The sequence below is a fragment of the Panthera uncia genome (assembly GCF_023721935.1).
Source record: "Panthera uncia isolate 11264 chromosome A1 unlocalized genomic scaffold, Puncia_PCG_1.0 HiC_scaffold_17, whole genome shotgun sequence".
Lineage (NCBI taxonomy): Eukaryota > Metazoa > Chordata > Mammalia > Carnivora > Felidae > Panthera > Panthera uncia.
In genome coordinates, this window is record NW_026057577.1 from 124,978,556 (window position 1) to 125,050,644 (window position 72,089).

At 40.0% G+C, this 72,089-nt stretch overlaps 1 long non-coding RNA gene across 1 annotated transcript; it reads right to left on the minus strand.

Moving 5' to 3' along the window:
• Positions 1–18,980: 18,980 nt before the first annotated feature.
• LOC125934654 (uncharacterized) lies at positions 18,981–28,721 on the minus strand. The gene is made up of 3 exons (XR_007461483.1): positions 28,403–28,721; positions 20,979–21,132; positions 18,981–19,876 (listed from the first exon to the last, which is right to left on the minus strand). It is a non-coding gene; the product is annotated as an uncharacterized LOC125934654 (long non-coding RNA).
• Positions 28,722–72,089: the final 43,368 nt, after the last annotated feature.

Genomic DNA, 72,089 nt, shown 5'->3' on the forward strand with positions numbered 1-72,089 from the left:
CCTTTTAATCCTTTTAATCATTTTAAATTCTAATTCAGGGGTGCCTGGGTGGCTCAGTCGGTTAAGCGGCCGACTTCAGCTCAGGTCACGATGTCGCGGTCTGCGAGTTCGAGCCCCGCGTCGGGCTCTGGGCTGATGGCTCAGAGCCTGGAGCCTGCTTCCGATTCTGTGTCTCCCTCTCTCTCTGCCCCTCCCCCATTCATGCTCTGTCTCTGTCTCAAAAATAAATAAAACGTTAAAAAAAAAATTTAAATTCTAATTCAGACATCTTACTTGTATGTGCTTTGACTAAATCCCTGGCTGTCATTTTATCCTATTCTTTCTTTTGAGGTGAATTCCTCCATCTTGTTATTTGGGAGGAATAATAATAATAATAATAATAATAGAATGAAATAAAAACTTTTAAATTTTTTAAAACTCGAATAAAGGAAGCTAGATCATAGGTGTGTTTTGGTCTGCTTAAGAGAAACTTGATAGAAAAAGGAAGAGAAAAGAAAAGAAACGAATTGAAAATTTTTAAAAATTAAAAAAATAAAAATTAATAAAATAAAAATAAAATGTTGCTCTTTCTGTATCCAAGAAACAAAAGAAGAGAAAGACAACAACAACAACAACAACAGAAGCAACAACAATGACCAAAGAACAAAGGAACAATCAAAAAAACCCAGATGGAGCCAGATCCATTTTCCCCTAGAGCTGAAATTTTGCCGCAGTCTTTTGTCAGTAGACTAAGCTCCTGAAAGGAATTTGTGTTGATCTTCTGAGGCAAGAGCCTTCGGCTCAGTTTCTCAGGCTGATTCACCCTAGAGGAGGTGTGCCTGGAGGGCACCAGGGGGGTGGGACTTGGTATAATGGCTCCCTTTCCTGCTTGGTGGAGTGTTTAGCTCACTGGAGTCAATCAGTGTTGGTAGGCTACTGGAAAAATGGCTTCACCCCACTCTCTAGTGTCCAGAGTGGGGAACTTAAGCCCTCACTGATGCGCAGTCACCCCTTCTGTGTCCCCCACCTCCATCAGCTCCCTGCCTTATTCCTGTCTGTGCCTGAGCCGTCTGTCTACCAGGCAGTGCCTATCTTCAGGGTTTTATCCCAGGCATGGCTATGTTTCAAAACCCCACGGTTTGGACCCACGGTGATTTTGGGTCCAAAATCCATTGGCAGGTCTCAATGCTATAGCCAAGGCCAGCTTGTCCCAGAAAACAGTTGTGCCACCACCCAGTGGCAGTGGCTCAGAGTTCATAGTAAATTGCAGCACAGATCTGGCACCAGGGTTTGCTGCCTTCAGCTGGCATCTTTTTTCCTTGATGGCACCCCTCACATCTTTTGCCTGCAGAGAGGCCATATTGCTTCTGCCAAATGCACTCCAAGCAGGGAAACAGCTTCTCCCTGTGTGACCCTGGGGATCCTCAAATCACGCTGCTCTCTGTGCTCTCTGTGCACTCTGTGCTCCACTGTTTTGTTTTTTTTTTTTTTTAATTTTTTTTTAACGTTTATTTATTTTTGAGACAGAGAGAGACAGAGCATGAACGGGGGAGGGGCAGAGAGAGAGGGAGACACAGAATCGGAAGCAGGCTCCAGGCTCTGAGCCATCAGCCCAGAGCCCGATGTGGGGCTCGAGCTCGCAAACTGCGAGATCGTGACCTGAGCTGAAGTTGGACGCCCAACCGACTGAGCCACCCAGGCGCCCCTGTGCTCCACTATTTATAAAACACTGGCAGTATTGAAATCTTCTCCTCTTTTTCCGTGTCAGTGGTTTTGGGGAACAGTTATCTTGTGCAGTCCACTGTAAGTTGTTTTCACTCTTTCTCTCTAGCTGCTTTCGGGGAGGGTGCTTTCTTGTGCAAACCGCATGCACTGTTCTCACTCCCCTACCCTGTCGTTCTCCTCTCTGTAAAAATGGCTCCCTCCCCTCTGTGGCACCGTGGCTCTTTTCTCCCCCAATTCACCTTTCCACACCATGTACCTGCTGTGTTCTCTCCTTCAAATTATGCACATTGTTCTGTTTATCCTCAGATCAATTTCAGGTGTTCAAAGTGGTTTGATATTGATCTAGATATGTTTAAGGATGAGACAAGGCCAGGGTCCCCTTACTCCTCTGCCATCTTAACTCTTCTCTTAGGGTAAAAATTTTGAACGTCATGAAAAAGATTGTGTACACACTTAATTGAAGCTCTTTGCTAATTCGAAATAAGTCTTCCCAAATTGTTAACAATTAATGAAGTTTCTTCTCTTCCTAGAAAGGATAAAGTATTTAATGTACTCTTGCATTAAAAAAATTCTTTTAAAAATGAGATATAATTAAGCATATAACTTAAGACATTATGTGAGTAATAGTCAAAAATAATCAGAATTATCAGACATAGAGAAGTAATTAGTAGTAGAATTTAGTTCACTGATTTTACTTTTTTCTTTGGGATAGCCATTGAAAAATTAAGAATTAGAAAAGTTTTCATTCAGTAAATCTATATGCATTTAAACAATACTACATTTAAACAACTACTACCCTGTGAATCGCCACCGGGTTCAGATGAAAACTGGAAGGGACAAAAATCACTGGGAAAATGTTAGCAGACCAAGAATAAGATAGGATGAAAAAAAGAGACAATGGGGAGACACTGCACTGAAGAGAAAAGGGAGATATAAACAAAGAGAATGAAAGAGAAGTTGGACATGAAGGAAGCGATTGAACAATTTTTAGATGTTACTAGACTTTCACTTAGCATTGCTCTTCCCTGGGGGAGGGAGGAGGGTGTTTAGAAAGTGTTCACCCTTTATTTTCTCTGATTTGAAATAAGCAACATACTCATTGTTCTGCATTCTCTTTAGCCCTAACCCTTGAGATGCTCTGTTCTAAATCATCTAACCATGAAGTTGGGAAAATTATATGATATGTCTGAAAACAACGTCTCAGCTAATATCCTCCGTTGGGTTAGATTTTAGATCAACCCACTGAATACCAAATCCAAGACTGGTATATCCAGTAGGATGATCATTTACTCAACCTCTGCCCTAGTTCAGTAAACTATAGTAGTAAACACAGTTGCTGCAATAATGGACATGATTGGCTATAACACAGTGTGTGCACCTGCACATACACCCACACACACCAAAGATAACTTTCTTCTGGGAAACTGGCAGCATGTATGTTACTGATGCCAAGTTAACTATATCCTTCCATAGTTCAGGGTGTGTTCTCATACTCCATGCCTAGGACCAGGCTAAATTTTTGGAGTGGTCCCAAGAAACTATAGACAACAAATGTAAAGGAAAAAATATGTTTATATTTAGATGCTTATACACTTGTCAATGTATAGAGACAAGATTAAGACCTTCTGTTTGAGAAGAGACATTTAAATACATCTTTGTGGCTCTAGTAACATTAATCGTACAAAAAAGCTAACATATGTTGATGCCTATATGATGAGGTACTTGGCAGTTCACAAATCTACTTTTCTGTAAGGTAAATAAAAACTTCAAGTGTTTGCAAACTTTAAGTACAGTTTTTAAAGGAGCTATTACCTATTATATCTATTGCAAGTCTTCCATGTTGCAGGTTCTCTGAAAAGAAGCAGTGTAGTAAAGTGGAAAGACACGGTCTTCTATTGCTGTAAAACTTAGTGGCTTAAAATGACCATTTCAGAAACGGACCCACAAATGTCTGGCCAACTCATCTTTGACAAAGCAGGAAAAAATGTCCAGTGGAATAAAGACAGTCTCTTCAGCAAATCGTGCTGGGAAAACTGTACAGCAACATGCAGAAAGGTGAACCTGGACCACTTTCTTACACCATACACAAAATAAACTGAAAATGGGTGAAAGACCTAAATGTAAGATAGGAAGCCATCAAAATCCTAGAGGAGAAAGCAGGCAAAAACCTCTTTGATCTTGCCCGCAGCAACTTCTTACTCAACACATCTCTGGAGGCAAGGGAAACAAAAGCAAAAATTAAATACTGGGACCTCATCAAAGCAAAAAGCTTCTGCACAGCAAAAGAAACAATCAGCAAAACTAAAAGGCAACCGACAGAATTGGAAAAGATATTTGCAAATGAAATATCAGATAAAGGGTTAGTATCCAAAACCTATAAAGAACTTATCAAACTCCACACCCAAAAAACAAATAATCCAGTGAAGAAATGGGCAAAAGACACGAATAGACACTTTTCCAAAGAAGATATCCAGAAGGCAAACAGACACATGAAAATGTACTTAACATCACTCATCATCAGGGAAATACAAATCAAAACCACAATGAGATATGACCTTACTCCAGTAAGAATGGCTAAAATTAACAACTCAGGCAATGACAGATTTTGGTGAGGATGCAGAGAAAGGGGGTCTCTTTTGCACTGTTGGTGGGAATGCAAGCTGGTCAGCCACACTGGAAAACAGTCTGGAGGTTCCTCAAAAAACTAAAAACAGAACTACCCTAAGACCCAGAAATTGCACTACTAGGTATTATCCAAGGGATACAGGTATGCTGTTTCAAAGGTACCCATGCACCCCCATGTTTATAACAGCACTAGCAACAATAGCCAAGGTATGGAAAGAGCCTAAAGGTCCGTCGATGGATGAATGAAGAAGATGTGATATATATATAGATATATATATATATGTATATATATATATATAGTATATTGTATATTGTATATACATATATATTGTATATTGTATATACATATACATATGTATATATAGTATATATACATATACAATGGAGTATTACTTGGCAATCAAAAAGAATGAAATCTTGCCATTTGCAACCACGTGGATGGTACTAGAGGGTATTATGCTAAACAAAATTAGTCAGAGAAAGATAAATATCATATGACTTCACTCATATGAAGACTTTAAGATACAAAACAGATGGACATAAGGGAAGGGAAGCAAAAATAATATAAAAACAAGGAGGGGGACAGAACATAAGAGATCTTAAATATGGAGAACAAACAGAGGGTTGCTGGAGGGGTTGTAGGAGGGGGGGGGTGGGCTAAATGGATAAGGGACTTTAAGGAATCTGCTCTTGAAATCATTGTCACACTGTATGCTAAGTAACCTGGATGTAAATTAAAGAACGAGAAGAAAATGACCATTTCATTCTGACTACCATTTTTGGATGAACTTCCGAAAGAGCTCAACTGTACAATTCTTGATTGGTGCCTGTAGTCAATCGAACAGTGTCCCCCCAAATTCTTATCTACCTAGAACATTAGTATGTAACCTTGTGGGAAATAGTATCTTCACAGATATATTTGGTTAAGGATCTCAAGAGGAAATCATCATGGATTTAGAGTGGCCCCTAAATCCAGTGACAGGTGTCCTTAGAAGGAAAGGAGAGGACACAGGGATACACACACATAGAGAAGACTACTTCTCTACTTGTCATAATGAATTCCTACCACATCTGTATATTAAGTGTTATACCATTAAAGCTTTCCCTCCAGCTTGTTGAGCTTTTTCAAGAAGAAAGGAAGGCTCAGGGGCTCCTGGTTGGCTCAGTCGGTTAAGCATACCATTTCAGCTCAGGCCGTAATCTAGCAGCTCCTGAGTTCAAGCCTTGTGTGGGGCTCTGTGCTGACAGCTCAGAGCCTGGAGCCTGCTTTGGATTCTGTGTCTCCCTCTCTCTCTGACCCTCCCCCGTTCACGCTCTGTCTTTCTCAAAAATAAATAAACATTAAAAGTTTTTCTTAAAAAGAAGAAAGGAAGCTTTGTTTCTTGGTATCTAGGCAAACACTCATTAAGAGCATGATGGGATGGGATGTAGGAAACCTTGAGTTTTCTACCTACCATGTGAAGGTTCATTCCTCCACTGCCACACCCTCCTTTTTCCCGTCCACTTCAAGCTTTTTATTCCTTGACTTTGCTTAGTGGTATATTCTTGGCTAACAGACGTAAAGTAGCAATTCTCCATCCCTTCCCACAATGAGTTGTAAGCATCAGTCAGTTTAGACCTGTACAGTCACAAAATACGTTATTCCTCATGCACTTCCATCATAGCAACTCTGTGTCTGTCAGTTCTCAAGTAGGAACCTGGGTTTATTCAGTTGGATGCTGTTCAAGGATGTCCCACAGTTCCAGGAGTTGTCTGTCTTTTTTTCCCCTCATATAATCCAGCTTTTTCCAAAATGGAGGCTGCTGGTTTCTAAAAGCCCAGACTGTGTCTCCAAACCACCTGGATTTGTAACTCTAGCTCTGCCACTGATCAGTTCTGCGTTCTTATGCAGATGACCAAAACTCTGTGTCTCAGTTTCCTCATCTGTAAAACGGAGATAATGCAAATGCCTACTTATACTGTTGTTATGAGAATTAACTGGTCAATATATGTAAAGTGTGTTAAAAGATATCTGGCACGTAGTAAGAGCTCAATAAATGTTTCTATACAAGACAATGGTAGGTGGTTTACAGATCAATATTTTTTGGTAATTTTTGTATATATTTCAATGCAGACCTGAAAAAAAATACTACCATATCAAACCTATAGCTTCAGATTTTATTGCTTAGGCTAAATAAAATTAGAGGACCTACCGAAAAAGTATATTTTGTAAACTAGCCTAGGTGATATATTGATATGGCAAAAATCACGAAGGTGGTTGGATGAATGACTACACTTTGGAAAACACTTCCCTAGTTAGAAAAGAACTAGAAACTAACACAGTAAATAGGCCCACTCTTTTTTTAAGTTTATTTTTATTTATTTTGAGAAAGAGATAGAGAGTAAGCGGGGGAGGGGCGGGAAGAGAGGAAGACAGAATCCCAAGCAGGCTCTGCGCCAGCCAGATGTGGAGCTTGAACTCACGAACCATGAGATCATGACCTGAGCCGAAGTCAAGAGCCAGACGCTTGCCAACTGAGCCACCCAGGAACCCCAGACCCACTTTCTTTATACATTTGTAAATCACTATAGAGTGTGCTCTTGACTTAGACCCAAGGCATATATTTTGTTTTGTTTTGGTTTGGTTTGGTTTTTGGCTATGGGTCTCCACAACAGTACTGTGCACAGATTCCTTGCTCCCGTTTTTGGCAACGAGGCAATTCCCCTGAATTAGAATATTATTACTCTAAGAACTGGACATCTGTCCTATATTGCTGTTAGGCACTTTCGAGTTGTTTCATAACATAGACGAGGAGCAGGCTGACTTGGTTTCTAACTATTCTCGCCTTTTTTTTAGCTGTGTAACATCAGGCAAATGTCTCTTTCTAGCTTTGTGTTTTCCTTAACTGAGGCTCTGACAACAACTCTGCTTCCTTATACGGATGTTCTATCAAATAACAAATGCTGTACGAAACCTTTGGGCAAACACCCAAAAAGAGCTATATACACACACAGATGTAAGTACTGAGAATGAGGCTAGTCTGTGAGAAACAGTTGCTAATGACACTGTTAGGGGATAACCTTCAAGATTCCTAAAGGGGATCAGAGCATAGTACTCCAGCACGTAGACGGCAGAGCCCGACTGTGGGGCTCTGAGTGAGCTGTGTGCCTCCAGTTCCTCATCTGCAAAATGGGGATGATACTAATGTCCACCTCACAGGCAGTTTATGAGTACTTAATGAGTCGATACATACAGAGAGCTTGGGACAATGGCTTATTCTCAGTATACGTTCAGTAAGTTAACTATTAGTTTCAAACCGCTGTATTTAGACACAACTGGTGAAAATTCTGAGCATTTACTAGGGTAAGTTTTGTTGAAACACGTACTCTGGATTCTTTCTTGCTGTGCACCTTCCAAGAAAATATAGCCTGTAGGTGAATTGAGGAAAAAGATTTTAAAGGACACATTGTATCTAATGTATATTTGTTTGTATTTGAGGTATAGGATTTATCCCAGTGAGTATTATTTTTTAAATGCTTAGGCTTAGTTTTATAATGTCTGGTGGTTAAGTTTTTACCCAAGGCCAGCAGAACTAGAGAATAAGGATCAAGCTGTGGGGTGTGGAATTGGGCTCCTGGGCTTGAATCCTACATTTATTACTTCCTAAGTGTTATGGCTACATTGGACAAAATACTTGAGCTCCCAAAACATCAGGAACCTCAGGTATAAATTGGAAACAATAATTGCTTATCTCATGAGGTTCTTGAGAAATTTAAAGGAGGGAAGCGCTGAGAGCATTACACAATTGCCTGTTACTGTTATTATTGGATCAATTTGCACTAGAATCTATAGAACTACCTTGCAAGTTGCTCACGTGGTGGAATTAGATACAGGGTTCAACTGTGCATACAGAAGTGTATATTTAAGTAATAACAGTATGACCCAGGCTCCAGTCTCTTGGTCTTGTTATGCCTCCATTGATGAGCTATCTCTACTGGGAAAGGTGCTCTGTGGGCAGGAGGAAACTTGAATGGACACAGCCCACATTTCTCTTTTCCTGCTAGAGGGTTCTTTTACCTCACTACTTCAATAAGATGCCAGGGACTCTGTGTTTTGTCTTCACTTGTCCACGGGTCATCTTGCTACTTTTTCATGTTCCTGCACAGCACCTTACTTAGGCTGCCTCCTTTTGAAGAAGCAGATGGTTATCTCAGGAATCTTTCCAGAGTTTTCCTTCAAAGTATGCAAAATGCTTCATACTGTGGTATGAGTTTGGTGCCTGAGTGGTGCCTGGGTTTGGTTTGTTAAAATTGGGACTGGAGAATTATTGAACAGGTAGATGCCCCAGGCCTAACACAGTCACGGGGTGACCATTGCAGAAGCCCCAGGGAGGCTTGATGCCCTGTGGAGCCTGCCATCTACCTTCCATTTCTGAGTCCATTGAAATCAATGATTTTAACCAGGATACGGTTATGAATTTCACAACCGTGATTTCAAGAGCAGTGCTGACATTTCAAAGTCTTAATCCTAGAGGGTCATTGAGAAAAAAAAAAAAACATTCATCTTAAGCAAGCCATATGTTTGGATCATTTTTAGGGTGGTCTGTACCTTACATCCAGGGACTTCCTGCACTGTGAACTGAAGAATTTTATGGCATACACTGGCCCTCGTGGAACCTTGTAAAACTAATTAATAGCAAGTGCTTCAAAATCTTCCCCTTTCCTGTGAGTCATGTGTTTGCATCTTGCTTGTGTAACATGTGATACACACAGAGAAAAGACCCATAAGGACAGATTTCTGCCATGAGGGATGGGAAGGGATGTGGTTGATAAAATAGTGGCCACAATTAAGGCTAGCCACTATGATAAACTTTTAACCTAAATTATCTTATCTAATTATCACATAATATGAAGACTGTATTAATGAAGACCTTAAAACATAAAATTATAAGCCTTAAAAGGTTATTATTTCAATTTTAGTCCTGCTTACAAAAAAAAAAAAATGTTGATGACCAGGGTAGCTAAGGAAATAGTTCTGGAATAGTCCAGTCTATTCTTTACCCACTTGGGCATCTAGATCTTAATTTCCTCAGCGATGTCTAGTCCATGTACTCCAATTATCTCTTTCTCCCTCTGACAAATCTCTCCTGATTAACAGCAGGGCTCCAGTGATTGGCATGAAATCAGGAGGGCAAAGTACTTGAGAGTTTTGTCATCACCAGTGGGAGTAACTTGCAACAGACTTTAAATTATAAATAAGTTATCAAATCCACAGCACTGGATTTGCTCAGAAAGAAAACTGTTAACAGAATGTTCTGTTGAGAGCCCTGATATCTTTAAATTAGTAGGAGCTCTGCAGGTTCAGATGGAGTCCAGAGCTGTCAGAACCAAATCCAAACTCCTCCATTCGGCATGGCAGGCCTTTCAGAACCTTGGTTCCTTCCACTCTTCCTGTGGCGTTTCCTACCACACATCTAACCGACGTCCCCTCCTACCATTCTCTTCTATTTATATATTTTTAAATGGAGCACGGAGTCATTTTTATTAACACAAATTAACATACGAAAACATCTCTGAATATTTATTAAAAGAAGCACACACATACAGAATGTCGATAAAAACAACCAAATGACTTGCTGCTTAAGATTGAATCCATAGTTTATGCAGAAACTATATATTAGTTAAAGGGTATAGAAATGATAAAAAATAATCCTCATAAAATACAAAATGAAGACTTGTCAAAATTTTGCTTAAACTGCTAGTTAATAAGGGAAGCGGTAACAAGTCACAACCCACTCAAAGAAGAATCTAAAAGGCAGACAAATATAAATGCAATTGGAAATGGTGAAATGGGGGTGCTTTGGTGGCTCAGTCAGTTAGGCATTGGACTTTGGCTCAGGTCACGATCTAATGGTTTGTGGGTTCGAGCCCTGTGTCAGGTTCTGTGCTGATAGCTCAGAGCCTGGAGCCTGCTTCAGATTCTGTCTCCCTCCCTCTCTACCTCTCTCTCTCTTGCCCCCAGAAGTTGTAGACTAAGACAAAACTTAGACTAGACAGGGGCCAGGATAGAAGAGATGGAATCCAGACTTGGGCACCCTTGATACTTTTCATGTGGGATTTATCTGTACAGCTTGTTAGCAGTTTGGAAAACCAGTTTAAAGGTTTTAGAATCTGGAATCCTGGGTTGAAATATTCGATCTAACATTTGCCAGCTCTGTAACCTCTGGCAAATTAATTAGCTTCTTTGAACCTTGGCTTTCCGTTTGTAAAATGGAGATGGCATTCTAGTATTTAACTCCAGAAGCTCTTATGAGAAGTAAAATAGGTAAAGGATACAAGGTCTTATCTTTAGAATCATTATCTCATTTAATTCTCATAACATTCATATGAGACCAGTTTTTCCTCAATTTTCCAGACAAGACAACTGAGTATTAACCATAGTCATTGAGCTAGAGTTCCTTCATTCATTCCTTTATTCATTCATTCCTACGAATATGTATAGAGGACCAGCGAGGTCCTTCACTAAGCCTTCCTTTCTAGTGGAGAGAAATGATGATAAGGGGCAATACACAAATGAGAATTTTAACAGCAGTAACTGTAATGAAAAGAAAAAAAACAGGGTAACAGAAAGCTATGGAAAAAAAGAGGTGTGTTCAGAAAGGCCCCTAAAGCAGGGACATTTGAGCTGTGACCAGAATGTTACAGAAAAGCTTCAGAACAGCAGGAAAGTAGAGGGAGTAGCAAAAGCAAAATCAAGGGCATGGGCTGTTCATTCATGGGTGCACATCAGGAAGCTGAAGCCTTAATACTTTAAAAGGGAGCCTGCCCCTCTGAGCAAATCTGTCCCAGCTTTAGGGAGAGCAGTGACCCTATGGCACTTGGCAGTCTTCTAGGATTATGATGTCCCTAGCTGCAACGTGTCATGTAGATTTAATAAAATGTGCTTCATATGTTTGTCATTCCGTGATTCCAAGGCGATGTGGGGACAAGGGGCATCAAAAGGTGAATGTTGTCTGTCTAGTTTATTGCCAGGTGCTAACCTCAAAGGAAGCTCCCTGTCCATTAAGCTTCACTGGAGAGGAAAAGAGAGGAACAATCTGTTAGTGAGCAAAGCAATCCAAGTGATTATTTGGCTGCTGGGGCACCACACAGTGCAGTTTGTTCAGCCCTTTTGAGCTCAGACTGACTGGCTCACAACAGAGCAGGAACGAAAGTACACAGAACGCAGAATGTGGGTCTGTAGACCAGATGTACCTTGATCCGTGCTAGTTTCTGCTGCCACATTTCACACCCTCTTGTGGCTCTGATTACACCAGTCCAAGATATCAAATATTTTGAAAACGATTAGAATTTGGGAGGGGATTTTGATTGGACTTGTGACCAACGCCCAAACCAATCCATTAGTAATCCTCTCTAGATGAATCTGTCGTTTGCACGTTGTGGTGTGACACGTGGGGTAGGTCCCCAGATGGAAGAAAAATTCACATCTGAGTACGGAAAAAGGGGAGAATCAGAAGCCCCAGTAAGACCTCGATTGAAATAATCATATAAAATTATCATGATCATGGCCGTGGGGCTTACCGCACAGCATAGACCTTTACAGCACTCAGTCATGTTCCCAAGTGGAAAGATACATGCAAGATATATGCACCGTAAGTGCTGGAAGCACCTCAGAATTGCCGGCCTGCATGAATGTGAAAGTAAGACATGTAAGTTGTACACCATCTTATACTAGGTGTGTTAGTTTCCTTGGGCTTCCTTAATAAAGTACCAAAACAATGGGTGGCTTTAAACAATAGAAATGTATTATCTCACAGCTCTGGAGGCCACACATCTGAAGTCAAGGTGCTGCCAGGGCCACGCTTCCTTTAAAGTCTCTAGGGGAGAATCCTTCCTTGCCTCTTCCAGCTTCTGGTATTTGCTGACAATCTTGGTGTGCCTTGGCTTGTAGAGGCATCACTTCAGTCATGTGGCTGTCTTCTCCCTGTGTGTCTCCACACCATCTTTCCCTCTGTGAACATCTGTCTCTGGGTCTGGATGTCCCCTTTTTATAAGGACACTTCATACTGGATTAGAGCTGCCCTAATGACCTCACAGTAACCTGACTACTTCTGTGATGAACCTTTTTCCAAGGAGGTCACATTCCGAGGTAATGGGGAGTTAAGACCTCAACGTAGCCTCTCAGGGGGACATGACTCAACCCATAACACCAGGTCATGGTGCAAGCTGTTAGCACTGTCCACTTTCTAACCTGAGTTACCCAATCAGGGGGTGCAACGGGATAAGAGTGCCGGATGTAGAAAAGTGAAATGAGTATAGGATTCCCAGTTAAATTTGAATTGCAGATCAACGATGCATAATTTTTACTTGAAGTATGTTCCAAATATTTTACAAGACATACTTATGTCTAAAACATGTATGCTATTTGTATGAAACCCACATGTCACAGGGTATCCTGTATTTTATTTGGCAACCCTAAAACAGGCCCTTGGGAGCCTTCCTCCTTCTGGTAGCTTCTTGGTTCCATTCTACTCCAAGAAGACACCAGAAGCAATGCATATGCTGCAGAGAACCCAGCCCTGGCAGTTCGGAGCCTTGGATTCCAACACCTGATGTGCCACAGGTGTTTGATTTGACCGAACAGTCCACATCTCTATGACTCAGTTTCTTCTCCAGTTAAAAATGAAATAAGAATATCTTTCTTACCTACCTTAGATTATCGTCGCGATGCTCAAACAAGATAAATGACATGAAAATGCTTCTCAACTATTCAGGTGCTTTCCTAAGTTGTTATTTTTCTAGCCTTGAATTTAGGAGCCTGAAGTTCTGCCTTATTCTGTGCTCTGAAAGCCAATTGTACAGATCAGCAGCTCGTGTGGGCGCCTCCCCTCCTACCGCTAGTAAATGAATGGTCTCCTTGGAGAACCACTGCCCTGGCTTCCGTGCTTCACCATAGAAGGCTAAAGAATTAGAATGAGAAATGTTGGCCATAAAAGTGACCCCCTGACATGATGACCAGGACATTTTGCTTTCAGGCTTCTGCCCTAAAACAAAAGTTTTTCCATCAACACCTTCATACATCTCTTTCTCTGGAGATGGCATTTGTGTCTGTGTACCAGTGGGTGAGAAATCACTTTTTAAATTTGGAGAAAAGTCTCATGTAAAAAAAAAAAAAAATAGGGAAGAAAAAGAGACCCTGAAATGCTGAATACTGAGATCACAGACTTTCATGAACAATATGCAACCAATTTTGAAGAAAATTTTCAAGTGAGTACTGGACTAATTAGTCACACTTGCTAAATAAACACTCAGTGTGGTTGCTATCAAAATGAAAATCCATCATTTCTATTTTGACTCTAAGGGTCCATAATTAAGTAGGCTTGGCAGCTGTTTTAAATCCATGCACCTAAGGAGGAAAATTATATGCTTAATCCAGTAAGGAGATTGTGGTTTGTATTTTACATTTTGTCTCTGAGGGACTATTTTTTCTTACCAGAAGGTGAAAGATTTTCCTTCACTTGTTTGAAGCAAAGTGCTTTTGTCAGAATTTACAGAAATTATCATAACGTGACAGTAAATTTTAGTAGATCGTTGTAGCTTATGTAGCATTTCAATATGTTTGCCATTTTTTTTCTGCTTTGATTATACTTATAAGAATTTTTAAATTTAAATTCAAGTTAGCTAACATACAGTGTAGTCTTGGTTTTAGGAGTAGAACTCAGTGATTCATCTCTTACATATGACACCCAGTGCTCATCCCAATAAGTGCCTTCCTTCGTGCCCATCACCCCTTTAGCCCACCCCCCACCCGCCTCCCCTCCAGCAACCCTCAGTTTGTTCTCTATGTAATAGTCTTTTATGGTTTGCCTCCCCCTCTGCTTTTATCTTATTTTTCCTTACTTTTCCCTTATGTTCATATGTTGTGTTTCTCAAATTCCACATATAAGTGAAATCGTATGATATCTGTCTTTCTCTGACTAATTTCGCTTAGCATAATACACTCTAGTTCCATCCACCATGTTGCAAATGTCAAGATTTCATTCTTTTTCATCACTGAGTAGTATTCCATTGCACAGCAAAGGAAACAAAGGCACAGAAAACATTGCACAGCAAAGGCAACTGATGGAATATTTACCATTTTAATTATTTCCCTTAAATGTGCTCCATTTAGTCTCTAACTACACTATATAAGTGAAGCAATATAGTGTCATTTCTCCAGTTGGACATTTAGGTGGGTTGCTGTCGAGTGTTAAGTCAATTAACTTTTGTTTGTTTTTATGAAATGCTTATTTTATTTGACAGCTATCTTCTGTTTCCTGTGAGACTGTGGTATACTATTAACAGTGTTCATAGTCTATAGCTCTCCTTGTAGATTGTGAGAAGAATGAATTCTATGAAATAACTGTCAAGCGGAACAATGTTAAAATATTTATGTTGTCTAGAAGAGCTAACACTTCTTGTTTTAACTGGAACTTTTATTTCTAGTTAAGATTTTCCTCTTTAATCTTATGTTTCATTCATAACATAGTATTTTATAAGAGTCAGTGACTTTATAATAACCAGCAACTTTTTTTCCTGAGGTACACATCACTGGAGAGGAACACAGCTACGGAGATGGGGAGTCAGTCTGTCCGTCTTGCTGAGGGAAATTGGAAGTGGGGGGGAACAAAGAGGCCTGTACCATTCCAGCTGTCCTGCCATGGACGTGGAACTGCCCATCAGAGAAAACGATTGGAAGATGACTGGTATGCTGGATGCACCTGCCAGGCGAGCACATCCACTGAGGGGCCTGACAAGTGTCCACCATGTGAGAAGTCCAAGTAGTTTGTGCACAAGCCACGGGTTCTTAGACAATGATCAGTGGGTGTGGCAAACGACCTTCAGTTGTTTTTCAGACTAATCTGAATCCAGATATCTCCCAATTTGGGAATATTGAGATTTTTTTTTTTTTTTTAAGGTTGAGAAAGCCGTTTTCCTGATGTTTGCAAGTCTTCGGACAAATGGCTATGTACTGGGCCATAACGGGACTAAGCTTTAGGACTAGGCAGAGATTGATTACTACTAAATTATATCACCTTTCAGGGCACCTGGGTGGCTCAGTCGGTTGAACGTCCGACTTCGGCTCCGGTCACGATCTCACAGTTCATGAGTTTGAGCCCCACATCGGGCTCTGTGCCGACAGCTCGGAACCTGGATGAAGCCTGGTTCCGATTCTGTGTCTCCCTCTCTCTCTGTCCCTCCACCACTCGTGCTCTGTCTCTCTCTCTCAAAAATAAAAATAAACATTAGAAAAAATAAATAAATCACATCATCTTTCTAGAAGTGAATCATTACTATTGATTTTCACTTTGCCAAACTTCCCTTTTTAATCACCTACCTTTTGGAAAACACACACACACACAACTCTACAAAGCACTAGTATGCTAGTGATCCTAAATCTTTTATCCCCATTTGCAGCTAAGGGATGTGTGTCTCTAAGAGATGGGTGGCTTCCCCCGAGCCCCCACAATGAGTAAGTCTTCTTCCCTAAACTACCATGTGTCAATAATTCATTTATTAAAAATTATTTTTTAGAACCTACCACATGCCAGAGGTACGTGCTGGGATCAACTGGTGATCAGTCAAGAAATAAGAAATACATTGTCCCTACCCTCATAAGAGCCTGGGGTCAGTGATGGGAAATACTTAAGTGAGCAAGGGTGACACCGCATAGTGAGAACTTCAGTAAATGACGCCTAGGCTATTACTGAGGGGTTGCTGAAGGCCCCACATCACCACCATCTCAACTGACACTTCTGGGGCACTTACTCCGTGGTATGCACTGTGTCATTGCTTTGCAAATATCATCTTTTCTATTGCTCATCCATGTAGTCGATGTATGAGAAAAATGAGACACAGAGATGCTAACTAATCTATCTACGTCACAAAGAAAGGTATAGTCCAAATTTAACCAGGCAGTCTGGCTTAAGCCCACACACGTGGACTTCCACCTAGGTTAATTATAATCTTCCCGAAGAAAAGATTAAGATATTTAGGTTGGTAAACTAGCACAGTTTTGTCCAGTGAGGCAGAAAAGGTTAGACTAATGATTGGTTTGAATTAAAATCTATTACAACTTCAGGGCACCTGGGTGGCTCAGTCGCTTGAGCGTCCAACTTCGGCTCAGGTCACGATCTCCTGATTTGCGAGTTCCAGCCCCACATCCGGCTCGCTGCTGTCAGTGCGGAGCCCGCTTCAGATCCTCTGCCCCCACCGCCTCCCATTCACACTCTTATTCAGATCCTCTGTCCCCCTTTCTCTACGCCTCCCTACTCACACTCTCCCCAAAATAAATAAATATTTTAAAAATAAAAATAAATAAAATCTATTACAATTTCTAAACAAGTATGTTTCAAAACTGAAATAGAAACCAAATTTTATGACGTTTCTGTGGCCAGGGCATAGAAATTATTTTAATATTCTAATTGACCCAGAGGTGAATCAAAGGATTTAGCTGCCATGCTCATGTCTTTATATTACAAACAGGTTTTAACTTCTATAAATCAATCAGGAGGGTAGAAATCACCGAATGGTATCATTATGACCACAGAATACTTAATAGATGCAGCCTTGGAATTTTGTTGTGGGAAAACACCTAGGCTTTCCCCTCTCAAAGATTGGTGCAGACGCAAGCCTGTAATGGCACTCGGAGTGAGGTCGTTCCGCCTCTCTTTCCAGCCTCCTCAGTTTCATTTGTCACAACTTTTTTTTTTTTAAACTTCTATCCAGGAACGTCATTTAAATTCCCAGTACCCCAGGGGCGCCTGGGTGGCGCAGTCGGTTAAGCGTCCGACTTCAGCCAGGTCACGATCTCGCGGTCCGTGAGTTCGAGCCCCGCGTCAGGCTCTGGGCTGATGGCTCGGAGCCTGGAGCCTGTTTCCGATTCTGTGTCTCCCTCTCTCTCTGACCCTCCCCCGTTCATGCTCTGTCTCTCTCTGTCCCAAAAATAAATAAAAATAAATAAATAAATAAAATAAAAAAAATAAATAAATAAATTCCCAGTCCCCCTGGATTTAATGCTTTTATATACACTTATTCTTTGATTTGGTGCCCTATTTTTTTTTTTTTTCTTTCTGGACATTAAGTAGGAATCTAAAATAGTGCCAGGAATCAAGGGTTAAAGACAGGGGGCAAAGGCGTTTCAGCAAGAGAAACACCATTTTGTTTTATTTTGCTTTGTAGTTTGGAAAAGGAAATTGCATCGCTTTTGAAAACAAACGTTGTGAAATTGTAAACCATGCCATTTCTATTCTGGTCTTCGATTGAAACTGTCTTTGTGGCAGACTGCACAGAAAGTTCTGTCTTTAATCAGGCTCAAGCTATCTATGTAGAACATTTACCTCATTTCCAATAACACATAGGTTGGTAAACCAGGACCAGTGAAAATAAAATTATTGTAAAATATAAGAAACACTCAACTAAATACAATCAGTACATGCTTTAGCTATTTGTAATGTTTTCTTATATATGCCCCCAAATCACAAATTTTTTCTTTTAATGTCGATCTCATTTGTATACTAAAAACACACTTAATATTCATGAAGTCTTTTTAAAGTTGTATTTATTTTTAATTAATTAATTAATTATTTTAGTAATCTCTACACCCAATGTGGGCCTCGAACTCATGACCCTGAGATCAAGAGTCACATGTTCTTCTCACTGAGCCAGACTTGTGCCCCAAAGAGTTTTTTTTTAATATTTCTTACCTCATGAGTTTTTAGGATAACTGGCCATCAGCCTATCTTCCCATTCTGACAAATACTTGAAATTACTGTCTATAATTAATTTGTGTGTATATATATATATATATATATATATATATATATATTTGTATACATATATATAGTATATATGTATATTTGTATATATATATACATATATATATATTTAAACTAAAAATATTATTCATTTTGATTATTCCCTTTTTATCAAATTTTTCTCTGAATATCTTTTATCTTTCCCAAATATGTGTATTGTTTGTTTGTTTTTCAAGATTTATACTTTCAAGGGCTTTAGAAATAAATATTCTATAAACTGAAATTTTTTCAAAGAAGCTAGAATTGCTGTTTATAATAGTAACATTGTGGAGCAAAGTGCATGGTTTGTATAACACACCTTTCTAAAATACAGGGGTTTTTTAACATACAATGCAAATTTTGGAACTAATATCTTTTTTTTCCTAAGGTTATTTATTTACTTTCAGAGAGAGAGAGCTGGGGAGGAGGACAGAAGGAGAGAGAGAATCCCAAGCAAGCTCCACACTTAGGGTGGAGCCCAATGTGGGGCTGGAACTCACAAACATGACCTGAGCCGAAATCTAGCATCAGATGCTTAACCAGCTGAGCCACCCAGGCGTCCCTGAACTAATATCTTAAAGTCATATGCTTTCACTTTTGCATCAAGGGGGTGAAAGACCTCTTGGAAAAGCAGCTTGTGCCCAATTCTGTTGGGTCTACAGGAAGGGTAGACATGGAGGGAGCATTCAAAATGGAATGGAGAACTCAGGGACACGACAAAATTTATTAAATGAGCATAAAATAAAATAGAACCAATGGCAGAACAAGAGAAAGATAAGAGAACAAATGGAATAGTAATAATAATAAGTAAAAAAAAAAAAAAAGACCTTAGGGGATGTTTATTATACATCAGACATTCTTCTCAAATGTTGACGTATTTCAACACACTTAATCATGATACCAACTCATGGCGATCAGAAAACTTGTCAGTTTGAGCTACAAGTGCAGAAGGTGTTGAAACACAGTGAAGGAAGTGAGAGAGACACAACCAAGAAGCAAAGGTGAAGGAACCGGAGGGAATGGACGGAGGGAGGGAAGCAGAAGGAATCTGAAGGGAAGGCCATTAGTGACAGGAAATGACTGGAAATAAGAAAGTCAGAGTTGTTTCTTTGAGGAAACGGGGAGGGGAGGCTTGAGAGGACTGAAGGAGTTCGAAGCACAACATTACAGCAAACATGAGAGTGTCCCTTTATTGTGTTGAATTATGCCAAAGTTCTCTCCCTGTCCCCTCCCACACGTCTGGCCCTGCTCTGTGTCCAAGGACACCCAGACAGTGGTGAGCCTGACCTGGATCTCCAGTCACAGGCTCCACTGAGCCTCAGTGGCAAGTGGCAGGAGACAGGCCACCCGCAGCCAGTGTTATCAGGGGTTATTAAGAGGTCACACCTGTCAGCCCTTCAGAAAGGCTCATGCCCACCTGCTCACCGGAAGCCTTCTTTACATCCTAGCCTGAAAGAGTTGGAGTTAATTGGTAGATTTAATGCAATGTGTTGAATGGAAAGGGGGCAGAAGGGGTGGGTGGGGGCGGGGGGAGACACAAGCAGAAGATTCAAAATTGCAAGGCCTGGGTTTTAGCCCCAGTTCTAAAATCTGGTGGCTTTGGCCAAGTCATTCCTCCTCTCTGCCCCTTCATTCCTTCATATCAAACTGTGACTGTTGGAACATTCTCTCAGATTCGTTCCAGCTCTAATGTGGTATGTTTTCGAAGGCCTTCTGACATAATGGATGTAAGCCTGTTTTTGACAAATAAAAGTTGTTATTGTTGATTCATTTGATAATAAGATTCTAGGTTTTCGATCCATACCACTGTGGCTTGAACTCTGAAGGGGTAAACTCAGGCAATGTGGTGAGGGGATTACTCAACCCCAACAGGTGGTTTGGGTGCTTGCAAGCAGGGACAGGCTGGCCCGTCTGGGTCATCCCAGCCACCTGCAGCATAATGCACCAAGAGCAGACTCCCACTCTAGTCAGATGCTCCCAGATCAGCATATGCTGACAATTTGCCACAGCAGAGCCATTTGTCTGAACTTAAAGTCTGTTAGCTGAAGCCTAATTAAAACTTGGCAGTTGCTTGGATAAACAAAGTCATTCCATAATACTATCTTGTCATTGCAGAAAGCTTTAATTAGCAGGACTTGTAAAGAATGGGCCATCTTTCGGGCACCTGGGTGGCTCAGTCGGTTAAGCGCTCGACTTCAGCTCAGGTCATGATATCGTGGTTCATGGGCTCGGGCCCTGCATCAGGTTCTGTGCTGACATCTCAGAGCCTGGAGCCTGTTTCAGATTCTGTGTCTCACTTTCTCTCTGCCCCTCTCCTGCTTACTACACTCTGTCTCTCAAAAATAAATAAACATTAAAAAATTGTTTTAAAAAAAGGATGGGCAATCTTTTCCTCAAGTGTGTGTTACCTTCAGTACTAGCTAAGGTGCTCATCTAGAATAATCCTTTGCTGGGGGTCTTTGATGAGACAGCTGTTCTCTCAGTGCATCTTTGAGGAATAACAGCTGGTAGTTTTTTCCTACCGTTGGGAGTAAGCAAAAAAATATTTTGCTCATCTGAAGGATGTATAGAAAATATCCAAATCATGTAATAACAAATATAACTCAAATGTCCCCAATGACTTCTATATCCTCTCTTCAATTCTGCAGGCCATCTTCTTATTCTTAAGCATTTGGTGGGGTTTTCCGTTCTACCAGTTTCCTGACCCCAAGGTACATTACACCCTGACCCCAGGGTATATTTCCGGTACATTAGTGCTCCTGAAAATTCAAAACCTTTCCCCTAATGGTTTGGTGTTTAAGATTCTGAATATAAAGTGATACGAACAGCACCCACCTGGGGTTTTCCAAGAATGACCTAGAGAGACTTGCCAGGTGAATTCTCAGTTCCTCTTTTTAGGCTGCACTGAGGCCTCTCTTGACCTTGGTAAGTTTTCTAAAGTAGTCATTGTTTTGAGCTGTGGTTTAAAAGTTTCAACTTGAAGCGGATTCTGTAGTAAATAAGAAAGTAAAAATCACTGTTCTTGGGGAAGAGCGGTGATTGGTGGGTAACCTGTCCCCCTCTATAAGGAAGTTCAGTGGTTTAGCTCACTGTCCTCCTAGAGGTACCATAGTAATGAGGTAGACTGACTCTTCTAACTTCTTTCGCCTCAGTTTGTCACTTAATCAACTGAAGATAAAAACATCATTTTGTCCCCCCCAAACAGACAGAGGCATTAGATTTGGGATATGGAATATGTTCCCAATGAACATGGCAGCTGCCATGGGTAGGGTAGTTTCCTCAGAAAGAACATGAAAGAAAGAAAGTGGAGGGGCCCCTGGAAATTTTCAGCAAGGCTAATGTGAGCACAGGAAAAAGGAGGGTGCCCTGCAGACAAGCCTAAAACTCAGATCTTGTTTGATAACCTGTAATCACTACTGGATCACATCTACACTCTGCCTGAAAAATCTGCTGTGTTGAGATGGAAAGAGGCCCTGAAGATGAGAAATGTGGATCTTGGGGCCTCTTGCTGAATGCATCCAAAACAATGTGGAACAAGGTAGAATGTTAGGATGTATGTTCCCATGAACTAGTGACAGGTAAAAATACAAAGTAAACTACCCCAGTTTGGTCTTTGATGCCTACCTGTATTCTTATTTATTTTTGTTTTGTCTTTTATATACAACCAATTGTTTGGAAGTTATATCCATCTAATTTTCCAGCATTGGAAATTATGAGAATGGTTCCAGACACATAAATCAATTGACGTAACTCTGCACTTAGAGCAAGACATAGCTTTCAGTTTTGTGTAGTTCACTGCCATTCCCATATTATATGAATTTTCAAAAATAAAGCTAAGGGCTAAATAATAAATCAATCTATCCAACCTCCAAGGCTACTCCAATACTGTCACCAAGCCTCAAGGGACCCATAAAGCAGTTATTCAGAGTGAAGCAGAGACCTAAGCTTCTAGATAAGGTATTGTTGAGCCAGTACATGCCAATTCAGCAGAGGTACCTGAACTTTCTGTACGTGTAGGTTTTCAAAGGAAAATTATAAAATATCTCCCTTCCTATGTAACACCAACATATACTAGTATGACCATTTCTTACAACATCATTCCTACAAGGTAGTGGAACAGAATGGTAATATTTACAAATCCTTTGGTTTAGGTACAGGGATATTTTTATTACTGGGAATATAAAAACACAATAAAAATTTGACCCTTCATTGAAGTCATAGCCCTATAGGTAAATATTTTGGACCACCCACATCTATTAAAATCAAGTTTGCTGCTTCTCTAGATCACTCCTTCTATGGTAGCCAGCCTCCAACATGGCCCCAAAGATCCTTATGTACATGTGTTCACACCCTTGTGTATTTCTCTTCCATGTTTTACCAGGGTTAACCCAATAGGACATGGCAGGAGTGATGGTATATTATTTCTCAGAATAGGTCATAAAAGACCTTGTGATTTCTGCCTCATGTTCTTTCTCTTGGATTGCTCACTCTGGGAGATGCTAGCTACCATTTTGTGAGAACACTCAAACTTCCTTACAGAGAGGTCCGTGTATGAAGAGCAACTGAGGCCAACAGCCAGTGAGGAACTGAAAAGTCCTGCCAACAGCCACAGTTGTGAACTTGGAGGCAGAATCCTCTCACCTGGTCAAGCCTCGGGTGGCTGCAGTCTTGGCCAAAATCTCATTCACAATCTCATGACAGACCCTGAACTAGAATCAACCCACTGAGCTTCTCCTTAATGCCTGACTCATGGAAATTATAAGATAATAAATGTATATTGTTTTCAGCCAGTAGGTTTTGGGGAAACTTGTTATGCAGTAACAACTAATGTACTCTCCTTTCTGGTCTTAAATGATTTAAGATTGATGCTTTATCATTTATTTCTCTAAACCTATATAGTCCAAAGTTACTTCTTATGTCCTCTAAAAGTGCAAGTTCAGGAATTTCTTTAATCAATTTAAATAAAATGTAAGATCTTATTCCAAGGCTTTATGCTGAAAAAGCCTTCAGTCTCCTTAGCTATAGAGATTGTCCCACAAGGCTTTTCTTTGAGGATTGAGTCACACAAATATATGACTGAAAAACACTTATTTTGCTGATATAAATATAATCAAGATGCTAAATTGTGATTGAGGTAAGAATGAAAGGCAATGGAAGTCACTTTAAATGCTTCATCCACTAAAAATCACCTCAAGAAATTCCTTTTAATGGTTTGCTTATTTAAAATAGAAAAACCTCTACCTTCTCCTCCATAGATTGTTAGAGTTAGCACTTTAAAAATTAAGTTTCTGAAGCATTTTTGAGTGTCAGTTTTCTTCTTATCTAAGACACAAACAGTTTGAGCACGACTCATTCACCCCCATGTTTCCCTGGTAAATCAGCTGACTCTCAAGAAAGATTCTGTGGTTGAAAATCTGCTCCTGAATCTTGCGGTATTTTCCCAACATGTTGGTAATACCATATTCCCATTGACTTAAGATATCCTCAGTTGAGAGGCATGGCCCTGGGCCTCCAATTTTTAATCCTCTGTGCTGTATTTTACCTTGAAATCCTCTCCATGACCAAGCCAAATTTATCACCTTGACAGTCCAAGCATCTCTTAACCAGTGAGAATCTTTCTGTGATTCTAGGCTGTTTACTAGAAACAAAGTGGATACACATAAATAACCAGTGTTAAGCTTTTTTGCGACTTTGTGAAATAGTTTGCAAATGAAAATAGATGGCTGTATCACTGAAAGGAAGATAAGAAAAAAAGCCAACTTATTTACAGGCTTCTTTTTTTTAATTAAAAATGCCAGTAACCAGAATAAGTTATGTGTAACACTTCTATTCATAATTTTCTTTTTCCCTAATGAAAGAGTCAAAGATAGAGAAAGGAAGGAATGCCACAAATCTGAGCTGACATTTCAGCATCTAAGACAAAAAGAGACATGTCCAAACGGGTTAATGGCCTCCACATGCAATGCCAGTACACCCTGTGACCAAATAAAGAAGGAAAGGCACGCTTATGCCTTCAACAGTCTCTAACGTCTCTAATGGAAGACAATGGCCATCAGCGGGTTTATCCTACAGAGCTTCAAGTATTTAAAATCTAGGTTGTTTTTTTACCTTAATTTTATGCTTGATACTTTTTGCAACTTTCCCCTAGAACTTATTTATTCATTTTCCATCTAATTTCTGAGCATAGGTCATCTTATTCAGATTTTTAATAGCTGTTCCTCAGAGAGTTAATTGCCCTTAAAGTTTCACTAATCTAATCCTAATGAGCCCCAAGGACTCAATCTTCAAAAAATGACATATTAATGATGAAAATCTCATCAAAGATCCACACACTTTTAAGGATGAGAGTTCTGATCTAAAATGTGCTCATATGTGCCCATGAAACTAGACTCAAAGCACCATCCAATGGACTCATCTGCAATGATAGAAATATTCCACACCTGCACTGTCCAGCACAGTAGACACTAGCCACATGTGACTTTTGGACATTTGAAATATGGCTAGACTGAAGAAGAGTTTCTTCTAATTTTGTGTCATTTTAATTAATTTAAATTTGGCTACCATATTGGACAGCACGAAAAGAGTCTCATGAATTAGCCCATTTGGTCTTTTGAACTAGAAGCATTTTGAAGCTGAAAATGTCACAGCAGAACTAAATGGAATAAGAGTCCATCTAGAAATGCCTAGTTTTGAGTCCATATGCTGTGTCCCAACATCCATGTAAACTGGGCAAATCTTTTTGATTGGTTCTCAGATGCATGGCTTTCCCGTGCCTTTGAATGATATTTTCCTATGTGTGATTTAGGACACCCTCTCATATGTCCTGGAGAGGACTTGAGAGGTATAGAGATGTGGTTAGTGCTAAATCATCCATTCTTTGATGTTTCTGAAACTGGCTTTTATCCAAACCACCTTCCCTCTAGAATTATAGCCTTGTTTCCCTCATTTCACTAGTTATGAAGTAGATGCTCAAAACATTTGTGAGCCCTCCATTGTGGAAAAAAAAAAGACTCTGGTTTTTGGTCCAAGTGCTTCCCTTTCTCAATCAATAGAAAATCCTGGGGCACTTTTTTCACCCCTCTCACTCCAGAGAGGAAGCTTGAAAGCCATCAACAAAGGACAAACACTCAATTTTTGCATGTTTCCAAAGGTAAGACATTACTGTATAGATGAGTGATATGTGTCTGCATATTTAAATACTCTGATCTTTTACACAATTTAATATTTAAGTGCTGTCCATAGGACTAAACGTTCTGTGTGAAACCATTGATAGTAATATTTCACCAGATATATGAATGTATAAATTTAGATCTTCATGGGGCACCATTCCCCCTGCAAAAGGATTTCTTGCTTTCAAAAAGATCACATTCACTCCTTTAAATATGGTACATATAAATGTTTATTTACCAAACCCCATTTACTTGTTCTGTAATGGTTCTAGGTAACTAAATACTTACTTAATTGTCTCATTCGTCTGTAAGAACAAACCAAAGGGTAGACAAAGCAGTCCCCAAATTATAACACTGTTTTTAAGAACTCTGATTAAAGTCATAGAAATTCACACATCTTTATAAAAACAGAACTTTTTAAAAATGACAGATTCTAGATTTTACCAACTATTTAGCTGGAGGGATATATTTTTAAAATGCATTCTTTTATCATTATTTTACTTATGAGTAACACCCACTTTTTCCTCTGCTTTAGAAGTGACTTTAGTTTCTAAGGAGAGAGCACAGCATCTGAAAAGTATTCTTGATTCCATTCTGGCAGGACTTGTCTCGTGTCCCATCATCTCTGATCTTCTCTTATCTTGTCTAAGACCAGGCCTGCAGGCAGGCCAGAATTCCTTCAAGCAAATAAAGGAACCCATTTCTTACAGTAGCCTGGTCAGCCTCCTTCAGGCTGCTGGGGTCTCCTGCCCAACCCCGGACCCTTGCCTAGAGCCTGGCCATGGTTTCCATATTGTTTGGCTTGACTTCGTTTCTAGTTGAGAACCTTCATCTAGATTCCAACACCTATTTACTTTCATTTCTCAAGTTCTGACACATTGTCTTATCAGATGTAATCTTCTTCCTGCTTGGGTTATGTTTTCTACCTGTTGTTTCCTACCTTCACTGACTTCATAAACGTGAGTTTTTTGCCACCTTGACTTGTGTTTCTACATTGATTCTCTTGCTGTATTTGTTGATGTTTTCTGGATTTATTATAAACCTTAAATGCAAAAACAAACTGAGTCTCAGAGAAATGAAATGATTTCCCCTAAGGTCACCCAGCAAGTAAAACGCAGGTCACTGGGTTTATGGTTCCAATTACCTCCCATCACACTTTCTGCCCCTGACACCTGGTAAGGTCCAGTGCTCAAGGCCACACTCTACACTGATAGGTGGGGAACCCAGTCCTCCCACTGGCAGCCCAAAGCTACATCTTTCCACACTATCCTCACGGCACTAGAGACACAAATGTGAAAAAGCAGAACACTATAAACCCAAGAAACTACCTGAAATATGCAAAACATAATGAAAAAACTGTTTGGATGTACAGGTCCTTGGGCTTAACAAAATCTCTGCATTGATTTATTTGTTATTAAGTAAGAATATTGTTACACATAGGAATGTTTCCAAGCATTGCTAGTAACGTAAAATACCTTTATAATTAAAGAGTAAGTTCCATTTCAATGTCTTATGATCTAAGAATTTAACTGAGAGAGATGTGGTGGTTGAGTAACTTATTTTTTTTTAATGTTTATTTATTTTTGAGACAGAGAGAGACAGAGCATGAGCAGAGGAGGGGAAGAGAGAGAGAGGGAGATACAGAATCTGAAGCAGGCTCCAGGCTCCGAGCTGTCAGGACAGAGCCCAACGCGGGGTTCGAATTCATGAGCTGTGAGATCGTGACCTGAGCCGAAGTCAGACACTTAACCGACTGAGCCACCCATGCGCCCCTTGAGTAACTTATTTTTAACCTGACAATAATGTCATCCATCTGAGTCACTGGAATTTATTATTAACTGATATATTTTAGCTTTGACATTCCGAGGGCAATTTGCTCTTTAAGAATGGACCAAACCTGATGACTTATGTCCTTTGGAAAGATGAGTCAGTTATCTGAACACACTACCACTTGTTCTGTGGATATCTGAATTTGCCAATCTGAAGGATATGCTCCCTTTTACTGAACCTGACAAACCACATACGAAAGAGAACCTATTCCAGGGGCAATACCTTGAATATTTAAGTCTGTTTGTATAGAAATGCGCTAAACAGAGTCATAATATTCAGAACGGGATAATACACAACCTAAACCAAAGAATACTCCAAATGAGCTCACGCATTCATTAGAAATATCTAAACGGTATTGAGCCAGGCTAATAGCTGACGTCATCTTACTAAATGGTGTGTAAATAACAGGCATGGTGGTGGAGGGAGGAATGGACTTTAAAGAAGTGTTCCAGAGGTTAATGGATGAAATGAAGAAAGTTTCCAGACATATTTGAGGGAGATGATATCCAAAATGTACTTCACAGTCAAATAGATGCTGAGCCTCTCTGAGTTCCACAGTTCCTGTATCACATGCCAGGGACAGAGAGAGACTGTGACAGTAGTTTTTGCTCTCTGAGTGGGTGGTTAAGTAATACAAAGAAGATAGTTACTTTATGCTGGGCTCCATTCAATCTGCGATCTGCTGCAGAACACAAGTAATCATCAAAAAGCCCATGCTTCATAACTGCTATTTTTGGCTTCTTTCATTATCAGAAGGCCAACCTGGTGTAAGCCAAGATAATCAGCAGATGGGCAGACCAACATATCAAAGGCACCCGAGTCCACTAAATGCAATTTAGTGGGAGAAAAAAAACAAAAAGAACACCCAGGGAAGAGTCCTTTGGGCATCATTCCAGCCCATTACATTGAGAAAAGGAAAAGAGCTGCTTTTAAGGGTCTCAGCCTTGGCAAGGTGGGCTGTTATTTCCGGCGCTGCTGTGGAATCAATCTAACCGGAAGTGGAAAGAGTCCTGCGGTGCTATGGCAACCACAGCCTGCAGGACGGGAGGAGGGCCCCACAGGCCTACCTGATGGCAGATTGAGAAGGTACATTCTGGTGAAGGGGACCCTCAGGACCCAGTCTGACCCCAGTCCCTGGGACGTCACTTTTCCCCAGTGGCAACGCCCATTGGGGAAGACAGGCTTTCCTCCCCTTAGGAAAACAGTCCTACCTGCGGCTTGGATACGCACACAACCCAGGGTGAGAGGGCAGAGGAGTACCTTTGTGGCCTCTTTTTCACATGTCCCTTCATGTGACCGTCCAGCCTGAGATGGAGATGGAGCAGCAAGCGACGCTGCTATGTGACAGTGACACACTTCAGGACCTTTATTCAGAAACATTCTACGGGAGGGGTGCCTGATTGGCTCAGTCGGTTGGGCCTCCGACTTAGGCTCAGGTCATGATCTTGTGGTCTGTGAGTTCGAGCCACGCATCGGGCTCTGTGCTGACAGCTCGGAGCCGGGAGCCTGCCTCGGATTCTGTGTTTCCCTCTCTCTCTGCCCCTCCCCTGCTCATGCTCTGTCTCTCTCTGTCTCAAAAATAAATAAAAACATTTAAAAAAAAAAAAAAGAAAGAAACATTCTACGGGACCGCCTCCCCCACATGCCAAACACTAGCATGAGAGTCTGTTGCAGCTTTTCTTTAAGATGAAAAGTTTTCATATATTTTCTCTCAACTCTTCACATCCACCAACTTCGTCCCTCCTCTCTTTTCTCTCACCATGTTGCCACTGCCATCTCTCCTCACTAAGCTTAAGGTGGGGACAATGATATATAAATTTCACTGGCCAGAATAGAATAAATAGCTAACTGATTCCATGAAAAAGGGTTTAACTCAGGAAGGCCAAAGGTGCAAGAACAAATGGTTGACTGGACTTTTTGTTAGTCCACTGCAGTGTCTCTCGATTGTCAATGAAATTTTTCTTTTTAAAAAAAATTTTTTTTCAATGCCCATTTATCCGAGAGGGAGAGAGAGAGAGAGAGAGAGAGAGGGAGAGAATGTGAGCAGGGGAGGGGCAGAGAGGGAGTCACAGAATCCGAAGCAGGCTCCAGGCTCTGAGTTGTCAGCACAGAGCCCATCGTGGAGCTCAAACCCATGAACGGTGAGATCACGACCTGAGCCGAAGTCGGATGCTTAACCGACTGAGCCACCCAGGCGCCCCTCAATGAGTTTTTTCTTATGTCACATTTAAGTCCCTTTGGTCTTCATTTTAATCCTTTTCTATCCCACCCATTCAAACTTGAGTGATCATAAGGACCCACTGCCTTCATCTGTATCTGGCATCTCTTCATGAATTTCCCCATCTGTCTGAGAAGGTCACTGTTCTGTAATTATTGAAAAGTGCTAACGTATGGCAGAATACATCTCCTATGTAAGACAGAAGCTGCTACTTGTTCCTGAACAGTCATTCTTCCCTTCTTTATAGAACTTTCCATTTCTAATTGGGCACAAGTCCTCCTAGAGTAAATATCACTTATCCCATCTTCCTGTATAGCTAGTTACAGCCATGTTACTAAAATCTGATCACAGGAATGTGAGAAGAAATTATGAAATTACGAAATTATGAAAGCACTTTCCAACTCGTGTCCTTGAAGAATAAGCCATTCCTACTTCCTCTCCCACATCATGCTGGTGCTAAGCCATGTTGTAAGCCAAACTTGTATTTTGTTTAAGCCAGTGGTATATTGGCTGCTTTCACGCTGCTAAATCTAATAAACATGTTTATCCATCTACATTTATTTCCTGTATTTTACCAACCTGGCTAGAAAACTTGGGGGGTCTGCAGCAATGCAGATTCTATGGGAATTTGTCAGAGACTGCCTCAGGGTGCCAGAAATCTGACCCAAGATGTCAAAAATTAGCAAGAGGTGAGGTTGTAATGCAAGACACTAAGATAACAGTCCCCCAAATATAAGCAATTAAGATAAGGGAAGCCAAATCTGACAATCACACAAAAAGAGTCCCAAAGACAGTGTACACGTGTTATCAGACATATGGGAAATCTAGCACAGTGGCCTTGACAGGTGGTGTCAGGAGGCTGGGCAGAGGAATTCCAAAAGCTTCAAAGACCATAGCTACAAAGTGAAATGTGCAAACATTTTCTCTGCCCACTGGCTATAGGCTTCTGATACCTTTTATACTGAAGTGGTCCAGGCTTACTGATGTAGGTGCATCTCATGGTTCTCTGGTCTTAAAAACACGTGGCCTACATCCAAGCAGGAAACTCACTGCTGATATCAGAAAGGCAGGTTGTAATCTTCACAGTGAATTGGAGGCCTCACTGATAGAAACCTAGACCATAAGGATTCCTCTGGAACCAATGGGAGAGAAAGACTTGAGCTCAGGGCTTAAACTGCACTATCTAATATGGTAGCCATCAGCCACATGTGTGTACTAAATACTTGAAGTGTGACTAGTCAGAATTGAGACATGCTGTAAATATAAAACAAACAATGGATTTTGAAGACAGAGCAAAAATAGAGTGCAAAATATCTCATTAATATTTTTATATTGATTACATGTAGAAATGGTGTTTTGGATATATTAGATTAAATGGAATGTATTATTTTTTTTTAATTTTTTTTAACATTCATTTTTAAGACAGAGAGAGACAGAGCATGAACGGGGGAGGGGCAGAGAGTGGGAGACACAAAATCTGAAACAGGCTCCAGGCTCTGAGCTGTCAGCACAGAGCCCGACGCGGGGCTCGAACTCATGGACCGCGAGATCATAACCTGAGGTGAAGTCGGCCGCTTAACTGACTGAGCCACCCAGGTGCCCCTGAATGGACTATATTATAAAAATTAATTCCTCCTGGGGTACCTGAATGGCTCAGTCAGTTGACCCTCCGGCTTCGGCTCAGGTCATGATCTCACGGTTAGTGAGTTCCAGCCCCCTATTGGGATCTCTGCTGCAGCAAGGAGCCTGCTTTAGATCTGTCTCCCTCTCTCTCTGCCCCTCCCCCACTTGCACTTTTTCTCACTCTCTTTCTCAAAAATAAAGAAACTTAAAAAAAAAATAATTCCTCCTATTTCTTTTTACTTTATTTTATATGGGACTTCCAAAAAATGCAAAATTACATCTGTAGCTCACATTATATTTCTATTGAATAGGGCTGATCTAGACCCTGGGTTTCTAATACCTGGGTGGAACTTTTGTTTTCCCAGGTGAGAGAAGGTTCAGAGTGCAGACATCTGATACCTGAGTCGCCTCTCATCCCCAGAGTAGCATATAGCCAATTTAAGTCCAATCATTTCCTTTCCTTTCTTGTTTGATAAGCCCAAATATTTTGGTTAATGTAAACACTCAGCCATGGCAATGGGATTCTGTGCCCTTTCTCTCCTGAAGAGATAATTTTTGACCAAATTCTTGATCTCCTGTAAGTGTTATAAGGCAATTTTAACCACTGAAAGTTGAAAAATCTATTTGATTTAGAGACACTGGAAAAATAGTAGGAGACACTTTTTATATTGGCTTTTCTCATTGACTTGACTAAATATTCATTGCAGTCTGTCCTAAAGCTATATCTCCTGTTAGCATAAAAAATGTGCCCTTACACGTAATACAACAGGGTAAGGAATGTAGAAAAAATTTAAATAATAACCCTTTTTTTTTTTTAAAGGAAGACAATTCTCTTTTCCTTGACTACTCTATCCTGAAAACATGAACAAAGCCTTTACAAAATGTATGGGAATCCCCTGATGAACCATGACTCCCTCTCAGATTAGCAAACAACTGAACGTTTGGTAGAAAATTTGGAAACAAATAAAGGAAGTTTAGGTAGGCAGCTTTACCAGACTGTATGTACATGATAGAGTTGATAAGTTTTAATAAATCTGTATTATTTACAGAAATCTGGAAGTGATTACTTCTGCAATATGGAGTACAAGACTTAATAGGCCTTTCTTTTCCCTTGGGGTGTCATCTAAACATCCTTCCCAAGTCTATAATGGCTGCCAATTTCCATGTTGAGTGGCCAATAAATCCTGAAGAAAAGTCCTTTCTTTTGTTTAAACAATCTATTAAGCAAAGCATTAAACAATATGTGAAACAAGCAAGGCTGTTCACTTGTGATTTTTCTTTTATGTGGGCTCCTTTAAACTTCCTGCAGAGATCTTTTTCTTTTAACCTCTGCTAAGCTTTTCTCAGATTTACCAAAAAAAAAAAAAAAAAAAAAAAAAGTAAGACACATTTGGCTTAAATTAAAGAAATGGGGGCCTAACATGGATAGACCTTGAGTGTATTATGCTAAATGAAATAAGTCAAACAGAGAAAGATGAATACTGTATGATCTCACTTATAAGTGGACTTGTAGAAACAGACAATAGAATGGTAGTTACCAGGGGGCTGAGGGATGGAAGAATTGCAGAGATGTTGGTCAAAGAGAAAACACTTCCAGTTGGAAGAAGCTCTGAGTGTCTCATAATGCACAACATTGTGATTATAGTTAACTGTACTCTGTCATACCAGAGAGCTGCTAAGAGAGTAAATATTAAATGCTCTAATCATAAAAAAGAAATGGTAATTATGTGACATGATAATGTGTTGGCTAATGCTATAGTGGTAATCATATTGCAATATATGCATGTCAAATTTACACCTTAAATTATAAAATGCTATAAGGAGGACAGGCAGGCCAGAAGCTGGATGCCCCCTCCCCCCGCCCTGCCACATACATACTTCCCACTCCCCCACCCCACCATGGAAAATAAAGTCTTTGGGAAATAAAAGACTAAATCAAGATACAGTACAGTCAGGGCAGGTCCAGCAACTGAGTTATCTCATCATCCCTGTGGGTGCAAAGACAATTTCATTTGCCACCTTTGAGATGACTCAGTTACTCTCCCTGTTCCCCCTGCTGCTCCTGACCAACATGCATTCACCTTCCCTGCTTCTCAATGTCATCAAATTGATGCAATCAGGGACTCAAGTACAGCAGTTTTCCATTCTGTTTTAGTTTTCAGACCCTTTGCATTGTTATCCATAATCCTATGAACTGTATTGGGAGTTGTTTCAATCATTTGTCGTTTTTGCAATGAAAACTATTAAACATGATGAAATAAAAATATTCTAGATTGTGAGCATAGCATGACGTACAGAGATGTTGAATCACTACATTCGCTGAACTAATGCAACACTGTGTATCAACTATACTCAAATAAAAAAATTGAAATAAAATGAAAAATAAATGTAAAAGTAAAGATTAATGAACTGATCTTTACTGAGACTGGGTGGCTCAGCCAGTTGAGTGTCAGACTATTGATTTCAGCTCAGGTCATGATCCCAAGGTCATGGGATCGAGTCCTACATCAAGCTCTTTGCTGACAGCACAGACCCTGCTTGGGATTCTCTCTCTCTCCCTCTCTCTATGCCCCTCCCCTGGGCACATACTTATGCATGTTTGTGCTCTCGCTCTCTCTCAAAATAAATAAACAAACCTTAAAAAAAAACATTAAACATGACTTTTCACATGTAATTAGAGATGCATATAATTTACTGTGTTTTAAATCAGTTAAGAGAAATGCATGATTTATTGACAAATTTATTTTAAAGGATATTATATTTGGTTTTGATGAGTGTAAAAATGTAGATGTAAGTTTAGTAGCTTTATTGCATTGAAATGGAGAAAACATGTTACTACAATCTTTAATTATTTCATTTTGTTTTACAAAAACATCAACTGCCCTATTTTTATACATCTGGTTTATTTCAAATGACTAGATAAGATAAAAGGCTTAAATTTTTCAATCTCTTTTTTGTAAATAACTCATTAAAGATAAGGAAGTTATTTGCTACTACTAAATGAAATTCAAACCAAATTTGCATACGTTTTCCCTTTAATAAAGATTTTTGAAACATTAAAGATGATTTTATATGTATACACTAATTGACAAAAAGAATACAATTTATAGAGCTATTAAAAGTCATCTTGGGGGCACCTGAGTGGCTCAGTCAGTTAAAAGTCTGACTTCAGCTCAGGTCATGATCTCACGGTTCATGAGTTAGAGACCCGCGTTGGGCTCTGAGCTGACAGGTCAGAACCTGGAGCCTGCTTCACATTCTGTGTCTCCTGCTCTCTCTGCCCCTCCCCCACTCGTGCTCTGTCTCTCTCTCACAAGAACAAATAAACATTTAAAAGAGATTTTTTAAAAGTCATCTTGAAGTGAAATTGCAGATATATGGTCACTTTCATGTTAATCATTCAATTTTATTTCAAATTTAATACATTAATTCTTCCTGGCTTTAACTAAGGAAACCCTATAGGTATAAGTTAAATAATATACAACTAAGAATATACTAAATAATTCAAAAGTCTATAGTGGACTCCTGTTTCTGATAATGTGGCAGATTAGATACCCTGAACTGGCCTCTCAGTGGTAACAATTAAAATCCCGAGGGAAATTTAAAGCATCATTTTAAATGCATTGCTGAGCTGTCAAAAACATAAGGAATCTGCTGGTCTCACAAAACAAATTGTAAGGAGGACCCTTAGTGGGTAAGTGATAAAGGCAAGATCAATTTTGCTCTGAGGGTATCTGCCAAACCATAAAGATCTGGGGCTTCCACTTGGAGTCGGTTGCCTGCACATGGTAGAGGAGACAGGAGATCTCTAGGGAATCTAATAGAAGAGTTCCACATAAACCTGGAACTTCAAAAGGTAGTACTTTCTAAGTGTTAAACAAATAATAAATGTTTACATGCCAAAAAGCACAGCATGAGAACATGCTTGTCTCCATCTGGGTACCAGATGAAGGAAAAATCTCCTGTAAGAATTCATTTTTCCAAGATGACTATCACACAAATTTTGGTTGGGATTTACTTTTTTTTTTAAGAAATTATATTTATTTATCTACTTATTTAAAAAAAAATGTTTTTGAAAGAGAGAAAGACAGAGTGAGAGCAGGGTAGGGGCAGAGAGAGAGAGAGAGAGAGAGAGAATCTGAAGCAGGCTCCAGGCTCTGAGCTGTCAGCACAGACCCCTACCTGGGGCTTACACGCAGGGACCACGAGATCATGACCCAAGCCAAAGTAGGATGCTTAGAGCCACCCAGGCGCCCCTTTAAAGAAATTTTAATGTTTATTTGTTATTTTCAGAGAGACAGGTATGTGTGCACAGGGGGGATAGCAGAAAGAGGGGAGACAGAATCTCAAGCAGGCTCCAAGCTGTCAGCATGAGGCTCAAGGCAAGGCTTGGTCCCACAAACTGCTAGATCATGGCCTGAGCGGAAACCAAGAGTCAACACTGCTTAACTGACTGAGCCACCCAGGCACCCTAGGATTTACCTTTTTTATGCAGAAGTTTCAAGTGGAGAATTTAAATCAGGTGTTGCTGGATTTTGTTGTGGCGGAAAATTATGGTGTCCACCTGATATCCCAAGAGCTTCCCCACATTTCTCAGCTTCTTGGCAACTGGGCAAGGTCTCATGACTAATTTTGGCCAATCGGCCATAAGCAGATGAGACACAGGTTACTTCTGGACAAAAGGAAAGTAAGGCTGCTGAGACATGTCTAGCACTGTCTTCCCTAGCAGTGTTTACCAAGGTGGATATGTGTTCCAGATAAAGCATCTACAAGATATTGGAAACTCAGTTAGCCAGGATGGAGATCACATGCCTTGGGAAGCTCCCTGAATTTACAACCGACTTTGCATAAATAGGAAATCAACCTAAGCTATATTAAGAAACAGAGATTTGGGGCAAGTTTGTTATCCTACCTAATCTAGCCTACCCTGTCTGGTAAAGTACGACTGCCAGAGGACTAACAGAAGCACATACAAATAATCTCATAAGGAACTCTACGCCAGGACTCAAAGAAGTACCACGGGAAAAAATAAAGAACACGAATAACCCATAGTCAAAATTCATAAAACACACACACACAAAAGACACAATGATTGAAATCTTGAATAAGAGTCCTCAAAAACTTCCAATATTTGAAATATAAAATACAAAATACAGAATAACATTATTATCATATTTAAAGAAACTAAAGAATAATTTGAAAATACAAGCAGGGAACAAGACACTATAAATGCTAGGAAGATTAAAAATGAATTAAATAGAAGTACGAGGAATGAAATATATAATTAAAGTTAAATACTCAACGGATTAAACAGAAGGTTAGAGCTGCGAAGGTAATTGATAAAACTGAATATAGATCTAAATAATTTTTTTAATGTTGACTTATTTTTGACAGAGAGAGACAGAGCATGAGTGCAGGAGGGGCAGAGAGAAAGGGAGATACAGAATCCGAAGCAGGCTCCAGGCTCTGAGCTGTCAGCACAGCCCCGACGCAGGGCTTGAACTCACAGACCACGAAATCATGACCTGAGCCAAAGTCGGACGCTCAACCGACTGAGCCACCAGGTGCCCCTAGCTCTAAATAAATAATCCAAAATGCCATTCAGGAGAATATGAAAGGGAGGTTAAGAGGCACACAAGTGAGTGAGATGAACATAGATTTAATTAGAGTTTCAGAGAGAGAGAATAGAATCTTCAAAAACCAACATCCAAGGAAGTAATTACAGAATGTTCAAGAATTATTGAAATACACCAATCCTAAGAACCTGGAAGCCACTTGATTTTCAAGCAGGATGAATACACATAAATCTAGTCTCAGATGCATCATAGTGAAACCGCACAATACCAAAGAAAAAGAGATCTTAAAAGCAGCCAGAGATAATTAACAGCTCCCTGCCAACAAGCCGCACTGTCAGCTTACTCTCAACAGTAATAATAAAAGCTGGAAGGAAGTAGAAACATATTTATCCTGCTTAGAAAAAAAATTCTAAGAATTGGGCACCAGAAAACTGTTAAAACTGAGGGGAAAATAAAAGCATTTTTAAATGATCGTAAACCTAGCGAGTTCACTGCCAAAATACCTCTTAAAAGGAAATTTTAAGGGGTGTACTTTAGCACAAGGAAACTACACTAGATGGAAGGTCTATGATGCAATAAAAGAAATAATATGCAAATATATTGGTAAATATAGATAATACTAACCAAATATTGATGGAATACAAAGCAATCAAAATTTCCAATGTATGGTAGCTAATAGGCCAAAATGAAAATACTGGACAGTAAGAGCTTATAAATTGCTTGGGGATATGAACAAAATTGGTCTCCGTATTATTCAAGAGAAGGGTAGAGATATTATATTATATATATATATATATATTATATTATATTAAGCATATATGTTAAAATAGCCAGGGTGGGGGACCTGGGTGGTTCAGTTGGTTAAGCGTCCGATTCTTGATTTCAGCTCAGGTCATGATCTCAAGGTTCAGCTCTGACAGCACAGAGCCTTCTTGGGATTCTCTTTCTTCTTCTCTCTCTGCCACTCCCCTGCTCACATGCTTGCTCTCCCCCCACCTCAAAATAAACAAATAAATACTTTTTAAAAATAGCCAGGGTAGCCGCGAGAAGAATGGTTATAGAATATAATATATAACTTCCCAACAAGCAGAGAAGAGAAAACGGACAAAGAAAACACAATCTCAATCAATTAACACAAAGAAAGAAAGAAAAGAAAAAGAAATCAAAATGGTACAAATATGAGGCACATAATAAGGTAGCAAAAATTAACCCAAAGATATCAATATTTAGAAGAAATTACATGAATTAAAGCCTTGGTATACACCCAATGGAAATGCTACTTCACAGAAAGTCATGAATTGAAGTTTTCTTAGCAACACATTCATAACAGTCAAAACCCAGAAACTTCTCAAACACTCATTTTACAGTAGAGTGAAGAAATTAATGTTGGCATATTTTACACAATGGAATCCTATACAGTGATGAGGATGAACAATCCACAATTCTATATGACAAGATGGATAGATCTCTCAACCATATTGAGTGAAAGAAGATGGACATGAAAGATAAGACAATGTAGAGTTCCATATACAGAAAGCACAAAAACAGGCAAAACTAGTCCATGAGGTTAGAGGTGAGAACGGTGGTTGCCCTTGGTGAGAGGAAGAGGAAGGCAAGACTAGAAAGGAGACAGGTGGGCATCTGATGAAGCATCTGGGTATTGGTTACACAACTGAGTCTACTTTGTAAAAATCCAATGAGCAATCTACTCACGGTTCATACATATTTCTGCATGTATATTAAATTTCAGTAAGTCGTTTCATAAATCCAGGTACATGTTGTTTGTGAGAGACCTACCCATCACGTAAGAAAACAGAAAAATTAAAGATAAAAGATGGAAAAAGTGATCAGGTAATTAGTAATTAAATCATTAGAAAAAAATGTAGTTCAAGGCAAAAAGCATTCCTAGGAATGTAGACATTTACTGAAGAATTATATAAAAATCCTAAATCAACACAAATTAAAAACCAGAGTGAATGACTTTGTCAATATATTTGAAAACTTTGAGGGAAATGGGTGAATTCTATGAAAAATACAACTTGTTAAAGTTTCTTCAAAAAGAAATATTTCTATATCCTTGAATTAAATCCGTATATAAAAATCTCCCTAACACAAAATTACTGGACCCACATAGCTTTACTAGAGAATCGCATCATTCAAGAGACAGATAATTCCAAGCTTATACAAGTTCTTCCTGATAATGAAGAGAGAAAGAGAGAGAGAGAGAGAGAGAGAGAGAGAGAGAATGCCCAAACTCATAAAGGCCAACCTCACCTTGTTATCAAATTTAATCGTGAAGTACAACAAAGAAAATCACAGGACCAATCTCACTCATGAATACAGATGGAAAATGCTATGTAAAACATTAGCACACCAAAACCAGCAATAAATATAACAGGTAATATGTTACGACCATGTTGGATTTAGCCTAGAAAAACAGGAAACTATTTTGTAATTCACTGCATTGAAGAAACAAAGCATGATTGTTTTTCAACATACGCAGAAAAAAGATTCGATAAAATGGAAATCCATTCAAAATAAAATCTCTCAGCATTAAGAATTGGAGATGTGCTCATCTTTTTTCTTGTTTTTTTTTTTTTCACTTTTTGTTTTGTGTTTTGTGTTTGTTTTCTTGTCATCTAGACTTGTTGTCTGCCTGTCTCTCCCAGGATCTGGGTTCTAGGCGGGGGCAGGCCCTAAGAACTGCATTATCTAAGTGCCCTTACCCTCAGCTACATATTGAGTTTAGCTGATGTGAACAAGAAATTCATAGGTGAGAGAGGAAGATCAAGGTATTTTCTCCCCACAGGATGCTACATCTCAGGCCTCCTCTGACCACAGCTCCTATCATGAAGCCACTAGTTCACAAAACCAGCTCCAATTTCACATACTAACAGCAGGTCTGTAGGAGACAAACAGCTTCAGGTTGGTCCTCATCATCCCTGTTCATCTTGTAACACTGCCCACACCTACATAAGTCTCCCTTCATTCAATACTCTTCCAAATCCCACCTGATACATCATTAACCTGTGTTATGGGCCAAATTGTGTCTCCAATTCATATGTTGAAGTCTTAACCCTCAGGACCTCAGAATGTAAGCATATTTGGAGATAAGTTACTTCAGGAGGCAATTAAGTTAAAATGAGTCACTAGGGCAGGCCCTAATCCAATATATCTGATGTCCTTATAAGAAGAGGAGATAAGGACATAAACACGCACAAAGGAAAGACTGTGTAAGGCCATGGTGAAATGACATCTACAAGCCAAGAAGCCTCAGAATGAAACCAGCCCTGTAAACATGGGTTTCACCGCATTTGTTTCCCTTTTCTCACGAATTACCGTCATGTGTACCTGCTGTCCAACGTCTAAAACTGGTATTCCGTACATACTTTACTGCCCTCTACCCGCACAATTTATTTCTGTCATTATCCAATAACATTACTAAAAAGATGGCCTTGTGCATGCTGCCAAAGGATAATTAAGCAGGCCTAGACCCTGCCTTGGAGGACTTGAAGCCTGATGTGGCCAGAATCCAGCAAACACCACAGGTTAAGCTGGCTAAATTCCCATGTCCCCAAATTCCTACCAAGAGCTCCTGGAAGTAGAAAGTCACATCATCTCTGCTTCCAAGTAAAAATGCAATCACGGGTAGTCCTGTCCTGTGGACTGCAGTTACACCTGCAGACAAGTGTAACTGAGAGTGAGGTTTTAAAAAAGGGGGGGTAGAGTGATTTGACCAAAGGCACACAGTTAATTAGCAGAAAAGTGAGTCAAAATCCATGTCTCATGACCCACAGTCCATCACTCTATGTTCTTCACTATTTTTCCTCTTTGACAGAGATAGCTGTGTGTGCTTACCTGTCACCTGTAAATCTGAGGGGTTAACAAATCATTGTCCCCTCAAACCCAGCATCAAGGTGATGGCAAGTCAATTCAATGCTGAGAAAATATTGGTATTGAATTACTGCCAACAACTGCCATGGTTCTTAAGCAGGACTCAGCACAAGATACTACAATGGTTACTTGTGTCATCTCCCCAGCCCTCTAGAACTTTCTCTGGGGCTAGGTAGTGGCAGTATAACTAGCGTTTAAGTCTATAGGTCTAAGCGAAGCACACTTAACTTTGTTTTCTTCCTCTGCCCCTTGCCGGCCTGTTTCCTAATATATAAAATGAGGATAATCAAAGTACCCCCATCACGGACGTGTTGAAGGTTTACATGACTGAATGCACTGAAGTGCTTGGCATTTATTCTGAATCGTAAATGTTCATTGTCATCATGTTTTGTTATATTATGACAATATATTTATAGACCATCTTTAATAGTAGAGGCTGTGAGTGGTCTCTCCTTAAAAATCAAAAACAGCCCGTCCTTGGATTTACCTCCATTTAATTTTGCTTAGGCAAAGCTCTGTAGAATCAAATAATTATTGTAGCACTAGAATATTTGGAACCCTCTTTATGCCCGGGCACCTGTGAGTATGCACACCATAGGAATATAATGCTCTTTTAATTAAACATTATAAAATCTGTACAAATCTTGAAAGAAAATCAGAAAACTATGTGACACTCACAGTGAGAAACAACAAACAGGTCGACTGTAGACTAAATCAATTATTGCTGTTGGAGACACCGATTCTGTAGGGTTCCAATAAACTTCTTTTTACCACCTGCTGTGCTTTTAATTTAAGTAAGCTGGCCAGTTTTCTTACCCAGCTGAAAAAGCACGCAAAGACTATGAACTCAGAAATCCTCTGTCGCTTGGATTATTGGGTATTCAATTACAGATACACGAAACTGCCTGGCACCTTCACGTTTCCCTGAGGCCCACGTCAGACCATGGTCCATGAATAGCAACCTGCAACTGTCCTTTTGACTCAGACCTGGTAATGGCTGCCAGCAACCTTTACAAATTCTGCATTGCCAGCAGGTATTTGTAAAAGACTGGCAAAATATGCTGTGTAGAAATATTGTGCTGTCAGGAATAGCCTTAACACCATTAACTTTGTGTGCCCCGAGCAACCACCTATGAATCCTTGCTGTTAAAGGGAACAAAAATGGGAAGCTATTTGTTAGGACAAAGCAGCCACCCTCCTGCCCTAACCCTTTTCTCAGCCACTTTAGGGGGAAACATGTGGACTGTAATTGCCTAAATCTCTAATGTAACCGACTACATATTTGGAAAAGAGTCAGGGAAGATAAGGGTTAGAAAATACAGGAGCAAAGAAAAGATTTTCCCAGTGGGTGTAGCTTAGGTAAAAAGTCAAATGAAAGCAAAACATTTCCAAACTAACTCCAACTCAAATTGCTACCAAGTTTTCTTGCTGCAAATGGGCATAGCCTTCTAAGAGTCATGTGTGATGTGAGTAACATACTCTGGAAAATATTTTATCATTGCCAACATAACCAGGATATGAATGTTAGAATTGAATTCTCTTACAGGAACGTTTACTAGCTTTTTTATGCAATTTAGCATGAGATTGAATCAACATAAATGAAAAATGCACATTAAGGGAATAAAAATGCTTTTATTCCCCCCCCCCCACCGCAAATTAACCAGATACCATTCAAAGGCAGAAGCTTTCTCTTCAAAATGGAAAGAAAAAACCAGCCAGTTTGTTATTATCATTGTATTTATCTTTATGGATCACTGAATCAGGTAATGCAATCTGTTGTATGTTAGGAGAAGAAAAATAATGATCCCTTACTCTTCCAAAGCCTTGGAAACACACGGCTTTCATTCTGATCTGCATTTTCTTTTCCAAGACTCTTGTTTTGTAAAAACTGTATTATGGTTTGTTTGCGTGTCTATGTACCGGGGTGTGCACAAACACGCATATGTATGAGGGGTGATGGCGAATAATTGTAACAAACATTTATCGAACACTCTCTGTTTGCCAGGCTTGATGTGCCCTTCTCCTCTTGTCTTCACAACACTCATACAAAGTGGAGGCTACTTTCCATAGTTATTTCACAGGTGATAAAGGCAAAGAAGAACCTTCCTGAAACAATCAGCTCTTACAGGCATAAGCGTACCTCACTAACACAGAATTTTATAAGAGTGTTTCCTACCTGGATGAGTCCCCCACTGGCCACCATAAACTTCTTTGAATAATTCAGTCCATGTGTCCTTGAACTTTAACAGGATCTTCACAGATTTGTGAGAATGCCTGGACCACACTCTCTATTGAGATCTACACTTATATATGTGATGGTTTATAAAGGTTTAAGGGAGTTTTATATACATTTACTCTTCTCTCCCCTAAGAATCGAGCGATGTCCCTTATCCACTGTGTTGAAGAGAAGAACCTGGCCTCTGATGCGTTTCAAACCTCCTCATGGTCTCCCCACTCCCATGCCTCTTCTGGGGACCTCTGCTTCTTGCCTCAGAAAACTTAAAATCACCCACCATTCTTCAATATTTTGCATTCAGGCAGTGCATCAGTAGTTTCTGTGGAAGGTTCTGTTTTCCTCTAATTCATTCTGGACAAGACTGGCTGCTGCCTTTCCTGGTGAGAAGAAATGTTCATGTGATACTGTAGCTCTCTGCTTCTCTCTTGCCTAAATGTTTTTCTACTTGTGTCTTCTTCGGTGGCATATTCTCTTTAGTTTCTCCACTTCTCTGGTTCTCCACTTCTTTGGTTCCTGTGTGGAACCCAAACTGAGACCATCAGCCAGCACAAATACCTGCTCTTGAAGAACAAAGGTCCAGGTTTATCACTTTGTGCTCGTAGAGCAGGTGGGCAACAGGTTCATCCATGATTCCACATTTACAATCTTGAAATTGGCCAAATTACAAATTAAAAGGCTTTAGTGTTGTAGTAACTCATGTTACTAGGTTACGAGTTATTACGACACTAACACTCTAGGTCTCCACCAAAATGCCTGAAGTCTTCTCTTTAGTATTTCACTGTTAATTATTCTCATGTGAAAACCTGAGTGTCTTGGATATGCCTGAGAATGGTCTGGGCGATACAGTGCATTCCCTCCACAGCTCCAAAGGAGTGTGCTGTTGCATCATACAGAAGCGAAGGAAGAGGTTGGACCCTGTTCTGTGATTTCAGAACAAACCAGCTTTATTTAATAAGGAGAGAATGTTCTTCAATTGTTTCAAATCCAGGGAGTTGTAAAAGAAAAAGCCATAGCCTTCAAGGAAACCTGGAAGAGGGAAATTTAGGATGTGTCAGTTATGCTAAGCCCTTGTCTCCCTTTCTTTGAAGTTCAAGTTCTTTCATGTCGACAGATACTTTTTTGTGATATTGCTGAGCTTTCGGCCCTGGTTACATTAAACAATACAGATGCTTTGTTTATGTACAGTGTCTTTCATCAGGGCTCTTTCTGAGGCTTTAAATACATACTCATTAATCCTCACAGCATTGTAGGCATGTCATTCATTGTAGGCATGTACTTCTTTATTCCTCAGACAGGAATTTAACTGTGTAGTTTAAGTGTTGATGTTCAGTATCAGACAAGCCAAGTCCTAGTTTCCTGACCATTTTCCGGCATAACCAATTTTTCTGTTTGGTTTTTTTTTTTCCTCTTTGCCTTTAGATATCCTCAAGGCATTTCACCACATGCTTTTACTTTCAATTTAGTATGTATCTTTCTGAATACTTATTTCACCAACCTGAATTATATAGCTTTGCCACGTTTGTAGTGCTCCCATTATTTCAAAGCCATTTTCCCCCAAATGAATTTCTGGACTGCAGTTTGGACAAAAGTCCTAAGGGAATCATTGTAAATTTCACCTGAAATTTGTCTGAAAATCTTATTGAATGAAGATGGCTGCCCTTTCTTATAGTTAACATTTTCCAATGTGCTTCTAATGGACCCATTTTTTCTTTTCAATAGTTTTGGGCATTCTCAAAGAGTACACAGGTTGTAGAGAAATAAAGGCACATAATTCTATTTACTATTCGGTATGAAATTGCTTGGTTTTATAGTTTGTGAGTGCTGTTCCCTTCCTGCACCTTATTAAACACAGAGAGTCACCACCATATACAAACATATCTGCCATTAGCTTTTTTTCTGGAGCAACCTGATATCTAGTTTAAAAATGAAAAGTCTAGAGCTCTGTGTGAACTAAAGGATGGCCAACATGAGAAGGAATTCTACAGAAAACAGACCCACAGTTCTGTATGGATTGGAACGGGAAACAATCCTACCTTCTCTCCTCAGTTTGAAACTTGTTACCTAAATGTAACTGATATGATTATGCACAAAGAAAAGTGGCTGTTTTTAAAGTACCTTGCATCCAAATGATGTGACTCTTTCCACAACCGCCTGCACCTCTGTGGAACACAGGAACAAATTTGTTGGAGAAATGGGTCAACACTTTTTGTGTGCCCTTGAGCCAACCACGATGGAGCCAGGACTCTGGGGTGGATACCCCGCCTGGATATCTGGACGGTCTCCAAAGTAGCTCCCCCTATACTACATTGCGGAAGGCCCTAGGGGGAATCATAATCAGACATCTCTGCAGAGGAGAAGAGGCCCAAGAGAGGAACATTAATAGCTCAGGGATTGTCTGCTGATGAGCAGAATGGACGAGTATCCCACTAAATTCTCACCTTAGCCTCACATGCTTCTTGTGGCCTCCCTCCCTCTCCTAGCTATAATAAACATTGTTGTGCTGATGACCCCAATTCTGCGTCTCCTACCACTGGCCTCTCTACCAGTCATTTTGACTCTGACTTCTCACTGAATTGAATTCACAATCTCTCCTACACCTGCTCCTCCTTCTGGGGTCTGTATCTCAGGTATCATCATACTGCCATAGTTGTCAGAACCAGAAATTCTAGGGGCGCCTGGGTGGCTCAGTCGGTTAAGCATCCAACTCCAGCTCAGGTCATGATCTCACGGTCCGTGAGTTCGAGTCTCGCGTCGGGCTCTGTGCTGACAGCTCAGAGCCTGGAACCTGCTTCAGATTCTGTGTCTCCCTCTCTCTCTGACCCTCCCCCATTCATGTTCTGTCTCTCTCTGTCTCAAAAATAAATAAACATTAAAAAAAATTTAAAAAAAAGAACCAGAAATTCTATAGTGAGCTTTACCTCTCTCTCTCTCCCTCTCCCTCTTTCTCATCAACTCACCACACCCAGGCACTCACACACACACAAACACACACATGCACCTATGCTCATACACACACACACACACACACACACACACACACACACACTCTCTCACTCACTCACTCACTTCTCCAAAGCCACCTACTGACTACCTTTCAAATATCTCTGAAGTCAAATCCTATGCTTCATCCCCACTGCCACCACACAGTTCAAGTCCTATCATCGCTAACTTGGATGGCTGTTCTTAGTCTTTTGGTATCTATCCCTGCCCTTCCCCTGCCACCCCTCCAGAAGGGCCTTTCAATTGTATCTAGGTTTTTATAATTCCTCAAAGATTGTCTTCTTTCTTTCCCTTACAGCTGGGCCTTCCCATGAGCTGTACCCTCCCTGGCTGGCACCTGCGACTGATCCCGGAGATCTTGACTTTGATGTCCCTGCCCTGATTCCCAGTCTGAGGACGGTTACCCTCCTTTGTGGTCCCTGGGAGGTACTGGAATGTCTCACTTGCTGGTTTATACTTCCAGCAGAATGCAACCTCCAACAGCCCTGGGATCCAGCTTACCTTGGTCACCATTGCCTTGCTGCCAGGAGCACAAGGTTGGGAAACAGGTGGTGTTGGCAAATATTTATGTGCTCGGAGAGGAAGGGAAGAAGGAGAGTAGGGGAACGAGGAAGTTAGAGCACAATCACTCTGCTTTGCAAATGTGTAAATAAGTATGTAAATGTGAATAAATGTGTAAGTAAATAAGTGTCTTGTTGTGATAGTAGAAGAACAGGGAGGAAAAAAAGAGAGAAAAAAATAAATAGTTTAAAGTCCTGTTTAGTTGGTTTCTGGTGAATCAAGTTTTAAACTATAGATTCATGCTGAAAGTCTGAAGAATACTTTTAATACATAAGAGGAGACTGATGTTTAATAGGATAATATAGTGGAGTCTCTTGTAAAGTATATAACATCTATTTAAATTTTCTAAAAATCTAGACTTCATAAATAACATCTGTTTTAAGAGAGGTGTACCAGAAAACTACCTGACTGCTAAAGTGGTAAGCTCCTCTAAGAGTTTTCCGGAAAACTCTTAGATTCATCACCTTAATAGAAAAAAATTATACAACAGGGAGAAAATGGGATCTACATGTAAGCCTAATTTAAATAAAAAACAGATCAGATTTTGATAAGAGTATGATCTTTCCTATTTCCCATTTTAACTCCATTTCAGTGACCATACATTTATGGGTCAATTGAGATGCTTCCAAATATTAATGCACAGATGTCTTAATGGCCAAAATATTTTGGCTGCTGGATACAAATGCTACCTTCTAAGTTCCAGCCACATTAAGCCTGGAAGACAAAACCAATTTTGATGGAATATTTTTACATTCATTGTTCAAAGTCAAAGTGCAATTTCAGAAGCTCAGACATCAATTTGTCCACTGTCTTTTCTTCAGTCCAGGTTATTCCTAATTTCTATGGTCATTTGAACAGCTTCTCTCTCGTAGAGAAAAATAAAGGGAGCACAGAGATCAAGAGATATAGGGCTCATGTGCACGCTTCTAGATATCTATTCCCTACTTTGGAGAAAGACGGATTTCCTGGGTTGTGGATTTAGGGCAAAATTAGCAGTTGAAATATTATTTCTGTAGTGCAAAGATGTAATGAAGCCCTTAACAATGCTGTGATCTAAAAGAGTAATTCCATTCTGGCCTGAGAGTTGGAGAAAGACTTAATTAGCTTTTCCTGTTGCTAATGCCAAGAGATCTATTGCCCAGACAGCAAGAAGCCAAGAGCCATGAGGTCTGCTGAATCTCACAGTTTCCTATTTGGATAGGAAAAGAGATTTATAAAGGCACAGTGTGCAAGCTACTGGGGAAAAAGGCCAGGCATGACGGACTGTGGTCATCAATCTTTGGACAGTCAGAATCAAAACTACATTTGTGCCAGAAAGTAATTATCCCTTTTAATTGGAATTTTCCCCTTCTTGATATACAGAGCATTAGAATTAGGTATTCTTCTAGTATTAAATAGGTGAGGTCATGGTAGGACCCAGTAGAACTGGGTAGGCAATCCAGTTTATTTCCTCCTACTGCCAAGCCCCAAATTTTCATTATGAAATTTTCAGGATGAAACTTTAGTACTTGCCTCATTTCCCAGAGATTTATTGAGATTTACAAGTACTTTTCTTCCCTACTCATGTCTACTTGTTATGTCCTTTATTAGTTAATACACATCCGGGAACTATTACCCAGAGCTGCTTTACAGTTAATGAATTTTTGAAATAATTCTATCTTCTGCTGAAGAACAAATATAACCAAAATTAAAATGATAGTTAATGCCTTTGTTTTCAATATCTATGGCCCTGGACATAATTTTTGAATTCACATCTTTATAATTTTATTTCCCTTATCAGCATTCAATCTGCCTTAAAAAAATTCTCTAATTTTTTATACTTTTTCACTCCTAAAATTCTAAGGCACTTTAGCTGTATTATTTTTAATATTTTTATGACAGAGAGTCAAGACAGTGTCTAATCATTGCATCACGAACACCTAGAGCTGAAAATAGCTTGTAGTCAGAATTCAATAGAAGTTTCAAAATAAATTCTTGATTGAAAGAATATATTATATTACATTATATTGTTTACATATCTTTCTTTCCTTGATTCATCTTTGGGTCCCCCACAGCTCGTGGCAAACTGTAAGCTCAATAAATAATGATCAATGACAAAATAGGTAGTGATGTGGGCAAAGAAGCAAAAGTTGGCCCAAGTTCAAGGAACTTTGTCACTGTCTTTCAACTCTTTTTTTCTATCACTCTGCTAAGAAAGTGATAATTCCTCTTTGTCCCTTTTTAAATTCCTAAGACCCTTATGCAAGAGGGAGAAGTGAGCCTAGCAAGCAGCAAAATTAATAGTTGACTTTAAGAGAAAGTCAGAGCTTGGCAACAGGAGAATAAAGGTCCTAAGCATGGTTTGGTCCCACCATGAGACCACGTATTTCCATGGGAGCTCTGAGAGAGAAGCGCACATATTTCCATGGGAGCCAAAACATGCTAACAATAAAAGTATGACTTTTGTACTTTTTCTAAAATGGTCATAACTTAACTCATTATGTCTGCTCTTTTGAAGGAAAGGTGTTTAAAATCCCTAAGGGTGTCTCTGTACAACACTAGGAAAACTTTTCTTGTTTCTTCCTGTTCATGAAAGCATCCAATGTCATCACAGATGCTCCCTTTCTTACCTTGCACTGGCATTTGCAGCAAAGAAAGAAAACTTCTCTCCCACCCACTTGCCAACTTTCTATTCCTCCCTGGGGTGTGACTAGAAAGAGTAGGGGAGGAAAAGAAGAGTAGAAAAGAATCTCAGCGTTACATGTGATTTGGAGCCCATTTGAGTATCTGTGCATCACAAAGTCTCAAACTCCTTTATTAGGTTGTTCCTAGGAACTGAATTTCATCATCTATGGCCAAACATGTGCATATGTTGAGGGAAGGAAAGTGAAAAGCAAGTGTTTTATTAAGTGTTAGTCAATATATTTTAAAGGCCAGGAAGACTTTTAAATAAGAATCTCACCAGGAAATAAAAGATAAATGTGTCCTTTTGAACTTTCAAAAACCTCAATAAAAACTGAACAGAAACTTAGTCAAGTTTGTCACTAATGATTTCTCACTGTCAAGTTTTCCATCATTGATGTGACCAAATTAAAGTTTTTCTAAATGCGTAGGTCAGAGGATCACTTTGTTTTCACATATGACTTGAATCCAGGAAGTATAGAATGATTAACTAGCATGCATCCATGGAACTTACCGGCAATATTTGCTACACTTCATTATGATTTCTTAGCTCTTAAAAATGGTAAAAACAAAAAACAAAACAAAACAAAAAGCCATGAAGCACCTGGATCACTCAGTTGGTTAAGGGTCCAACTCCTGGTTTTGGCTCAGGTTATGATCTCACAGTTGGTGAGTTCAAGCCCCACTTTGGGCTCTGTGCTGGCAGCATGGAGCCTACTTGGGATTCTCTCTCTCCCTTTCTCTGCCCTTCTCCTGCTCACTCTCTTTTTCAAAATAAATAAATAATAAATGACTTTTTAAAAAGGGATAAAAATCATAAGTGATTTGAGGAAAGGATAGTCACATAACCTTAGGCAAGCCCAGTGCCCCTATACTCTGAAAGGAGGAAGAGAAAACCAAAGACTTGTTAACATAAGCCTGCAGTGGACTTTGTTAAGAACATAAGAAACTTCCATATGACTCTTCAGCAAAAAAGACAAGGTTCTTTCCCTTGATGCAGTTCCCCAGATTCATTCCATCTATGGAGCTGCTCCCTGGCCCACCACAGGGTAGGACCAAAGAAAAGAGGGCACAGGGAGTCATGAACACATGTTCATCAGGTTCTAAACCTTCCTGGGTCAGCTTGGGAATTGCTATGGCTCCATCATATTAATAGTTAAGATTATAAACTTGTGTCTTACTTGACATTTTATCTAGCTCGATTAGGTCATATATGCACTAACATGTATTGAACGAATTAGTGATTATGATACCCACAATAAGAATTGCTTCCACTTATTGAGGACTTACTAAATGCTGAAGACAGTGCCAAACCTTTATGTGAATTCCCTTATGTAACCTCTGTATATTCCATGGGGCAACAGTCTCCTGGAGTCAATTTTCTTTTCATTATAGCCTTTCTGGAAAGTGATGGTCCAGACTGCTTTATGGTAGAAATAAGTGAATTAAAATTTAATATTGGGAAGTTTCTTCATGGAAAATATTCTTTTAATAATCATGAAGAACAAAGGCTATAAAAGTAAAAATAGAGTGAAGGGACTTTTGAGGACATTTAGTCCAGTGCCCTAATTTTACAAAGGAGGAAAATGAGGTGTAGATTAAATTAGACCTGATGTCACAGTTAGCTGGTGACAGAGATGGTAGTAAGCCCCCCAGATGGGCAGGTCCCAGTAGGCTCATTTGTTATATTCTTTTACTATTCTCTTCAAGATTATTAGTGGTAATAAGTAGTGATTATTAAAGCCAGAGGAGTCTCAGAACCTCAGTTTATTGCATCAACCCATGTCTCCAGGATACATGCAGTGACATAAACAGTCACAAATGCCAATGTATTGCTTAGTGAGGATTCTCAAGAAGATAACTGTGACCAGATCAGTGGGTGAGAGAGGAATGAGGTAACAACTAGACTACACCTCAAATTTCCCACAAACTCTTATATGTGCTACTGATTTAAAAACACTTTTAAACCATGAGTCCCCATGAGAAGTTGTCCTTACAGGTGACCTTCCTTTCATCCATTAGTTGGATCTCCCCAGAAAAAGTTTTGAGAACCTGGCTTGTCCCTAGGGCATATTGCCTCTCTGGCCAAATCACTGTGTGGGAAGGAAGGAGTCATAAGTGGAGCCTGAGGTCAGAAGTCAGAGTGAGCTAGCCCTACAGAAGCACCATGGGCATGCCCTCCAAAGAGGCCAACCTCCTGTTTCTCCAGCTACGAATGGCCAACCCAGGATGTCCTGCTGTCCTAGTGTTACAAGATTGATTATTTCATGCCTGCCTCATCATATACCGTAGCGCTACCTAAGTTTGGTTATCTGGGCATAGGAATCTTTAGACAACTCAGAACAGAACTGAAAGGTGGCAATCCATTTTTGGAGAAAGAGAAAGTCCACAGAGCATTCTTACAAATGCAGTAAGGCTAGTCATCAAGTCATGTTCTAAAATAAGTTTTGAGTGTTTCCCTCTACCTCAGAAAGAACTATATTGTTTCCTTTCCGGTTTAATGATTATCTATCCTGGTTTTGTTTGTTTGCTATATTTTTAAGGTTTTAAAGACCAACTTACTAATTTCCATAAGATTTAGCTCATACACAGTCAAGAATTTTACTCCATACCCAACCCCAAGGCAGCTTAAGCTTGAAAGTATGCCTTTGAAACCATATCATTCAACTCCACACTGCCTTTGTGTAGGTAAGACATTAAGAGAATATCAAGTCATTTCTTAATCGATGGTTGATTTTTTTAACAAGATGAACTTTAGTAAGGACCAAATAGCCATGCAACACTTCCCAGGGAGGAAATCCGAAGACACAGGTGTTGTCTTTGATTCTGGTGGAGAAGCCTTAATTTCAGAAATATCCATAGTTCTGATCTCTATATTTCTTTATTTTAACAATAAGGGTTCATAATTAGTTCATTCAGCCTGTGCATACAGTGTGCCCAACAAGATTCCTTCCACAATAGCATAGAGGATCCAGTCTTGATTTTAGCTGGTCAGATTTTTTCCTATAGGTCAAGTAATGTCAATGTCAACTTCCCCCATTTATTGCTGCCTACAGGAGGTATGGATTTAAAAAAAAAAAATCAAGACTACCCAACAGAAAATCCCTTGTAAGCTCTTCATCAGGCAGTTATGTTTAGCACCTTGTTTTCTCTCTCAAGAGGAGTGATTCACACCCATGTGGCCAAAGTTTTTCCTGGAGTCAGACTCATGATTAGCTTCTAAGCTCTCAGTGCACATTTGCGAAGGCAGAGTTCTGTCAGCTGAAATATTTCACTACAACAATTTGTTCTTAAGTCATATTAAGTACGTATAGAAAATCAAAACAAGAGTCATTGGGCCATTTGGCAGTCAATTACAAGAATGTTTACATAGAGGGTTGTGGTGCGGTCCCACAAAACTTTCACAAAGGTCCTTCTTCCTTATAATATTGACTATACTGTATGATAATTCTGAATTCATAACAGACTACTCTGAGTATCAAACAAAGTTCAAGTTGGAGTAACAATATTACAACCAGATATGAGATTAGTAAATGAGCTGAAGAAGGAGCAGGAAACCCATTATCAGTTTGAAGCCATTACTTGTTTTGCTGTTGTAATCAGTTAAATGTTCAAGTCTTAAAATCCCAGCTTAAGACAAAAAAGTTTAATTCTTTCAAGTCCTTCAAAACAGCTATCAGTTTTGTTTAAGGAAACAAAAGCAAAATACTTACTTCGGTAGAGAGAATTAGCCTTCCCTATTGATTCTATAATTTTTATTTGCTTCTTCAATCAGTGAATATTTATTGAAAATGCAGCATAGGCCTAGTACTGGACTGGGCCCAGTGAAGAAGAACCCTAAAAAATCTGCAAAAAGGAAAGTTGAAAGAAACAGCTATGAACATTAGATAGGAATGTTCCAAACTGTAAAACAAGTTCACCTTTGTATGTTCACCTCTCTGCACACTGCCTGGATCCTCAAAGATTGATGTCCAATAAATTGTCACTGATAGGCTAAAAACTAAAAGCAAAGGGAGAAGAAACACTGTGTGTTCCTTGATACTGGAAGACTTGCCACAGAAAATTTGAAAGAATGGCTGAATGGGTTTTATTCTGAACCTGAAGATGCTGAAACACAGAGCATTCAAACTGGGAGGAATAGTGAGACAAAAGTACGATGTCCACACCTGACAACGATCCAGGTGTGTATAGGGCTGGAGTGGGCAGGCCTGGCCGGAGAAGACGACAAGGTCCAGAAATCCGATGGATCACAGATTTGCCGAACAGAACGATAAGGGATGTTTTTACTTGTCCTTTTATACTTTAAAGTCCCTTATATTTTTCTGATCAGAAATGTATCAACTCAATCAACCAAATCAATGAAAGCCTTGGTTTAGGAAGCTGGATTTGGATGGAACATATAAGCGGCTTACAGCAAGTAGAGAAAAAAGAGGATGTCATAGCTTTACGATACATTCATAAAATTTTTGACACTCCTTTCTTCACAAAGTGAAGCCTAATTCTCTCCCCTTGAATTTGGTCTGAATTAACTGGCTCGCTGCTAACAACTGGAATATGGCAGAAAGAACAGTGTGTGACTTCTGAGGTGAGGTTATCAAAATTGTAGTTTCTGCCTGACAGTCTCTCTTGGACCCCTCGCTTTGGGGAAATCAGCCCCTATGTTGGGGACACTCAAGCTGCCCACTGGAAGGGCCTATCCAGGGAGGAAAATGAGCCCTTTTACCAAGAGTTAGCATCCACCTGCCAACCACATGCATGAGCCACGGTGGAAAAACATCCTCCAGGTCATCCAGCCTTCCGATGACTGCATCCCTGGGGATCTCCTGATTGCAGCTTTATGAGTCAGATCCTGAGCCAGACCCCTCAGTTAACTTAGTCTGAATTTCTGAGACAGAAAAACTGCAAAGAGAAGCTCAGGAATGACTTGTTACACAGAATTATAAAATTAGTGCAGACGGAAAGGGTAGCCTTAAAAAAAAAAAAAGTTGTCATAACCTAGGACTTGGAATGTGGCCCTGGCCATGAGAATGCTAAGGAATGAATAAACCCGATAGATTATAAGGGACAAGACTTAGTGGTTTACTGACAAAAGGAGTTGAGGGAAACAAATAAACCAAGATGATGCCAGAAAAGTATGAGGACAGTAGTACCCATGAAGGAAATACAGTAGGGAGTGGATGGGAGAAATGGCTTTAGGGAAAATCATCTCTTAATCTTGGAATTGTAAACAGCCAGATCAAATAAGAAGCTATAATGAGAATGATAAAATGTTGAATTTAGAAGATTGCATCGAGATTGGTTACTTAACAACTATCTCCTTTTATAGATAAAGCCAAGGCAGTCACACAGAACCCTGTGTTTAGAAGGGCTGAATGTTTGTTGGTTTAATGCTCTTCTCTTGCCCTCTTGAAATTCTCAATAATTTTTGAATATCTCAAAATTTTGAACATTTTGAACATTGTGTAGTCACTTCTCACGAGGCCAGCAAACAAAGTAGCTAGTGTCGTGTCCACTCCAGCCTCTCCCTGGTAATTCTGAAAGACTTACATGATAAGTGTGGGGTAACCTGTATGTCACATGATCCAGAGTTCTGGGTAGCCATTTTCTAGGTGGTGAATCACCGTGATGGCAATTGGTCTGAGACCCAGATCTCCTTTAAATTGCTAACAGTGACATCTCCGATTTTCAAATGAGGGTTCTACTTCAGAGGAGAGGTGAGGTCTCCTTGAGGAGACTCTGTCACATTGGTGAAGGCTGAATCTACTGCCTATAATATCGTATGATATCGTATGGTATGTTTTGAACAAATAGTGAAAAAATGACACATTCTTCTCCTCAATGAGTACTAGATCATGATAACTAAGCCACATATTTTCCCAGAACTAATATCTTTGAGCAAGGAAAAACTATTATTCAAAAAAAAAAAGAAAGCCTTTTATTACAGGCAAAGGGTGTGAAGAGTAGAAATATAGACACTTACTCTTTTTTTTTTAATATGAAATTTATTGTCAAATTGGTTTCCATACAACCCCCAGTGCTCATCCCAACAGGTGCCCTCCTCAATGCGCATCACCCACCCTCCCCTCCACTCCCCTCCACCAACCCTCAGTTTATTCTCAGCTGTTAAAAGTCTCTTAGGGCTTGGCTCCTTCCCTCTCTAACTTCTTTTTCCCCTCCCTTCCCCCATGGTCTTCTGTTCAGTTTCTCAGGATCCACATAAGAGTGAAACATATGGTATCTGTCTTACGAAATGTGGCCTTTTGTAGCAACATGGATAGAACTGGAGAGTGTTATGCTAAGTGAAATAAGTCATACAGACACTTATTCTTGAGACATAGCCTCTAACATTAAACTTATAAAAATAATAGTTCTACAGTGAAATGAATTTCAATCTCAGCATCCAACTGCTTCATATTTTTATTAGTAGTCAATGAGTCTTAGGTAGAGGTGTTTGAAACATGATAACTTTACAAAATATAAAGTATTTGTAACCATAATTTATTTCAAGACGACTGTGACTTAATTATTAATGTTTGCAATGTCATTTATCAAGGAGTAGGAAGAAAAACACATAGATGCATCCGGTTGCAAGAAATCATAGCAAGCAACCCTCTCTCTGTTTTAAGTGAAACCACAGTCCTTGCTTTTAAACACACAAAATTAAACATTTAGAGGTAAGAATGGTGAAAGGAAATGGGGCATACACACAGGGGTGTTTCTTTTATGTTCGAGTTATTAGTTTTTATAATTAAGTAATTTGGGTGGCAGAAGGGTTTTTCTTTCAGTTGCCCAGCATTGAGTGTTGCTTCCTACTCGATTAGTAGAAAAGGAATCCTGTTTTGCTCAAAGAGCATGCAGTCTTGCAATTTAATAAGCGTGGGAGCAGGGCATCTTAACCTCAGATCTGTGGACTCCCAGAAGGTCAATGGGACAGCAGGAGGGTGACAATGTCTCCTGAAGCTGGATGCAAAACATGGTGTGGATGAGGGTATGTTAAGTTTTTCTCTGCCTCCTGGAATGTGGGTATCCTCTCTGCCTGTCTCACTCTGACCTGGCCCTGAAGGCTCACCTCCCATCCTACCTCCTCCTAGAAGTCTTCTTCCAGCCACCGCACCTCCCATCTGTCCTGCTCCTGGGAAGCTCTGCTACCCTTGGGTTTTTCTCATCTATATCATTCATCTTTCCTTTGACACCCTTTGATCTGATTTCCCAGTATATTGGGAGGTTCTGGAGGGCAGGTGCCATTTGTGTCTTCTTGCTGTTGTATTTCCAATATAATGCACTGTAATGGGAGGACTTGTGTGAGTATTTGCCTATGTGATTGCTATTGAGAATGTCTCAGTCTTAGAGGATCTCCCCCAGCACTGTCCATGTGATCTGAAAAACCTCCCCAAGTATCTCCCCTATTCATCTTGTTCCCACCTTCAGGCCAATGACCTCAGTAGATTATACTGGTGCTTCATGTTTCATTCCACATTTCACATTTCCATAATCCCATTTCCATTATACATTTATCTCTTTGGTATGGAAGGAGAGTTCAGATCTGGACCTGGGCAACAATATTTCTAAATACTGTAAGATTGTCTGATAAAATTTGTCTGAGGTTGTAGGTAGTATTTGTTTAGTGTCATTGAATAATAAAGAAATCTCCTGAATATGCTTGAATCTACCCCCAAAAAACAGGTATTCACTAGAGAAACGTGCCTCCCTCTCCTTCAGTTACACCAAGATAAAAGTATTGAAGATACATAACATGAATGTAGAGGCCTTGCTTTAGATATGTATAAGCCACTCAGCATGTGTGTGCATAAGTGTATTTGCATACTTAATGCGTTTTTATACCATTTGTAAGCTATTTGTTCTCCACCTCTGTTGTAGTACCTATCAGAATCTGCTTTATCTTAAAACTGTTTACATACTTGTTTGTCCTCCCTAAATTGGACATTCCGGGGCACCTGGGTGGCTCAGTTGGTTAAGCGTCCAACTTTGGCTCAGGTCACGATCTCATTGTTCATGGATTCAAGCCCCACATCGGGCTCTGTGCTGACAGCTCAGATCCTGAAGCCTACTTTGTGGATTGTATGTCTCCTCTCCCTCTGCCCCTCCCCCACTCTCTCTCTCTCTCTCTCTCTTAAAAATAAACATTAATTTTTTTTAAATAAAAAATAAAAATAAATAAACAAATTGGACATTCCAAGGTATGGAAGCCAGAACTCTTTTTTTACTTGGAGATATCCACCGGGTCGAGCATACACAGTACTTTGCATATGGAAGGTTCACAATAAATTCTGGCTTAATTTGAAAGAGGACATTCATAGTAATATTACATATTAGGAGATATTCATTCAAGCGCTACAGGCTTTGGCAAAAAAGCCATATCGAGTTCATGCTTACTTAAACCGCTCTTTCCAGGCAGATAATGAGTGTCAGGGAGGTTGCAATTGCCTATCAGCAGAAATGGTGTTTCTTCCCACTTGGAAAACATGGCCAGTGTCACCAACATGGACAGTTGTAAAGCAGAAAAGACTTGGCGTCCCAGTGGGCTGTAATTTACTTTCCTCAATTAATGTGCAAGCAGGTTCTTCCCAAACGATTCCTTAAAAGACCGTGTGTCTCTAAACTGTCATGGACAGAGTTTTGTTTTAGATTAAAGGCCAAAAACGATGCTTTCTGGCTCCATTCTACCCTTTGGCCAGTTTTAGTGCAGTTAGGTAGCACATCTCCTGCTCCGCAGGAGCAGGTGCTGGTGACATCTGAGTCAGTTAAAGCCTTGGGTCAGGTTGAGTACTTTCATTTTCTGTCAAGCATCTCAGAAACCAACATCCCAATGCAAATGGGACCAGAAAGCACCTATAAGAAGCATAGATTTCTGATTGAAGTGCCTTCAGGAGGGGTCTGAGAACCCCCTTCCTTCACCCACAACCCCACGACACCTTTCCTCTTAAATCAAAGTCAATATACTGAACTCTTAAAAAACTTTTCTAATTATGTGAAATTTTCCTCCCAATGAAGAATGGGCTTCTTTGAAGTTTATCTAACCACAAAAACCTTTTCATATAGATGATCTCTGGGACATAGACCAGGCAGAAGGACTTGGGAACTGAATATATACTATTGTCTTTTCCTGATTTTAGGATACATGTGTCCTAAAGCACTTTATAAAACACAAGTCCAGCCACTTTCAAACTGAGGACACTATCCACCTACTGCAGAATGAGTAGGCTTTTCTATCCCTACTTCACTTATAAGGTTTACCCAATAAGTTGCCCATTTCCCATCCTGTCTCATCCAGGTAGTTGGCTGCTCAGGAAATCTCCAAGAGTATTTACTGGTTAAATATCCAAGATCAGTGTTCCCTTTCTAGGCTCCAACACATAAGCTAAATCCACTCAAGGTATTTTTCTTCATCTCGCACAGATCTATGTGGGACACTCTATAATTTTGAAGTGCCTGGCAAATTACTGTCCATTTAACATCCAGCTACATTCTATTTAACTCCAGTTTACTGTAGAGCGCAAGACAGTAACACATCTGATTAGAGTAACTACTCAGAGGAATTAAGTTATGGGTGTCTCTTAACATACGCTTAGCCTGAAGAAAAGCAAAAGCAGCTATCCAGATGTCTCAGGAACTACCAGGAGATAAAACTTCCCCTTAGATAATGATAACGTGGGCCTTCATTCTGGAGGGCTCTTCTGCCAGAAAACCTATCACGCTTTGTGACTACGGGTGCACTTCACTCTCAGGCCCCAACTCCACATCACAAGTTGTAAAGGTTGTTAATACATGGGGAGGCTCCCAGAAAGAATGGTGGGTCTACTTGGTGAATCTATAGCGAATTCATAGTTCGCTCTTGACCTCATAAAAATGCAAATGAATAGGTAGTGACTTTGCGATGGAAATTAGGCAAAATGTAAGTTTATATTCCTTTCTCCAAAATTCCTTCTACCAAAATATATTATTTGGTATAAATTCGGAAGTTTTCCTTCAGCCTCATCTCTACCAGGTCAATGATGCTCATATTTCAGTCAGGATCACCTGCTTTGTTTGCAAACACCCAGGTTCCTAGGCTCCTTTTTAGAAGTTCTCAGTTGGTAGCACTGAGGTAGGCCTCAGAACAAGCAGGTGTGGCTCCCCCATCCCAAGTTGATTCTGCTGCAGGTGAGCCTTCTCTTTAAAGACACACACTCTCAGGGCACCTGGGTGGCTCAGTGGGTTAAGTGTCCGACTTCGGTTCAGGTCATGATCTCCTGGTTCGTGGGTTCAAGCCCCGGATCATGCTCTGTGCTGACAGCCCAGAGCTTGGACCCTGCTTCAGATTCTATGTCTCCCTTTCCCTCTGTCCCTCCCCTCCCCTTTCTCTCTCAAAAATCAACATTAAAAAAATTGAAAATAAATAAAGGCATGCATTCTCAGCTCTAAGCCAATGGTTCCCAAATTTTAGCAGGCATCAGAATCTGAACAAGGAGAATTTATGAAGACACAGATTTCTGAGCCCCATCCTCAGAGTTTCTGATTCAGTAGGTCTTGGTGGGGCCCGAGAATTTGCATTTCTCAGTCCTCAGGTGATGCTGATGCTGTTGGTCAGGGATCACACTTTGTAAACCACAGCTCTAGGCTAAATTAACATGTCTGTTCAATGCAACACAAAAAAATTCTATATTCCCAACGCCTTCAGGGTCCCCTCAAACCAGTCCCCTACCTACCTTTCTGTTTTCATGGGAATGCCCACTCTTGAGGTACCTTATCACCTAGCCAACCCAGGCTCTTTGATGTTCCCTAAGGGTTCAGACGTGTTTGGGCTAATGCCTCTGCTTGTAACATGGAAATCGTATGTGGTTTGCAAGGCTCAGCACAGATGATCTTTTTGAGAAGACTTCCCCTACCTCCTCTAGTCAAAAGAATTACTCCCTCCTCAGCATCCAGAGTACCCAGTATTTAGCACGGTTTTTACCTAGTTGTTTATATCTGTCTTCTCCACCAAATTTTTAGCTTTCAAGAGTGGGTTTCAGACAATTTAGTATTCTCCCTGAAGTCTGGCAGAAAGCATGCTAGCAGAATTAAAACTGAATTGACCTACGGCCTTTAATAAGTGTGGTGCACAGATCTCTGAGGGTACCTGAGACCCATTCAGAGATGGGACTAAAAGGTCAAAACTATTTTCATAATAATAGCAGCACATATTGCTTTTTCGCTGTTTTGATATTTGCAGTGATGCATGCCATAATGGATAAAAGTGCTGACACTTTAGTATAAATCAACACAGGGCCCACGCTATGTTAGCAGTCACTGTGTTCTTCACAGATACGCATTCACACAGAAAAATCAAAACAGCCAGTTTGACTTAAAAACATCCTAAGGAAGCAGAAAACTCTATTAATTTTATGAAATAGCAAGCCTTGATTACAAATCTCTTCTACTGTGTGATGGAATGGGAAGTTCACATAAACACTTTTCTTCACACCCAAGTGTAATGGTGGGAGAGGAGAAGCACTTTTATGATTGTTTGACCAGCAAGCTAAACCAGCTGCGTTTGGTGTTCTCAAATAAACACCAGCTTTATTTGAAAGAAGGAATGACAAACTATGGCTATTCAGACTTAGGCATTTGACAGACACTATCTCAGAAATGATCAAAGTAAACCTGTCACGTCAAAAAAAAAAAAAAAAAAAAAAAGACAACCAACCAACAGCATTTGTTGCCAATGGCAAAATTTGAGCTTTCTGGGAAAAATTAGAAAATTCATCACTATGAGCTTGACAGCTCCCTAATACTTGAAGACTTATGGTATTAACAAATGTGATTTTTTGATATTGTATGATGAAATGTGTCACCAATTGGAAGATGCTGATAACCCAGTGAACCAATAGTTTTGGTGTGACCAATGTGTGACATTACAGGGTCATACACTCAAAGAAGACTCAGTCAAGGTGTAATGTATAACAACGCATTTTAGGGACACCTGGATGACTCAGTCAGCTAAGCGTCTGACTCTTGACTTTAGCTTAGGCCATGATCCCAAGGTTGTGGGATCAAGCCCCACATCTGGCTCTGTGATGACAGTGTGGGGCCTGTTTGGGATTCTCTCTCTCTTTCTCTCTGCCCCTCCTCTGCTCGCTCATGCACTCTCTCTCTCAAAAGAAACATTTAAAACAACAACAATGTATTTAATAGAAAAGACTCCCAAGAGGTTACTGATATGGTTTTAGATAGATTCCACATTACAAAAACACTTTGAAGGAACCTCTATTTGAGTTTCAGTGTAGTATCAAAGAACTACATCTATAATTATCTGAATAGACAATTTAAAACATAACAAATACTAAAACATCATTTTCAACTATGTATTTGTATGAAGCTAGCTTTTCTCCACGTACTTCAAAGTAACATATCAAAACAGATTGAATGCAGAGGCAGATATAAACCCCAGCTGTTTCCTTTTAATTCAGATTCAAAAGAAACTTAAAAAATGAAAAACAATGTCACTCTTCACATAATCGTTTTGTCTGAGGAATGTAACTTTTTTAATAAAAAAAAAAACCCAGTAGATATATCAGCATGGGATATATCTTAATTTTAAAGGAATTAATACGTGACATTTTTATATATATTTAATTTCTAATAAGGTAAATATCTTCAGATGGAAATCCAAGCTTTTGGGGGTTCTCAGTGATTGTAAGAGAATTCAAATTTCCTGACACTGACACATCTAAAAGATGCCTCTTCAACCTCTCCGCACACCAAACTGTAAAAGACATAGGCTTGCCTTCTCAAACATATCTGATCGGGTGGCCTGCAACAAAATCCTGAAAGCCATGGGGTAGCTTTTGCCTTTGTTGTTTCTGGGGGCCTTTGAAGAAGAGGTGGCCGGGGCGCCTGGGTGGCTCAGTTGGGTAAGCGTCTGACTCTTGGTCTCAGCTCAGGTCATGATCTCACGGTTTGTAAGAGGGAGCTCCACCTCGGGCTCCTAGCTGACAGTGCAGAGCCTGCTTGGGATTCTCTTTCTCTCTCCCTCGCTCTCTGTCCCTCCCCCTCTTGTCCACTCGCTCTTTCTCAACATAAATAAATAAACTTAAAAATAAACTAAAGAGGAGCGGGCAACCTCAGCTTTTCTCGGAGTCTCTCATCCACAGAGATGAGACTTTTCTCATCCACAGAAAACATCCTGTGCCTGTTTTCTGCTGAAACTGCAATATTTAAGTCATTACTTTTCTATTTCCAAACAAGCTGGCATCGTGTGTCTTGGTCTCACTGAGGAAGGAAAGGTGATATTTTCTACTACAGAATGTCAAGCTCCAATGCTGCACTCCAGTTATGTAAAATGTGATCGTCCAAGGGGGGATATTGGCGAAAGTGTACACCAGACCTCTCTGTACTATTTTTTTTTTTTTTTGCGTCTTCTTGTGAATTTGTTAAAATAAAATGTTATTTTTTTTTAAATGTCAGGGTGCCTGGGTGGCTCAGTCGGTTAGGCATCCAACTGCAGCTCAGGTCATGATCTCGTGGTTGGTGACACAGAGCCCGGGATCAGGCTCTCTGTTGTCAGTGCAGAGCCCCCTTTGGATCCTCTGTCCCCCTCCCTTTTTGCAGCCCCCCCCCACTTGCTCTCTCTCTCTCTCAAAAATAAATAAATATTAAAAAATAAATAAAATGTTTTTAAATAAACTTTTTAAAAATGTCAATCTCCAGCTAGCTTAGCTTGTGAGAGAGAGTTTTCTGCAGACCCTAACATTGCCATGTAGAAAGGGAGATCCTTCCTCGGCAAAGGTGCACATGAAACCCTTGTCCCAAGGTCAGAGATATATTTAGGACACAGATGCAGTATTTTTCAAGCCATTATGGGGAATGGATGGGATTTCCTAAAAAGTCTCTAAAAATATTTCCCTGGACCTGGTCTTAACTTACGTACTTAGCACTGGCTCCTGTACCAAGAAGTGAGAATAAGAGAAAGGGAGAGAAAGGGACAATGCAGAAGATGATAGGAAAGAAGAAAGGGAGGGAAGGAAGAAAGACAAGAAGGAGGGAGGGAGGGGAAAAGAAAGGAGAGGAGGGAGGAACGGAGCAAGGCATTAACTGAACATGGCCACCAGGTTTTAGGCACTGTTCTTCATATGATTTCTCAGAAAAGGGGACATTAGGGCATAAAAGTGTTGAGTTAGTTTCCCACTACCAAATAGCCAGTAAGGGATGGTTCCAGGCTAACTCTGTCCACAGCACATGTTCTTTCCAAAAGCTGTCTTGCCTCTCTTCCAAATGCTTGCCAGCTTTTAATAGTGACAGAATGAGGGATGCCTGGGCGGCTCAGTCGGTTGAGCATCCAACTTCAGCTTAGGTCATGATCTCACAGTTCGTGGGTTCGAGCCCCACTTCAGGCTCTGTGCTGACCGCTTACTCAGAGATTCTGTCTCCCTTTCTCTCTGCCCCTCCCCCGCTCACGCTTTGTCTCACTCTGTTTCTCAAAAATAAATAAATTTTTTAAAAAAAAATTTAAAAAATAGTGACAGAATGAAACAAAACAACTTCCACAAACTAATGCAAATCCTCAAATACTTTCACCCTGTGGGACACAGATTTATGTACATCACCTAAAGAAGGTCCAGATCCTTTAGAAATATATAACAGAGAGAGGATGGCCTAGCTACTATTAAGTAAACCTGTACTAGGTTTATCATAAAATCACCAATGATCAGTAGTTTTATTAAGCGTTGGTAACATCTATTGAAAGCAAGGTAATGCATGGAATTTTTCATTCCAGGGAAGACTTTACACTGATACTTTGATAGCAAGCATTTTAAAGGGCTTTTTGGGTGACAAGGAAGGAACGTGGAGTTTTAGAAACATGTCTCTCAGATAGTTGTAATTATCCCCACTTACTGGCTAAGGAAATGACAGTCCAGAGAGATAAGTGATTTGCTCAGGCACATAGCTTGTAAGTGGCCAAGCTTGGTGGCAAATCAAGATACTTTAACTCCCAAGCCCACACAATTAATCTCTACATATTAGCCAGCGTTATAATTAACCATATAATGTTGGCATTATCTTAAATCTGGACCATTAGATATAATAATTAGAGACTACATAATTATATCTTAACAAGAGGTCGGTATACTACTATAATTAATATCATTATTCTAAATCAAAAATAAATTATTTTTAAGTCATTTGTAACTGAGACATATCCAAAATCACACAAAACACTCCCACCTACTGTAAGATTGAAGTAGAATGTATTCTCTAATAAAAACAACAATAACCAGCCACCAGTATGCACTTGGTATCTTTCTAAATTTTCATGTCACTATTATACCCATTTTGCACCCATTGTTTAGATGTGACTGAGGCACAGAGAGGCTATGGAATTTGTATAAGATCCTAAAATGGGTATATGAAGCTATGTTTCCAACCAGCGCCTGTGCTCTTAAACAATGAGATCTGTTAGTGCAAGCAAAACATACACATATGCAAGCATGCACACAGACATACACATACATATTTAAGTTAAAAATACAGGAAGACACAAGACTACTGGTATGGACTCATCAAAAATGTCAATGGCGTGGGAGGCAGGATGATTGCTCTAGAAGAAAGATTAAAGATAAATGACAATCAAATGCAAAACAGGATCTGTAAAGGGATCCTGGTCTGGAGAAAACACAAGATACACAGGACATTTGGAGACAATTTTGGAAACTTGGGTATGGACTGTATATTAGATAATATTATTGTGTTAGTATTACATTTCTTGAATGTCTTTTATAGTTTTGTGGTTATATAAGAGAATGTCTGTGTTCTTCAATACTGCCTGCTAAAACATTTGGGGATGCAGTCTTGTGCTATCTGCAACTTTCTATCAAATAGTTCTGAAAAGGGGTGCCTGGGTGGCTCAAATGGTTAAGTGTCAGACTTTGGCTCAGGTCATGATCTCACAGTCTGTGAGTTCGAGCCCCTCATCGGACTCTGTGCTGACAGCTCAGAGCCTGGAGCCTGCTTCAGATGCTGTGTCTTTCTCTCTCCATTTCTCCCCCACTCACATTCTGTCTCTCTCTCAAAAATAAATAAAGCTTTAAAAAAATTAAAAAAAATAGTTCTGAAAAGAGAAAAAAATATATATATACACACAAACAGTGTGAGAGATAAGGCAGAGTGAAATTAGACAACATAGATATGGACACAGAGAGAGGGAGAGAAATGTATTTATGTTGACAGACACACATACACACAGAACGAATGATAAAGAAAATGTGGCAAATGTCAAATAATTGTATGTAAAGATTTCTTCCTCCCCAAAATCTAGGAAGTATAACCCTTTTAGCTATTCACTCAAACTTTCCCTGGACTCCATTTTTCTCATATGCCAACTTGAATATAAATTTTATCTATTTATTTATTTAAATTCAAATTAGTTAACATATTGTGTAGTATTGGTTTCAGGAGTAGAATTTAGTGATTCATCATTTACTCAAATATATATTCTTGCAAATATAAATTCTTGCAAAATAACTCTCCCTTGAAATCCTAAACAGATTAATTCCATTCTCGAGGTTCTAAGCTCCCTCCTGAACAGTTCATTTTCTCCTGGCTTATCTCTCTTAAAAAAACTGCATTTTTTTCATGTCTCATTCTGGATGAGTTGACTCATTTTACTCACTAAGGTGCTATTAACCAAGGCAAGTGGTAAGAATGGATTATGGGTTCCTGGAATTGACTGCAGGGAGTAGTCTGCAGCACTTTAGGGATTTCCAAGATTCTCCCAGAAATGGAAACATTTAATAAAAGATCCATGTTTTTCACTATCGTTCTATCTGTGTGCTAGTCTCTCATTTTCTGTTGGCTTTTTACCAACAGGAATAAAGTTGGTTTCTGACAGGCAGAAAGTGAGTATCCCCACTATACTAATGAGGAAGACACTCAAGTTGGGTTCTGATTTTGATATCTTGAGGCTTAGTTTTGGAAACTGTCTTCTGCCTCAAAGCATTTTTCTAAAATCTCTAATTTGAAGCTTTTGTGGAAAGGAAGGGTATTCACAGATATCATCTTGGGTACCTTTGCAGAATCTTACATGTGGATCCTGAAGAAAATTGATGCAAATTATACCTACAGGTGATGAAAAGAGAAAGTATGTCCCTTATGAGACCTAATAGTGAGTTTTCAAAATACAGTCACCTTGTTTCTCGAACCAGTCAGCAAAAAGGGGAAAACACACATATCCTATTACTTCTAAATTTTATTTTTGCCCTTTGCTAATGGCCATGGTGAATTTTACATCTTACCTTTGGTCAGTTGGTCTCTTACTTTCTCAAGTCATTTGATATTAGTTTCTTTGAGGTGTTATAAAATGAATGAGACAGAGGCCTGGAGGTAACACCGAGGACAAGCTTGTAGCAAGTGAACTTGCTTTTCAAAATGTGGGGAGTGCTGAAAACGGGTACTCACGGGGTCGCAATCACAAATCCACACAGCAGTCAGAAGGCGACATGAACAACTTGAAATGAGTCTGTATATAAAAACTCCCCTTCCCTTTAACCATTAGAATCTTTCCATCGGTTCCCCTAGAAACGCGGGGCTCTCTCAATTTAACTTTTATTTTCTCACTTTGAATAGCAACCTGGACAAAGAAAAAATATTTGTCTAGTCTCAGAAGAACAATGAAAGTGAAATAATAAATAACAGCTGGCATGTGCCTGGCTTCAGGGTCAGGGAGATAACAAGGAGCAGAGGAGGGAGCGTACACCATGTAAGAGGGAAGCCACTGCTCAGAGTAAGGGGGCTGTCAACAGGTGGGAATGAGAGCCCTGTGGAGACATTGTTTTGTTTTGTTTTTTTTTTTGTTTTTTTGTTGTTGTTTTTTTTTTTTTCAAGAAAAGCTGCACAGATACATCTTAGGGTAAAATCTCCCAACTTTTTTTTTTTAACGTTTATTTGTTTTTGAGACAGAGAGAGACAGAGCATGAGCGGGGGAGGGTCACAGAGAGAGGGAGACACAGAATCTGAAGCAGGCTCCAGGCTCTGAGCTGTCAGCACAGAGCCCGACGCGGGGCTCGAACCCACGGACCGTGAGATCATGACCTGAGCCGAAGTCGGACGCTTAACTGACCGAGCCACCCAGGCGCCCCCCAACTTTTAAATTCCATATGATGCAGTAATCCCCCTTATTGGGTATTCACCCAAAGGAAACAAAAACACTAAAGATATATGCACTCCTATGTTTATTGCAGCATTATTTACAGTAGCCAAGCTACGGAAGCAGCCCAAGTGTCCATCAATAAATGAATGGCTAAAGAAGATGTGGCACATATATTCAATGGAATATTATTCATCCACAAAAAAAAAAAGAATGAAATCTTGCCATTTGTGACAACATGGATGGACCTAGAAGGGGTTATGCTAAACAAAATAAGTCAGACAGAGAAAAGACAAAAACTATATGATTTCACTTATACGTGGAATCCTCAAAAACAAAACCAACAAGCAGACTCTTAAATACAGAGAACAAAGTGGTGGTTGCCAGAAGCAGGAGAGGAATGCAGAGGTATAAACTTCCAGTTACAAAATAAGTCAATCATGGAGATGAAAAGTTCAATGCAGAAGATATAGGCAATAATATTGTAATAACACTGTATGATAACCAGTGGTGATGACACTTAGTAACGTATACAATTATTGAATTATTACGTTGTACATGGGAAATTATATGATATATATTATAATATATAACATTATATATAATATATATAACATATATAACAATATAATATAACATTGTGCATTAATTACACTTCATTTGAAAATCAAAATAATAAAAAAATTTTTATTTATTTAAAAAAAACTTTTTTTTTTATTTATTTTTGAGACAGAGAGAGACAGAGCGTGAACGGGGGAGGGTCAGAGAGAGGAAGACACAGAATCTGAAACAGGCTCCAGGCTCTGAGCAGTCAGCACAGAGCCCGACGTGGGGCTCGAACTCACGGACCGCAAGATCATGACCTGAGCTGAAGTTGGCCGTTTAACCGACTGAGCCACCCAGGCGCCCCTAAAAAATTTTTTTAAAGCTCTCAATTTTTGAAAAAAAAGTACATGAACTGCATTCAATTTCATTGCTAATGTTGCCATTTATAGCATCTGCTTCATACATAAATGAAGTGACATTCTATCAGACATCAAAAACTGCACCATGTGATTTGTTCAGATTGCAATAGCAGCATTAGAGATTTAACATAACCAAAAGTATAATTTCCTGGAAGATTTGTGTAGTTGATGAAAATGGCAGTAGCCCCCTTTTTAAAAGGGCGTTTGGGGGCGCTTGGGTGGCCTAGTTGGTTAAGCATCCGACTTCGGCTCATGTCATGATCTCACAGTTCATTGGTTCGAGCCCCATGTCGGGCTCCAGGCTGACAGCTCAGGGCCTGGAGCCTGCTTCGGATTCTATGTCTCCCTCTCTCTCTGCCCTTCCTCCACTCATGTTCTGTCTCTCTCTCTCTCTCTCTCTCTCTCTCTCTCCCTCTCTCTTTCAAAAATAAATAAACATTTTAAAAATATTTTTTTAAGTAAACATTCTAAAAATATGTTTTTCAAAAGGTATTTATAAGAAGAGTAAACATCAGGACAATTTTGAGAACAATCTCACTTCCAGGAAGAGTGTAAAATCCCATGACATTCAAGATCCTGTGGCCTTTTTAATTCAGGAAGACAATAAAACAACTGACTCAAGTAAAGGAATAATTCCCACTTGGCCTGAGATCATTGACCAACTTCCTGTTTAGAGCTGGATGATAGAGGGCAGGAGCACGACTGCAGAAAACAAATCACTTTCTCCCAAGTACAGTTGGGGATGGGTGCCATGAATCTCCACAGACAATGGTAAGGTCTGCCTCCTCCTTTAAACACTGAGCGATGGTTTTTGCCTTTCAGCCAAGTAGAGCGTGCTGTTTGCCATGGCAGTCACCTCCTGCCCACGCAAAAAGCCCTGGCACACAGGATTTTTGCGAATTGCCTGCCCTGCCCTACAATTATTAGACAACAGGAGACGAGGGGAAGAGGGCAAGGAGAAGGAACCTGTTACCTGCCCAGCTCCTCTCTTTCTCTCATTGTAAATCCTGAGTTAGAAAGCAGCCTCTGCTCTCCCTGTTTCCCCCGTGCAGAGCAATAGTTGGCTCATGAGTCCAGCCAACAAAGGAGCCCCCCAGATATGGGAGAAGGGCCGGAAGGGCTGGGGGAAGCCGCCGGCCATGGTTCTCTGGCAGAAGCTGGTGCCACCAGCACCCACACTGCCCGGTGTCCCAGCTGTGGTTCAGCCCCTCTCAGCCTTCCTGGAGGCTTTTCCCACTCCAAGAGAGAGCAGCCTGTTTGATGTTCCATATGCTGGACAGAGAGAGAGAGAGAGAGAGAGAGAGAGAGAGAGAGAGTACATTCCCTTTGGAATTAGACAGAGAGAGAACAACAGATCAAATGATAATTTCCTACATTTTGCATCTTGCCCCCACTTTCTAGCTAACAGCCAGGGAGCTGACGATTTGTTCCTGTGAGTGACAAGATTTCAGTGCCTCTTCCCATCTTTGCTCGCAACAACTTACCCCACCCCAACGACGTGCCTCCAGACAGGGGGAAGCTAACTGCTTGGAGGGCTGGCTGTAATAAAAACAAGCAGGGGCTGGGAGCTCATGCATGTTGCAGAGGGGATCTGTGTTCCCAGCCTGCAAAAGGCCAGTTGCAAAGGTGCCAGATAACAAATAGGCCAGCGGTTCAGTAGAACAAAAATACTTTGTTCCTTCTTTCCTCTCCTCCTCGCCTTCCAGCCTTCCCCTGCCTTCCATTCTCCTCTCTTCCCGTTCCCTTCTGTTTTTTCTCTCTCTCTCCCTCTCCCCCTCTTTCTTTCTCTCTCTTTCTTCTCTCTCTCTCCTCTCCCTACTCATGAACATTGAAATTAGTGTGTTTAAGAGATTTGGAAAAAAAACAGCATTTCAGGGGTCACCTGGGTGGCTCAATTGGTTAAGCATGTCAGGTCATGATCTCCCAGTTCATGGGTTTGACTCCCACATTGGGCTTTCCACTGCCAAAGGATCCTCTGTCTCCCTCTCTCTGCCCTTCCCCCATTTTGTCTCTCTCAAAAATAAACAAACATTTTTTTAAAAAATGAAAAAAAGAAATCAGTTTTTTGGGAGTGTATTTCCACTTCCCAAAGGGCTCATCTTGACCCCTCGGGTCCCAGCAAACTAGTGGTGTTTTGTTTTGTTTTGTTTTGTTTTGTTTTGTTGACAGGCCCTACCCATAGCCACACCCTACCTTGAGATGCAATTGAATGGAGGTCCACTGTGCCTGTGGTTGCAGCCGGGAATGTATTTCACAAAATTCCCAGTAGCTCTTTGTGACTTGAGATTAAAGACCAGCAGCAGCCAGTCGAGCACAGCTACGTTCTGTCATTACCAGCAGCCCTTACTTTGGTCTAGCAAAGAACTTGACGTTATGAGGGAGCTCTGCAAACACCTTCTAGAGGACAATCATTGGAATCACTGTTCTCTTAGAAGCACAGTTCTGAAGGTCTGAAGCCAGGAAAATGTCCTACACTTATGTCTTTCCACATGAGAAGTATAGAAGAGCATAAATGACAAGCAAGAAGAGGGGCAGGCTCACAGAAAGTTCTTGCTTCTAAGCTGGAATAAGAAAGGAATGAAATGATAATAAAGATAATGCTTTAGAAAATCTCTCTGAGCAGGACTCCCTCGTGTCAGCATGTCTTTATGACTGTGTTGAAGGTAGCTAGTAGGCCAGGCAAGCTGCGGCTGCTTCATGCCGAGACGCGGACGGTAATGCAAGCCCATCCTGATAAACTGGGAGCAGGTGATCTGGCGTATAGGTGCTATTACTGAGGCCATTTGGCCGCCTGACCTGTCTCTCGGTCACCCACAGAATTCCGGATCCTTACAGTTTGCAACTTGGCTTTTCAGATGTTTACAAAGCATCAGGTTTTTGTTGGCTCAGAGGGAGACCTGGCTGGAGGCTTCTGTTCCATGAACTAAATGCCAATGTCTAATAGTTGCTAGACTCACAGAGGTGCTATGATGTCATGGGCCTGCTTGGGCTGGGACCAGTTTTGTGACCTTGGAGATGCCCTCACTTCTCTGGCCCTAGATCCTTTAGTTTCTAAAATTAGGGGAGAAAATGTTTTTTTCTTGTTATAACAGCTTTCTTGAGATATAACTCACACACCATAAAATTTACCCTTTTAAAAAGCATACAGTTCAGAGCTTTTTAGTATAATCACAGAGCTGTGCAATCATCACCACTATCTAATTTTAGAACATTTTCTTCAACCCAAAAAGAAACTATGCCACTTTAGCAATCAATCACATTTCTCCCTCCCCCTGGTCCCTGGTGACCCCTAATTTACTTTCTGCATCTATGGATTTGTCTATTCTGGACATTTCATATAAATAGAATCATACGTCCTTTTTTGTTTGGCCCCTTTCACTTAGTATGTTTTCAAAGTTCATCCATGTTACAGCAGGTACGAATACTTCATTCCTTTTTATGGTCAAGTAATATTCCACTGTATGGTGTATCACATTCTGTTTATCCATTCATCTGTGGATGGACATTTGGATTATTATAAATGGCTATTATAAATGGTGCCTCTATAAACATTCATGTAAAAGTTTTTGTGTGGACATATGTTTTAATTTCCCTTGGGTATATACTCTGGAGTGGAATTGCTGGGTCATATGGCAACTTTACATTTAGCATTTTGAGAAACTGCCAGTATATTTTTGGCTGCACCATTTTACATTACCACTGGCAGTGTTGAAGTTTCCAATTTCCTTACATCCTCATCAACACCTGTTATTGTCTGCTTTTTTGTTTTAGCCTTCCTAGTGGGTTTGAAGTGTTTTCTTTTTGAAGTATCATTACGTACAATATCCCATTAGTTTTAGGTGTACATCATAGTGATTTGATATTTTTCTATATTATGAAATGATCGTCATGATCGGTGTAGTTACCGTCGGTAACCATGCAAAATTATTACAATATCGCCGACTATATTCCCTATACAGTACATTACATCCCCACGACTTATTTATTTCATAACTGGGAGTTTGTACTTCCTAATTGCCTTCCCTATTTTGCCCTGTCCCCTCATCCACTCTCCTGTCTGATAACCAACAGTTTCTTTCCTAGATCTATGAG